At 40.2% G+C, this 72089-nt stretch overlaps 1 protein-coding gene across 3 annotated transcripts; it reads right to left on the bottom strand.

The window, feature by feature from the left end:
- Positions 1–45157: 45157 nt before the first annotated feature.
- Positions 45158–71723, bottom strand: C1H3orf85 (chromosome 1 C3orf85 homolog). 3 transcript variants are annotated; one of them, XR_010375587.1, is made up of 6 exons: positions 71598–71723; positions 62660–62808; positions 62374–62459; positions 52548–52728; positions 49496–49658; positions 45158–46218 (listed from the first exon to the last, which is right to left on the bottom strand). XR_010375587.1 is itself a non-coding variant. In XM_064468293.1 (4 exons), exons 1-4 carry the CDS (start codon positions 71632–71634, stop codon positions 60537–60539), a joined length of 351 nt encoding a protein of 116 aa, XP_064324363.1. In that variant the 5' UTR covers positions 71635–71717; the 3' UTR covers positions 59851–60536. The 3 variants fall into 3 exon arrangements, 1 of the variants encoding a protein (XP_064324363.1); XR_010375588.1 differs by having other exon boundaries at positions 45158–45667; XM_064468293.1 differs by lacking the exons at positions 45158–46218; positions 49496–49658; positions 52548–52728 and adding an exon at positions 59851–60615 and having other exon boundaries at positions 71598–71717.
- Positions 71724–72089: the final 366 nt, after the last annotated feature.

Raw genomic sequence — 72089 nt, 5'->3', positions numbered from 1 at the left:
CACTTATTTCTTTGGAGTCTTCTGTTCATTTTCTCAACTAGCTTTGATTAAAAATTTGGCTCTAATGGACAAAGGTTTTTCCTGTTGTATTCTCTTTCCACAAATGCACTCTTTAAGCACTACCATATGACTATTCAGACCACCTTCTCATGAAGATCAAATTGCCTTGTGTCATCTTAGGCTTTCTTATCCAGCTCTCTCCCCAAATCATGCTGATGTGTCACATGTTCTCTTCTTGGCTTGTAACAAACTGTCATACTTTCAGAGGGGAATCACCAGAAAAGTGTCTCAGCAAACCATGCTGCCAACACGGTAGCTGATGTGCTTGACACAATATTTCTGCAGTTACCAAAACTGACAAGAATTGTGTGAGTGCTAAAGCAGTAGGCAAAGAATTTCAGGAAAAGCTTGAGCAATTCTCTTTTACTGTTTAAAGATTTGCTTCTGTCATGATTTAGAAGGTCATTTTATTTTCCCTGCAGTGGCAGTAAAAGTGAGATCTTTGCCACAAAAAGGCCTTTTATCTGTCAGGCCTTGGAGTATGCAGTGCTAGAAGTGGAAGATCCAGAATTCCTCGAATAAAGATGCCTCACAGCTCCCTGTATCATGTCCTTGTAGGTAGCTTGTCAGGTTCCCTTAGCAGCCAATACCCTTTAAAGATTAATCTTTCACTAATTCAGAGTAATGCTTTAAAAAATTAAGAAGCATCTTCCAGCTATTTAGTAGCTTGGCTACGGTACAGTTAATGGGAAAAATATTTGGCACTTTAAGAGGCTTCAAAGACTCAAGAGAGAAATGGGTTTAATTCTTCCCAAGCCATATTGATTCTTACATCACGCTCAGTTTGGATTGATCTATTTGGAATGGAGGCTTGGCACTAAAGACAATTTAAAAATGTCAGAGAACTGCTGAAAAAAAAGAGTGAGAAAATGCCATAGAGAAAACTGTCATCAGTATTGAAAAACATTGCCTTTCTTTTCTATACTGACTAGGGTTTGTTTGTTTTTTACATAAATTGGTTATCTGTATTTGTTTGGGAAAGCATGTTGCATAAGCCTGCTAGAACTGTTGAGCAGCAGTGAGGAAAAATTCTCAGTTACCACCACCAAGCAAGCATTTCGTGGCAGCTGCTGAAAGATCACTTTAATCCAGACGCAGAGAAAGTGACTTACTCCCTTTATTAGAGTAATAAGCCCTCAATATGTTCCACTCATGACCTATAGCAATCCAACAGGGCTGGAATAGTGCACTCCACTAGAGAGGGCTACAGTAGTTTCTTTTTAAAGGTTGTCTCTTTGGCAACGTTGGGTTTACACTGCCAAATTACCAGGATTTGCAGGCTGTGGTGACTGCCTTGATATTTCTCTGTGACTCTTTAGGACAAAGGGATTAGTTTTAGTCCTTTGCAAAGGCTTTTCTTCTCTCCCTTCCTTTCCCAACACACACGCACTCACAGTGTGTGATGGTTTTTAACATGCCTATGTAAATAGAGACGATTGCTATTAACCTCCTGACATTTCTGAAATGATCATCAAATCTTTGTGTGTATCTACTTGCAAGAGTGACTGTGACTTTGGCCTTTCTCCTGAGGAGACCTGTCTTCTGAGTGCTTTGAATTAGGAGTGCAGTACACACCATATAAGGGTTAGAAGAGAAATTCCTTCATGCAGCGGTGCCTGAAGAACTGAACTGTGCAAGTGAAATAGGTAGCAAATGTATAGAAGCATCCAGAATGATATTCGCAGCCTTCTTGAGTAACTATTTGAAAAGCAAAAGCATGGGGGGAAAAAAGAAAAGAAAAGAAAAATAGAAAAAGAAAATAAAAGAAGATAAAAGAGAAGAGAACAAAAAAAAAAAAAAGAAAAGAAAAGAAAACAGAAGGAAAAGAGAAAAGAAGAAAAAAGAAAAGAAGAAAAAAAAGGAGGGGAGGGGTGGGGCGTTAGGGAAGAAGCCAGGAGCAGAGTTTGGGACATGCAACAGTTGCTTCAGGTGCAGACATCAGTAGGCAAACAGAAGGCACTATCCAGAGCATCTGCAGCTGGACAGAGGGAATGGAGAGGGTGGATGTGCAAATATGCAGACTGAAGGAGTTGATGTGCATCCCATACTTCAGAGGGCTGTTTTAGACCACAGAGAACAGCTCTATCAGTAACAGGCTCAGGTGATTTGTGTGCAAAGTTCTTAGTTGAAAAAATAATAAACTGAATACAGCAGCTTTTTGTGTTTTAAACAAATCAACAACACATTGGCATACAGCTCTGAAAAAATCACCTGAAGAGACATCACTGGTCTGTTGTGGAAGGAGGGGTACAAGTAACAGCAGAGAGTAACTGTTCCATAGCACAGCCTCCTTTTTTCATGACTTCAGTCTGAGTTTGCAGCAGTCATTTCCGAAAGAGCTGCTGCTGCCCAACAGACCCTGGTGGCAGTATTTAATCATCTGTCTATGCAGTTGTTTATACCAGAACCTATCAGCAATACAGGATTAGGAAAATAAACACATGAAAGTTGGGGGAAAAAAACAAGTCTTCGTTTCACAGTCTGTCAAGACTCCCCAGTTCCTCTTCTTTGCTCAGACCGTATGGTAATGAGATTATTTTATTATCCCAGTGCAAGTGTTGAAAATGGGAAGGGTTGGAAAAACTACCTTTGTGTTTCTGGAAAGGGAGATGGGATTTATTCGTTAACAAGTTCATCTTTTTATTAGTATTGTATTTTTCCTGCCAGAACAATCAGACTTGCTTCTAAAACCAAATTTCTTTAAAGGAAAACCCTCCCCAGAAAATTGCAGTGGTGATTTTTATGTCTATTCATTAGGATTTATTATTTTCATTTTGCTTTCAGCAGTTGAAAAGACTTGAAAATTTGAGTCGATCTCCTTCAGCAGATTGCGGTGATAGCAACGGGAGGCAGCGGTGTGTGTGCTCCCTCTAGTGAGCTCTGCCCAAGGAGGTGCGGGCTTAGTTTGGCTGGTGCCTCTGGGCAGCTGCCAGTGCTTCACCCAAAAGTATTTTCTTGCCACAGGTAAAATTCATACCTATTCTGCTCTTCAGTCTGGGGAGCCCGGGACACTCTCAGCAGTGATTGTATAGGCTGAGTCTCTGCTGGAGTAGGGGACTGTGAAGGTGTCTTCTGGCAGCTCAGTTGTGCTCTGACTTTTCTAAACTTGCATACAGTCTCTCTGAAAATCCTTTTCAGTTTACTTATGCAGCTTTTTAAACTTTCTTTTAACGAACAGCTAGTTTAAAATAAGGAGAAGCAGAGCACTGAGTGACTTCGTGTCAGTGAAGCACCTTGAGATGTTCAGGTAGAAGGAACTCTTGGTGGAAAATACTCCCCTGGAAGAAATTAGTCAATGGTGGAGCACACTGTCAGCACAACTGTGAACTCATGGCAGATTGCTCACATGTAACCTGCAGCTCTACCCATTTGATCATACGAACTCTATAGTAATATTTGCTGAATATATTGATGTTGAAGGAAAAAAAACCAAAGAACAGAATGCAAAATACAGTTTGACTGTGCATTTCTGTATTTGAGTGATGTAGGGATAAGCATATCCTCTTAAGGAGAGCCTAGGATATAAATAACATGTACCATGCAAGAATTTAAATGAGAAGGAATAAAACCAGCATGCTGTATTTCAGACATGGTCAGTAGGAAAAGTACAAGTGAAAGGAAGGGGAAACAAATGTTAGTTTTGGCCCAGTTTATCGTCCAGCCTTAAAAATATGAAATATAAAAGAAGTGGATCAAATTATTTAAGGGCTGTGTGTGATTATTCACCGGGCTAGCAATAAGAGGTTCTGGGTTTGCAATGGAAGGGTGAGGATTCTGCAGAAATTATTGCTTTCTCCACTTGGACAGAAAGGTACCTTCTGGTCGTTCTTATAGCAAATGTCAGCCTTGAATAGGATAGCATGAGAAACGCAGACATAGGATGAAAAAGAGTGAACCGTTTGTTTGGAATGTCTTATGAAAGCCCCTGGGAAATCTGGGTTTGGATAATCAAATTATGAGTTAAGTCAGGGAAGCAGAACATGACTTTTATTTAAAACATATCAGTGATGAAACTGTTCCATAATGCACACAAATCATTAAACCCCAGTGCATCCTGTGTTCTGAGCTGGAGGCAAACCAATATATTGTACTGCCTTCCCTTTTGGCTTCTGAAAAGGGCAAAAGTTATGTAGCCTGCAGGGGAAACAACAGTTTTGGCAGTTCTGCATCAGCCTACTCAACTTCTGTTCCAACTGTGGTGAATGGAAAAGATGTTGACCTCTAGGCACAAAATGTCCATTCATCATGATGCAACAGAAATATCCGAAGATGTGCTAACATGCAACTTGTAGCTACTTCAAACAAACAAACATGAATTTTTGTGCATTTCTGTGTCTTTAGCATAAACCTTTCAAACAAGTTTGTGATTTGTCTAAAAATATATGTGTGTGTGTATATATATATCCCTATTTAAAGTCTATAGAGCATTTTGGTTATGGGCATATTTCCAAATCTTGTTACTGGAGACCAGACAGAACCTTTTATTGCTTTTGGATGTTGGAGATTGTGAAATTTTTGTGATAACTGGAGTGATTTTATGTTAAGAGAAAAATGCGTGCCAAGTTCTATTAGTAATCAACACTCATTGTTTCTTTAGACAAATTCTGCTATGTATGGCTTTATATAAAATCAACCATTTAGTAAGCCTTAAAGTCTTCTGCATTATCCTATCTGAGTCAGAAATAATTTTCAAATATCAAAAGTGGAAAAAGAAGGCCAAAACTTACTAGCAAAACTTTTCCTGATTCCAGTAGACGTTTCATTCATGTACTAACTAGATAACTCTGAGAAAGCATTTGTTTGGGTTTCTCTCCCAGTTTCATGGTCATGAGGCTTCACAAAACAAGGTTGAAACTCATTAAGTGTTCCTTTCTCAGAAATCTTCACTAAAAGGCCAAAGATATGTATGAATGGAATTAGAGTATAAAGACTTCATGTTTCGGATGGCTGACAGTACTGCGGCAGAAGAAACCAGGCTTATCCATGGAAACCAAATGTTCTCCAGAAGAACTCCCTCCTTTCCCACCCCCTTTTGCCATACAAGGACTAATTGTGTTGTCAGCTGCTGTGGGAATGCGAGGCATGTATCTGGTGTATCAGAAGAATAGCAACTGCTGTCAGCAGCATTCCTGTTCTCCAGCCGGGATTGATGGCACAGGGAGCAGTTTACACAATCTTTATTCTGCTTACAAGAGGGGGAGGAAAAAACCTTTTTACATTTTTAAAAAAGATTTCTAGCTTTCTTTCATATACATAGCTATACACATGCGCACGCACACACACTCTTATATACATATATGGCAATTAACTTACTTTTAGGAAGAAATACAGAATTAATGTTTGCCCACTGCTGGCTGCATACTCTAAGCATCCCAGAAACCACAGATACATGGGGTTGCAACTATGCTATTTCCTTTTTACTAAGAGTAGTTAGATTTTTCTTCTCAGTAAGGATGTGAATGTTCTGGTCCACTAAATATAAGATGGCTACTGTGTTTGGAGTAGGTGTATTTTCTCTGCTCTCTTAGCTACAGTGCCACTCTTCAAAGGGTAGTAAGCTAGACATTAGTCCAGTATTTTTGTTTCAATTCTTATATCAAAGCTTGCATTTACTTGTGAGAGACTTGTGTGTGTGTGGGACTACCAAAATTTGACCCTAAAGTTTCAACCCAGCTGCAAACCAAGACAGAGTATAAATTGACTTCTGGAGTTCAGATGCTCTATTTAAAGCATCTAATAAGTAGGAAAGAAAGTTTTCCATTGTGGAATATAGAGTTCCTGTTATCTGCCTGTCTGTTTCATACAAGTTAACAAGGTCTGCACAGATGAAGATGAGACAAAGTTAGTGATTATTGTTAGTCGTGAAGAAATGACTCCCCACTATTCCATGTGGTTCATTTTGACATGCTGTGATTTAAAAATAGAATGAAATATGTAATTTTTCTTATTCAGGATGCTCACAAAGCTGAATTTTAGTACCTTGTGCAGATAGCTCAACATGAAAGAGCATCCTCGTTACTTTTCCAGCAGGCTAAATCTGGTTTAAGAAGACAGGAGAAGAAACCAAAAAAATTAATTTTTATGAAGATGTGATATTAATTTTATGAGGATTATTTTTAACTGTCAAGTCTTATTCAACTATACTGTATAAGTGAATGCTTACAGAGCTGTAGATGAGACAACTGAGTACAAATATAAATCCTCACAGAACACCTTGTAAGAACATACATTTTAAATTTTCTTTCCCCTTCACTGGCTTAGATCACTGAAGATGTCTGTTCCTATAGGTAACTCAAGAGCCGCAACAGTCCTTCAGACAATTGAATTCATAAGAATTTGAAGTTAAGAAAGTAGCTTAGGCTTCAAATTTGCTTGCATGTATGCAACATGTGATGGAGTCATTCTGAGGAGGTGGTTCCTCAGTAGACAAGACTCCAGGAGTCTTGTCCTACCTTTGTTAGAGTTTGCTTTGTGGATCCTGCCTACATTTCCTCTGTTTGAGGGAGAGAGGAGGGAGAAAAATATTTGTGTGGTGATGGGGTAGTAGTTTTTACACAGATGTATTTTGACAAGTAATATTTGTAAAATACTGAGGTCAGGGACAAAAGTTGCTCTGCCAGTTTTAAAATGGCAGCCCTGGGATTCAGCTTCTCAAATTTCAAAAGGTGACCATTTGGTCACATAGGAATGGAATTAATGTTCAGCTAAACTGGTACAAGGTTTTTCTAACCAATGACTTTTTCAGTAGTTGTTCTAGCACTCTTTATTTCTTAAGGCAGACCTGTTTTTTCACAAGTTGCTCTCTGAGCTGAAGATAGACACACAAGCACATGTACACAGACACCCACGTGTCAGATGGAGCCAGAGTTCTTACTGTAAAAAAAACCAACCCAGAACATAAACCGAAAACAACACCCCCACCCCCAAATTGTAAAGCCCTGTTCCCCTGAAAATAATAGTCTATAAGATTGTTGCTTAGACAACAGGTTCAGGTTGCATTCATAACAGTCAAGAAACAAAGCAAATAAATACATTCCAGCTGTTAAGCTGTTGGCACCATCCTGGGGCTACTTAGTGAAATTTAAAGTAGTAACTGTTGACTCATTTTATCACTTTAATGAGAAAAAAACCATCAGCAACTGGAGAGTCTAGTAAAAACCTTGGAAAGAAATAATTAAATATAGAGATAAAATTAAGCACACTTTAAGGACTGTTACAGTGTCTTATATTCAATAACTGTTATGGGTTTTAGCACAGGGTTTCAATTTCTGAAAAACAGATACAATCTTTGTAACCTACCCATAACCTTGAGTAAGATATTTAGAAAAGGTTATTTTGACTAAACAGCATGTTATTTCTTTGTCAGTTATATTATTTAAGGTATGTGGTATGAATTATTCGATCCTGACATAAAAATATATATAGAGAGAGTTTCATTAGTCTCCAGTTCAGACTGTGTTGCCTCAGATTGCAGCATGAGGGAAAACATTCTCAAGTCTTAATTTTCCCAGGTTTGTCTCAAAATATTGAGGTATGGACTCAGAAAATTATCTTGATATTTTTTAAGTTTCTGGGTGAAGACAAAAAAAGTAAAAATTAAATGTGTAAAAGCTAAGTTAATTTTTAAAATGGATTTCATCGTCCAGGGCAACAGTGAAATAATGTCTGTCTGAAATATTGTGTGCAGTGCTGGTCGTCCAGGCCCAAGGAAGTTGAACTCTAATTAGAGCAGGAGAGAAGAGACTTTTTGAAAAAGTCTCCTTTTGAAAGAAAAATTTAAAAGCTTGGCTCGTTCATCTAGCAAAATGGTGGCTGCAAGAATAGAATAGAAGGTAGGATATTGCCTAGAATACATGGACCAGAGAGGGAGAAGAGCCATTTAACCCAAAGGACAGTGTTGTTATGAGGATAAATTGGAATAAATTGTCCATGAATAAATTTGGGATGAAAGTTAAGCAAGTTTCTAGCAAGTTGCAGAGCTGCGGCATCACAAATCTTTGTCCTTAACTTGATCAGTGCAGCAGGGAATTTTGATGAGGCTGCATGAGGTGAAAAGAGCTGGGGATTCCTTTACTCTTGGCTCCTGTATGCAGGACAAAAACCAGCTGGGGATTTATTGTGAACTTAAGGATTTTTTAATTCAGTTCACTTTCACTACTTTAAATTGGCTTAAAGTCATTTGACTTCTGAAAGAGACTCTCTGAGCGGGAGTTTTAGTGCAGTGGAGCTAAGTCACATCCCTCTCGCTGGTTTCGTTGTTGGTCGTACCCGGTTGCCCGGTGTCAGCAGAGCCAGTGGTGTCTGTGGGAAATGGTCAGGAGCTCCTGTCTCATGCCAGCTGTTGCCCTAATAATTCAGTCATGCCGTCATGCTATAAGTGTAATTGCTTCCCTTTTTGTTGAGAAAACCTTAAGCCAAATCTCAAACTGAATTGCCCTGAACATTAAATTGTAGTTTTGTTACCGTTTGAATGCATGCAAAGTTCTAGGCTGCCTCTGGCAGGGCTCCTGACTGCTTTAACACAGGTGGGTGAGTAGTTTCTTCCATTGATATGTGTTTCTCTATGCAAGGCTACAAGTGTGATTTCTTGGTAAATGTGGCAAAGCCACTGCAAGTATTTTCTGCCCTCTTCTGTTTTAATATTTGGAAAAGCTTTTCCAAATTTCTATTTCTATTCTGCCTGTCTTCTCCACCTCCTTTTCCTTGCTGAAGAGGAGAAGACTGCAATGGAAGAGGTTTTTCTGTTTTGTTTTTTACCCTGGTAACTTCAGCAGGCTCACTGAGAGTGCAGCACCACAGACAGTCAGGCTGGTACAGCGAAGAAATGCTGGAGCTGGAGCTGGACCAAACAGTGGGGGAACTTCTTGACCTAGCTTTGCTGCCAGCAAAGCGTTTGTGTAACTATACCATTAACATGTTGTTTATGCTCACATTGTACAAGACTTATTAGACAGCTGACAGGTAATAAAATGAGCTGCTTAAAAGGTTAGAGATCGGGCGTGTTTCCCAAATCCAGAGATAGGGCTATTCTGGGAACTTGCTAGAAGGACAGAATCTACCCCTAATGGATAAATCCAGCTATTAAAAAGCGACTGTGTACATTTATGTGGCTTTGGGTTTATTCCTGTAGCTCAGATGGAGGGTCCCTAGGTACAGCTTAGAGGCATCCAAGATTGATGAAATGGGTATGACTGTAACTCTGTTATTTTTCACTGGCATTAACAGCCCTCTGCGAGTGACCTGGGAGCAGGACACTGCCGGCAGGCAAGGCGTCTCTCTTGTTCCTGGTGTTTCTCATTGGCTGGTGACAGCCTGGATGGGATCACTCAGATTTGGCTCTGAAAATTAAGGAGAGCCTTTCAACACGTTTGCTCTTGATGTTATTGGAAGATTCCAGTGGAAGACAGACTTTAAGCACAGTTTAAGCGCAGTTTAAGATTACTTTCTCCTTACATGAATTTATAATTGATCAGATTTATTTTCACAGCTGCTATCTGTGATTAGGCAGCACTTTTAGGCAGCCGGACACAGTAGGCCTTGAGCACAGTGTCTGTAGATGTTTTCTTGTATAATACCATTCCTGGGGTGATGGTTTCATGGCAGCACACACTGACCCACGTTAGTGCTGGTGTTGCTCAGTCCTCTCCCCACCTTTAGCCATCGCTCTCGCTAGTGCTGTTAATGCGGGGAGCTAGGCTGACCAAAAAACTAACTTTAAACAAAACCAGTTAATTTTCAGGTAGATCACTTTCCTTAACCTTCTCACTGTGCAGCTTGGGCTGACTGAAACTCTTTGAAACCTTGCCAAACAATTCATTGGGGCTGGTGTCCTTTCAGCTCCCCTTTGTGAGCACTGTAACAATGTTGGCTGAAGTAAAGCTGCTCTGTCCTGGCTTTGTTTATGAGCCAGGCCGAAGCTCTCTTTGCTTCTTACATCGAAAAAATATATACAGCAAATTTAATTCTGTTCACTGGGAGTTTTAGGGCGAGTACAGCAACTTCTTAATCTCCACAAAATTCACCTCATGATTTCATTTCACAAAATGAAAATGTAACTGCTATGCTGCTCTTGCAGTCATCACTCCTGGGCATGCACTTTGCAAGAAAATAGCGCGCTCTGAAGCCAGGTCACGCACAACCTTCAAAACAAGTTGCTATACTCTTCTACTTGGTTAAGTTGTATTTGGACCTCAGGTGGGTAAGGAAGATTTGATGGGCCCCCACCCAGCTCAGAAGGTGTTGTTGGGGCATCTTAGGCACTAATTTCCCCAGTCTGCCCCCTCCAAGACCACCACCTAGGACTCCCTTTCCTGGGAACAGGGTGCAATTTCAGCTCAGCCAGACCCCCAGGCTTGCTCGGAGCTTTGCCATGGTGGTGCCCTGGCCCTGCTGCCCTTACTGGGCTCCCTGGGTGTCACCTTGGGGCCCTCAAGTGCCCCTGACACTGCCCCATCATGGGGGCTGCACCTCAGTTGGGGGTCCCTGCCCTGCACGTGGTGGGGCAGCCCACCTCCCTGACATGGGGGCTATGACCATCTCTCTGGGACATTTGGTGGGTTTAGCCTAAAAATTATTTCTTCTTGTTAACCTTCTGATGGAGGCAGGCGTCCTTGCTTGTCATGATAGCTGATGAATTTTTGACCAAATGCTTTTTTTCCACATGCTTGGTGACCACCTTGCTGTAATCTGTAGCTTGCACTGCTGGAGAAACCTCAGGCGTCATGGGGGGATTGAAAGCCGGCTATGCTTGTGCTGCTCAGGCTGCTGGAGTTGGTGCTGGGCGGCTGGTCCTGGCACCAGCCCCGGCCACGAGCCGGGCACGGGCCAGCCTGCCAGTAACATGCCTCCTCCACACAGCTGTATGAATCTCACAGAAAGAGAGAATAAAAATGTCTAACAGCTTTCCCTAAAAAAAAAAAAAGTTACAAAAAATCATGCAGACCCTTTCTTTTTTTCTTCATACTGCTCTGAGGTTGGGGAGGACTAGATATATTGAGAACCATTTCAAAATGATCCCTGAAGTCTGAAAAAAGTAATTTACATCTGTTTGTTGCAATCACTCCTGAATGTGTTTAGCTGTAGTGGGGGTTTTGCCTGTAAAATACTTTCCTGCTACTTCTGATTTCTTTACTTAAGAACATATATATTCTAGCTGTGTCTAATTAGAAAAGACAGTTGGGAAGTGTTGCATGTTTTCTTTCATGATATGCATAGACTGAGTCATTCATAAAGGATCATCTAGACTGACTGTAAAGCTGCTCAAGATGCAGTGCGTGTTTCCCTTTGGTTTTTGCAATCAAGCTTCAATAAATCTCCATGTGTCCAGTGCATCGTAAGTTTGTACTCCAGCTTCTGCAAAGGTTAAAAAGTAATCAGTCCCTTGTTTTGGGACAGAGTTAATCAAGGAGACAGTTTACAATTCTACAGGAGGAACATCACTTTGAGGAAAAACCTTTTCTTTGATCTTTTTGTATTGTAGAAGTTTCAGTTTACCCTGGGAGGACAGTGGAAGGGGGTTATGAGAACTACAGCACAGCAGTTCCATGTCAGAAGTGGCAATTGGAAACCACACTGCCATAGCTCCAGTTCCTGTGTTGCCTCAGTCCCTGGTCTTATTAAAAAAAAACCCAAAAACCAACAACAGAAAAACCACACACAAAAAAACAAACCACAACCAAAAAACAAACCCTCAGGTACTTCTTTTTCTCCTTCTTTCTAAATGGAGCACGTTGAGAGCTAACTGCTGGTTAGTCCAACTCCATCAACATTCTTGGGCTCTTGTGAGAATTAATTAGTTCATAGTTGTAAAAAAAAGCCTTGACAATGAAAAAAAGCTAAAAGAATTGTTTATTAAAAGAGCTTAACACAGCTCCTTGCTAGTTGTGTGAGGGAGGGAAGGAGGAGAGAGAAGGGAAAGAGCTCTGCAGCAGCTTCAGATGGGGAGGTGCCCCTGCACAGGGGCTGCAGGGATCTGAGCAGCAAGAATGAGCAGGGTGCTGCTGGGAGGACAGAGGGTCTTGCTGTCATGCTAAGTCTGCTCTAGCTTTTGGACAGCAGGCACAAGCCAGCCTAAGCTTGTTTCAAATCCTGTTTTATCTCAACTAAGCTGTGCCCATGGTGTACTCACTTGTCACTTGACATTAGTGTCCTCTTTTTCCCCTCTTAAGGCTGTATTTTAAGCAAACCAAACTGAACACTGACTTAAAGGTTGGAGGCGCATACATACTTTCTGTGGTATTTGCCATCAGACACACCATTGACTTCCCTTCTTCTTTGCTTCTGGGAGAAATTCTGATGGATGAGCCGAAGTGAGCAGTAATGTGTTCAGATGACTCACCTCCCACAGAGTCATGATGTATTGAGGAACCTCAGGCCAGGTTGTTCATCAGTGTTACACCACAAGGTAAGACTTGACTTCCCAAGTATCGTTCTGAAGATTTTAATAAAAGTTTAAACATACAAACCCCATTACAAGCAGTAATCTTCTGGAAAATGTACTTCCTACATATGAAAAGAGAATAGGGGAGACAGTAGATTAGGAAGAGAAGTGCCACGACAGGATGCTGGAAAGGATTTAGGGATGTGCACTGAAAAGGAAGATGTAAGGAGTACTTTGTTACAAGCCGAAGGGTGAGAGAAATGGAGGAAGTAGGAACCTTATTCCAGAAGGTTTTCCTCAAGGGACTGAAAAATGGAGTGCAGAAAAGGAAAAGATATAGGAGTATGTGTCCAGGCATGTGGAGAGATCAAGTCCAGTCTTGTCCTCAAGTTTTTTTTCTGTAGAAAATGGGAGTGTTTATGGCTAACACACACAGCAGAACTACCTTCAATAAAGAGTTAGGATTAATTTGTTTCCTTGGCCCAAGAGTAGTTTCTGTAGCTGATACTAATTTCTCCCATTTAGAGGAACACTGAAATTAATAATAATTGTCATTAATACCTGGGAGTTCATATCTGAGTTACAGGTGAAGAAACAACAAAAGTATTTTATGAAAAGCTTGCCTGTGATGGCTGGTGAGTAATTAACAGTTTTTGGATTAAAACTGGATAGTGACCAGTGATCAGGATCTAATTATGTTCAGTCTGGGCAAGGAAAAATGATCCTAACAGCAGTATAAATATTTGGTGCTACCAAGGCAATCCTCCAAGCACCACAGGGAAACTGTGAACAGAAATCATGCAAAGGAAAAAGTCAGAAAGAAAGCATAAATAAAAATAAGTTTTATTTCAGATGAATGGTCAAAAAAATGCAGTATTCCGTTGTCAAGAAATAAAGGAGCTTTACTAAAAACCCTGTCTTGCTTTGGTAATATAATGGAGGTGGGAATCAGGTATTAAAAAACATGGTGTAACAATATGGGCAAGGAAATAAGTAGCAACTGTTATTGATTGGAAGTTATGGAACATGGAAAAGTGATGAAGAATTTCATGTCCTGCAAGACTGAGAACATGAAGAGGTTTATTTATTGTATATATAAAAATCTACCAGGAATTTGGGTAATTGTACATGTATATCCTAAGGAAAGGGAAATATTTAAAATAATTGTGCAGAAAAAGCAGATGTATTCAATAAACATTTCTGTTTTCTGTTTGGAAAGTATCGGAGTGATATACTTGTATTGCTTAAGGGTGAAAATGTATTTTCTAAGTCATTAGTAACTTAGAATGCTACTTAATACTCTGCAGACTCACAGAGGTTGCTGCCAGGTATCCTAAAGGCATTAGCTGAGAAGCTCCTTCCCCTCTTGGATCTGATTTATGTTTAAAATTGGGATTATTGAGGTCTCCAGAAGGAGTATTTTAAAGCTTTTTAAGTATTCAAAAAGGACTAGCGATAAGAAACCTGGGAGGGTATAACGCAGTCCTTGCAAGCCAGAGCATAATTCTATCTTTGACGGCCAGGATGACCATATGGTCTTCTCATACATCTCCACTTCTTTTCTCTTCAGCCATACAAACTAAGTAAATATACAGAAGTAAGGACAGTTTATAGGAATCTGGCTTAAACCAGCGATAAAGGACTGAGTGGGAGCACTCAGACCATGGGGCCTTGTCCCTCCCCTTGCAGGTGGGTAGACCTTAAACACCTGATGAGACGTCACAAGCCCATGCTGGTGCATGGGAGGAGAGCAAGACTTACATTGAGCTTCAGCCATGGCCCATTTCAGCACAACAGAACAGATTCCATTCGACGAAAATGCCTGGATGGTCCCTAGTAAGTGCATCATATGTAACACTGCAAAGGAAGGCAAAAATAGACAGTTAAAACTGTCTTTGCCAGTCTTGCCATGGGAGCAGAAAATGTCCTTAATATTTTAAATGGAGAACATTTTACATAATCACACTACTGAATAACTGGCAAATTTTGAAAAATACAATTTTTCAAAAGGAGTAATCAGTGAAGGACGATACTCTCAGAGGGTGGCTATGCAGAGGTCAAAACTGAACTCACTACTGTTTTATATATTCAGCAGTGAATGTTAAACTCCTGCTCATAACATTTACAAGTGTATTGGGGAGGTGCTCTGCCAAAGACTGAGGAAGAGGCAGTCCTTCAGAGAGGAATACTAAGCAACAGAGTCCGTTTAAATGAAACCAAATGATGTGTCTAAAAACATAGAGAAACATAAAGAGAATAGGGACAAAAGGAAAGCAGTAACAGAAAAAGAGATCAGAAGGGGGCATTTGATCAATGTGAGGGTCCCTGCAATGGCAAGAAAGCTAGCACGCACCTTGGACGCGTGGGAAGAAGAATGTATGGAAGCAGCAAGGTAATTTTCTGTGTGAGTACAACAGCCAGAACTGAAAATTGTTTTCATTTCATACTTTTTAAAAGGATATTAAAAATTTTAGAGTATGAGGAAGAAAGCAATACTAATTACTTAAGGGGAAGAGAAAAATCTGTAAAATGCGACACTTGCAGATCAAGTTGTTCTTTATACTACAGCAGACTGAGAAGTGACTTGATTAGTGTATAAATGCTCCATGGTAAGAACAAATGGATACAAAAGAGCTCCTTAATTTAGCAGAGCAGAACACAACAAGAACTAATAGCTGGAAACTCAACGAGGCAAGATAAATTAAGTATTAGGCAGGCATTTTGTATTATTATATCTGTTTAGCTGTTATTAACCACTGGGGAAGTGAACACAAAACAACAAAGGCAAGGATGGGACACCTTCAGATTAAGAGCAGCTGTATTTTGGGGTGACAGCCTTTCCCCAGCTGTGAGCTAGTATGCTTAATAGGGGTGAAATGGAAATACAGGCTGTAGCTAAATATTCTTTCTGTCCAAAAGTTTGTTTTACAAATTGTGTTATATTTAAAATAATGTAGCAGTGGGGAAATATTCTTTTACTTCTTTGTCAATGTCCTGAAACACATTACCTGCACCTACTTTTCAACTGCACAGCTACATCTAGTTACAAATTATTTTCACCTGAGTGTGGAGGGTTTTTTTCTTATTATTAACATTAATTGGACTGATATCAGGTTTTCTTATGGCCACACGTAGTACACTGACCATCCTTGGAGCCAAATTCCTTCTACTTCAGTAGTGTATAGAAAAGAACCACAGTCCACCTCCTTTTGTGACTGTATTTTACAAGGCAATGAAAATAAGACAAATGTGGAATATTTCAGGAAAAAAGGTGTTAATATTTTTCTAACAAATGAGAAAAGAAATCCAGAGACTCATTCTTCAGTATCTGAGAGAGGTGTGAATTTGTGAAGGACTCCAGAGCTGCATGAAAGCTGTTTTTCCTCTGTGTTTCTAAAAAGTACCATAAACATCAGTTCTTCTATGTAAAAGACTTAGGGGACTTAGTTATTGTGGGGCAGCTGTCCAACTTTTGTGCCCACAGGTAAAATTATCCAATAGTGAATAAGCAGAGTTGCATCTGATCTCAGATATGGGTAAAATTTAAAGCCTAGTAAAATATAATGAAATAAAGTTCAGTTGTTCAACATCCTTGCTCTCCTTTAAGTGCTGTAGCCTGCAATACATTAGTTATTTCTCTGTCTTTACATTAGCAGCCCCAGTTCTCTATCATATCCATCATTTTGATGTGAACAGTCTCTGTGCTTGATTTTTTGTTTTCCTCTGGTTCTAGCTACAGTTTAAGCATTTCTTTAGAGAGCTTTGGATCTCCAGTAGTTAAACATCCTGTGACTTGTCTTCAGCTGTCACACTTCAGGTCCTTCCAAAAGACACACATCATGTGCTACTTAAAACTTTTGTATAGCTTGTTAGTTATTTAAGTGTAGCTTAATGGTATGCCAGATGCTCTCTAGTCAGAGAAATGCTTTGTTACACTCCCCCATCTGTGTGTGACTCTCTCCTTTTAAATCTGCTTTCTGCAGCTGACGTCCTCAGGCAGAGCAAATTGCTTCATGGCCCTGAGAAGTTGTGATTCGACATCCACTTTTGTCCAGTTTACCCAGCTTAATTGCCACTTTACACACTGCTCCCAGCCTCAGCCCAAGAGACATGCTGTAGGGTGAATAATGTGACACATTGGTGGGGCCACTGAGAACAGGTTGCTACATAGAGGTCCTTGGAGGCTTTTAGGAGCTTTGGGGAAAATAGATTAAACCACAGCCATGATGCACCCTCTTGCAAGGGAGCGTCTACTTTCAAGAATGGGGCCAGTACCAGCTTCCACAGACACTGATTTCACTGAACATCTCTTTGCCCTTGGCAGCATTGCCGTTGCGATAAGCTAAATATACTGTTTGTGAAGCATCCTTTTCCTTCAGCCCTTAACCGATGTGGCAGCTTTCTCCATATGCTTTCCCAACCAGAGAGAAAAATCTTGTCTTCATAGATTGAACTACTTAAGGAAAAGCAGTGCTGCTTCTTGCTTATTAAGATTCGGATCTCTTCTAGATTGCTGGCTTAAGCTCATCGCGTCTCTGTAAATTTCTGAGGGAGTGAGTGAGAAAAAGGAATGGGAGGCAGAAAGGATATTTTAGGCACCTGTTCAGCAGCCTGTGCAGTACTCTGAGGTCTTAACCCCACAGGTGTCCATGTCACGTACTCCCCATCGCTATTTATAACCTCCTTGGCTTTACAAGCAAAGAGGGCAGGAATGTGCATGGAGACGAAGTCAGCTATTTTCCCATGCCTAGATGTGGTACTCCAGATGATGAGCAGAGATATTGGGAAAGAATATTGTGAAAGCTGTGCACAGGGAGCTGGTGCTCTCATGCCCCCACGCTGTACTTGATTTTTGAAGGGGAGGTGAGAAAAGGACTTTCAGACTCCCCATCAGTTACTGCAGAGCCTTTCATGAGAACTGTAACTGATTCTGAAGATTCTGCTTTCCAAAAGCCTTCAGAGGGACTTTTTTTTTTATCATATGCGACAATTAAATGAATGTAGAAAGAGTTCTTATGTGGGATTTCGCATTAAATTTTAAAGCTAAAGCAGTGCCAGGCTGTGTGTGAAAGTAATTTCATTAATTTTATTCAGTAGATGATTCTATCGGATACAGCTTTTATTTCTGCATCAAGGTTAGTGAACTATAAACTTAAGTGGTAAATTGGTGAGGTAGTACCTTTTAAATTATGAAGAAATGAACATTAGTTGCAATACCTGGTACAAGTCTGCTTACTGTGGGTAGCTGAATAAAGCTTCCATTTTCAACTAGGTGACTTTTTAAGCTGAATAGTTTACTGTTTTTTGTTCCCATGGAAATTTGATCCATATTTGCCAATTCATTTAGCTATTTACAGGATGTATTGCTGATGAAAAACATAATCACCCATGTGACCAGAATCAGGGAGTATAACATTAGTACATAGGACACGCGTTCTTTTGATATATTCTTTTGATTCTTTTGATCCTGTGTACTGCACCTTTATTTTTTCTCTATGTGGGCTGTCATTTAGAAACCCAGAGTCCACTGCCCACCCTGATGGAGTGCTGTTTGTTGACTTCTTTGGTCTCTGTTTCAGAGGAAGGATGCTATAACTAAAAATAGGGCAGATATACCTCAGTTTCTATGGACTCACAGAGTCTTTAGAAGGTGGAGGAGGTTAGTTCATCAGGGTGTATATCCAGGGAATGCCATTCCAGGAGAACTCTGTAAGAAGGCTAGGTAAGACTGATGTGGCAGTGTCCCAGGCCTCATGGGTAGCAGTCCCCATCCGTGGCTGTGGTCCGTTAAGAGCAAGAGGAAATCTCAGAGACAAAGGTGGGAATAAAAAGGCACTCATCCCTAATAAAATGGCTTTTAAGCCTCCTCTCATTCTCTCCCTAGATGAAGGTATGCACATCAAGGAGAATGGATAGTGAGTTTTGAATGATTCTGCATTAAATTTTACTTCCCTGTTTCTCGCAACTAGTTACTTAAATGCTCTGCAGAAAAGTGCACTGGGGAAACCAGCTATATTAGCTACATTAGGCAGCGTGTAACATATGGCTTAGATAAAAATTATACTTGCTCCAGATTAGCCCATGTGAAAAAAATGTTTCTTTTCTAGGTAAGAAAGTCACTTTGCTCAATGGAAACTAAGTCCTTTTGCTTCGTTCACGAGTTGTCTGTCTTGCTTGGAGAAGACTGACTGTCCCCCTAGTGATTCCGTGACGGTGACACTCCTGTCTCTCCCACCGACTACAAGACCACGGATCACCATGATGCTGTTCTGGTGGATGTTTTGCTGGGCTGGCTGGGGTTTGTGGAGCCTCGGTGGAGAGAGAGGTTGGGGCAAGAGGAGGGATCTGTCTGCTTGCTTTCACAGGTAGTAGAAGCTGGATAATCTTCCTTCATGTGCCCTTCAAGTATGGGACTTCCTCACAGGTGGTGGTTCCCTTCAAGAGCTCATCTGGCTCTCCCAAGCAGCAGCTGTGTTGTGGCAGCACGAAGCCAGCATGCTTTACTTGCGGGCACTTGATAGGGACAGAGAAAGGAAAAGTGAGAAGAACTTGGTGCATCTCAAGCACCCCCTTGTCCCCTCTTCTGGAAGAGAAATGCTGTGCAGTGATAATACCCATGTGCTAGCAGGGTGAAAGAAAACGTAAGGCATGCAGGACAGATAGTACTGTCACCATCATTGCAGAAACCACAGTAAAGTAGCACATCAATGACTGTAAGTGCAGCATTATTGTTGTTCTGCTACATTGTCTGTGGTGGCTCTGTATATCAAAAGACTGGGAACATCCACATTAGCATTTCGGTTTGGATCAGGAGATCACTTTAAGGTGAATGACTCTATCATTCCTTCCTAGAAGGTTTTGCTTCCCCTTGCCAAGCGGTGTGACAGCACACGAGCTAGACTCCTGTCAGCTGAAACTTAACTGGAGGATGCACCCCAGCAGCTAGTGGGTGGTTAGTCCACAGGAGCAAACTAGAGCAAATTAAAACCTCACCAAAACATGTATAATCTGAATTCTGAGTCCTTAGCACCAGCTGTTTCTCTCTTTATGTCAAAGAATCATTGAATCGTTAAGGTTGGAAAAGACCCTTAAGATCATCGAGTCCAACTGCTAACCTATCACTGCCCAGTCCACCACTAAACCATATCCTCAAGCACCACCTCTACCCTTCTTTTAAATACCTCCAGGGATGGAGACTCCACCACCTCCCTGGGCAGCCTGTTCCAATGCCTGACAACCCTTTTGGTGAAGAAGTTTTTCCTAATATCCAACCTAAACTTCCCCTGGCACAGCTTGAGGCCATTTCCTCTCATCCTATTGCTTGTTACCTGGGAGAAGAGTCTGACCCCCGCCTCGCTACAACCTCCTTTCAGGTAATTGTAGAGAGCGATAAGGTCTCCCCTCAGCCTCCTCTTCTCCAGACTAAACAACCCCAGCTCCCTCAGCCGCTCCTCACAAGACTTGTTCTGTAGACCCTTCACCAACTTCGTTGCTCTTCTCTGCACCTCGATGTTATTGGGCTACTCTGCTTGCAGTTGTCAGGAGGATATATTAGAGATTAACTGTGTTTGCCCAGTTTTCCTCAGGGACCTGATATATTATTTACTGACCAGCTTTCTGCTGTTTTTAACTTGCTTTTCCCCTTCTTTGTCTTCCACTTAACTACTTTGGCTATAGGAGTCCAGTCAGGATAGGAATTTAAAAATTTCTGGTCTTTGTGTGGCTGTATGTAAGTGAAAATTGAGTCTCGTGAAAAGTCCGGTCAGTGAAAATAATCAATTGCTTCTCCACAGTTAATATGATTTACTCTGGCCTTGCAAAATCTATGCATACTTTCTGACATGATACACCTTGTATTTTATGCATCAGTGTGCAATGATCATTTGGTTATAACAGTTTAGCTGGGGATCATCTCCATCAATCTTCAAAATAATCTATTATATTTAACAAATGAGATGAGAAATCTAACAGCCTTACTTTTTTATTAGCACTATGCAGCCGTCCTTTTAAAGTTCTAAATTGCTCAATGCAGCCTAATAACTATTAACTGCCTACAAATGCATGTTAAGGAATGAGTATGTAAAGGCAGAATGCACTTGTTTCAGCTGATGAGATTTTTGAAAGAGGATGAGAAAAGTCCTTATGTGAAGGTGTGGAAAATCAGTTTGCTGAAGTGTTATAATATTTCCATAGAAGGATTGGGTAGGATGATTTAATTGAATCCTCCATAGAGGCATATCTTAGTCTTTGCCTACTCTGTTACAAGTTTTACTATAGGAGTGAGAAATGGTTGCAGCCATGCAGATATAGCATGAACAAAGAGAGAGTCTTCCTCTGAAGAAATGATAATGTTATAGCCACAGATGCGTTGCTCTCTAAATCCTGTCAAGATGCCTCAAGAGTGGTGGAATCAATAACACATTCTATAACAAGAAAAACACTCGTATTACCCAATAAAATTAACCAAAACTAAAATTTTACATTCTAATGGTCCTGATGTAGGTTCCTCATTCATTTCCTCCATCAGATATTTCTTGGATAACTTGTGACTTTCACTGGGGTATGACTAAAACATTTTACATATTATGTTAAAAGATTTTCTCCTGGTACTATCAGGGACTTTCTAGGCTCTGAAACATGGAAGCTATTGACACTTCATGAACTTGGAGATTCTATCTTTCGCAGTGTAGTAATTACACTGATGTCAATATGCTGTGTCTAATATTGAAGTCATTAAATGCCAAGAATGCTTTCTTCAGTAGAAACACACATTTCTAGGTAATAAATTGCCTTTTGAAAATAAATGCCTATCAAACTCAGGAAAGCTGTCCATTACTCTGTGATCTTCAAGAAAGTGATTGATAAATATTTTCAACTTCACTTCCCTTTGCACCACTTAATGAACTCACTTCCACTTGGTTGCTCCCCATTAAGGCTTGCAGCAGTATGGCACCTGATTAGACTCTTGCTTTACTTACATGGTTCCAAATATGGAGTCAAATCGAAGGCTTATGGAGGGCTAAACTTCGTCATTTGCCGCTTTTAATTTCTCATGTACATGTTGTTTAAAGAAGTCAGTGTGTTTTCCTCACATTGTGCAACAGTTAGCATAATAAGTAGATAAAATTGCTGCTTCTTCTTCACACTGAACAAGGAACTTGGTTCTAACAGGGCCTGTAAAATTAACTCAGAAGGCTTTTGGGATGTTTGAGGATCATGGGGTTTTTAGTTAAAATCAAAGCTAAGGTAGAAAATTCCTTCTTCCTAGCCCATTACTTCTCTGAAGGAAGTTCAATGAAGATGATATTCAGGAGGGTTACTTTAAAAGGGAGAAAAAGATCATACCAGGAAAGACTGGGTTTGATGCTTGGCACCAGAGCTGTCAGGAGGGCCTCTAGTGAGCCCCTAACTAATACAAGGGCTTCCAGAGCAAGTTGTGGGCAAGGGCCTCATGCTTCTTTGGTTTTGGTGGTGGCAGACAATGGCAAAATACAGAGAAAGGAAATGATTTAGGAAGAATGTCTCTGGGAAACTGCTCTTCACTGCCCACCTTGGTGGTGAGAACTGAGCCTGTTTCCGTAATGATCCTTCACCCTGGCTTCAGACTTCCTTATCACTGGACAAAAAGCAGTGTAAGGGAAGATCTAAGATCCCAGATGGACTGTTGTGCTGGATTTAGCTGTAGACTACACGTGCTATTGCCCATGTCTACCCTGAGCTGCAACAAGTGGAAACAGGAACATGCCATACCTCATGACCTGCTCATGGAAATGCCAGAGGATTGAGCTTGAACTGCTGATGGGGACACAGAATAATGACAGTGAGCTCTGATCTGCTATAACTGAAAAGCAAATGTGGCTCCAGAAGGACGGTGCAGGAGCAGTCTTAGCTACTGCTGCAGCTGACTCTGAGGGGCTTCATTTGGGGGAGCCTCAAGTGTTTGTTCATGACCAGAATAGGATCATTTTAGTAACAAGCCTTTAAAAACATTTCTTGCCACTTTTCCCATTTCCCCCCTGAAAGGATTCTGTACTCATCCGTGCGCATCTATGTTTAGAAGGCTTTCTCCATTTAATGGCTATGTTCCACTTCATTCAAAGATTAATACCAGCACAATTATTAATTGCAAATTTATAGCCTTTTGCTGAGGTGGGGAGAGTGTAACTTCTCATAAACATTACCTCCAGATGAAATGTCATGTTCAAGGTCTCAGCTGTGAATCTGTGCTTTTAATTAATTTTCAGATTTTCCAATCATTCTGAGACATATCACAAGAATCTGCAAACACTCATTTATTCTCCATGGGCTGAATCCTTCTTTCATCCTCCTGGTGACTGTGGTGATCGTTTGAGTGACAACTGCATACTTCTGCCCATCAGCACAACAGCACCAAAGGCTTTTGAAGGTGCAAGGGGCCCTTTCTACAAAATCTGAGGTCAGAGGGACTTGCCACCTAGCTGGAGGGTTTGACTACAAAGACTCCCAGCCTAAGAAGCTGCAGTAAGGAATATGGTTTGGAAAAAAAAATCTATCTAGAAAAGCTCATCCTGAGCTATGCAAAAAGGATGTGGACAGGCTGGAAGGGGTCCAGAGAAAGGCCACCAAGATGATCAGAGGACTGGGAAGCTGCCATATGAGGATAGGCTGGGAGAACTGGGTTTGTTCAGCCTTGGGAAAAGGAGGCTCAGAGGGGATCTCATCACCATGTACCAGTACTTAAGGGGTAGCTACAAAGAAGATGGAGACTCCCTTTTTACACGGTGTCACATGGAGAGGACAAGGGGGAATGGACACAAGTTGCTCTGGGGGAGATTCCGATTGGACACGAGAGGAAATTTTTCACAGTGAGGACAGTCACCCAATGGAATAATCTCCCCAGGGAAGTGGTTGGCTCAGCCACGTTGGACACGTTGAAGATTTGGCTGGACAGGGTGCTGGGCCGTCTTGTTTCTTCCTAGAAATGTTGGACTAGATGGTCCCTGAGGTCCCTTCCAACCTGAGATTTTGTGATTCTGTGAGTATCCTTCAGCTGTATAGTTAGCTATTCCGGTGTTTATCTTCCTGCTAGAAATTGCTACAGAATAAAAAGCTGTCTACTGTCAGATCATTTTTGCACAGTGATCAACATTTTTTGAGTCAATCTTCAATAAATTGAGATGATATGAGTTTTTGAAGCCGCATGTTGCAGGGCTTTCTTTTCCAGCCCCAGGATTTTCTTTTTCTTGGCAGTACTCCCGTATGTTGGAATTGTTCCCATTTTCCACCATTTATTATAACAAAAATAATTTATAAACACTAATGAATTGAAGAACCCTTCAGCTAAGCAGTTTTAGGCTTCGTAGGGGTGCAGGTAAGTTAACCAGATTTGTTGATTTATGTCCACATTTAATCTTGGCACATGTGGCCTTTTTAACCTTTTCTGCAATGTTTCATATTATATTGAATAGATGCATTCTTATTTTATAAGTCTGATTACAAAATGTAAATATCTACTGAACATCTTAACTTTTCTCTGGTGTTACTTATGATTTCTCTCTCTATCTTTAAACTTATTTAATCCTTGGTCAGGCACTTCTTTTTCATATGAAAAAATTGATCTTATTGTCCTTAATTATTTTGCCTTTTGAGAGTTCACTGAGTTCTTAAATTGCTGTACAGGTTGCTTACACCTTTTAACTACTTCTTCATTTTTTCCTTTCTTTAAATATTCATTTCCAATGTGTTGTTGTAACTAGGTCTCCTTTTCAGCAGGATTTTTTTACCGGCAACACTTTCCACCAACGCCCTTTACCCGCCCCCACCCTACCCCCTGGCTCTCCCCTCACCTTCCAAGTTTATAGCTGCTGAAATTTTTTAGTAGTTCTGCTAGCAACCATTCTAAGATGAGGAAGAAATGGCTTTTTAAATTTTTCCTTAGGATATACAGTGTGGGTGATTTTGCATTCCGGGTCTGACTGTGATTTTCTTTCATGGGAGAGGACCAATTTTAGTTAAGGCTTCCTTCTTTTTTGTCCATTAAGGTGAAATTCAGTGTTGAGTTACCTTACATTAAACAAAACAGGACCATTTAGTAAGAAATTTGGCTGTTCCTTTTTTTTCTGTTTCTTTGTTTCAAACTCAAAAATTTATTTCTAGATTTTTGACATGTGCAGCAAAAATTCTTCAGATTAAAATCAGCCATGACTTGTTCATTCTGCACATTGCAATTTGAAGTTTAGGGAATAGTTTGTTTAGTTTTCTGGTGGGATTTTATCATCTGGAATAAAGCTCGTCCATCTCTTAATTTTCTTTTAATCAGGTGCACCTTTAATTGAACATTTTAAATTTATTAATCTGATTCAAATTAAGCAGATAAATGCTAAGTATGGTGGGCCCCAGCTCACAAAGTTGCATTGAAAAATGGAAATACTATGTGCCAACTTAGTAATATGTATTGTTGGTTTATTTTTAAGTGTGTGGCCTCTGTGGAAACACAGGATCTTAATGATAATGGTTTCTCTGACATATTTATAAATCGTAATCAAGCTGTGAAAAATGCAACAATGAAAGTCTAGTGCCTGGGACATGGAAAGTCAGGAAAATTCCACTTCAGTCCTCTCTCCACTGTAGCATGAGAAATCAGTATGTCAAGTCTTTGTGTAACCCCTAGATGAACAGTATCTGCTTTTACATATTCACAGATGAGGCTCATCACAACTGGTATTATATTTCCCTAAAATTAAATAGTGGAGAAAAGTAAGGGGAATGTGCTTGAAAACTAATTTATATGTGTTGATAGTCTGGTCATACTCAGATGTTGCTGGAGAAATGGTCCCTTTAGCCTGACCCTGGTCTGATATGGAGGTCTATCTCATAAATGCCTCTGTGGCGCCAGTCTTGGCTGCCTTCAGCATGCCACAGCTCTCTAAGCCTTGGTAGCAGGCAGAAGTTAAGGATAACCTAATCCTTATTACTTCTTTGCTTTTTTTTATGTGTAACTGTTTCCAGCCTAACCCCTTTGCTTTGCTGAGATTAACTTGCTTTACATTTTTAAGCATCTCAGAATGAAGCCTAACAGGCACAAGGGCCCCCTATTTTCTTCAAAACAATGGATTCATATAAATTAGAGTTGCAAACAAACCCATCAGGATGTCAGCAGTCCCAGATGAATTTGGGCATCCCAGAAGCTGGAATGTGCTTCCTTGACACATTTCAAGAACCAGGGAAAGGCTCATAGCATGGTATGCCAAAGGCCAGCAGGGGAGGTTGCATAGTTCATTCCCTGGCACACAAGAAAGCATTGCAGCTGCAAAAATAACGTCCTCATTGTGGCAGGCAGGGAGTTAAAAGAAATGAAGATGCTGTAACAGGTAAAAGACCAAGACCCTTCCCTCGCATTGTGTAGCATGTGTGAGCCATTCATTTTAATCTTCCCATCATTCCAGCAACTTTTAGTTAATTTTAATCAGATTTTTTCCTCATATGTGAACATTGCTAGACCCTTTTGCTTATTGCCTGGCCTCAAGCCTGCATATACGCGTGTGTGTATATATATGTGAATATATAAAAAATATGTATATACAAACGTATATATGTGTGTATGCATACACATATTAGAAAAACTTGTTCCTTTGTGCTTAAAGTTACTGCATATGTAATGTTGTGGGCCTGACATATGCTTTGTGTGGCTGGACTGGTGCTGCTATATCTTCATCTTTTCCTTTTTTGAATGAAGTTAAACAATTCCTTCTGGAACTAGACAGCCCTCTGTCCTTTACCATTCCCAAAACAGCCCAGCCTCCTTATCACCTCCCTAGATTTGTGTCAGTTGTTCTTATGTGTTAGATAAATTCTTATAAGCTGTGGCAATAGTGGGCACAAATTCTGCTTTCCTTCTTCTCATTGCAGTCAGATCCTCACAGCCTTCTGAGGTGTCATGGTGTACATGAGGTCATTTTGCCCTGCATAATGCCAGGTAAATGAAGTCATTTTCACTTGCGCTTTAGGGAAGGGTGGCAATATCTATCCAAGAATTTTACACAGTTTGCAGGGTCAATGTTGAAATAAAATTACAGTATAGATATCATTTGGTTGCTCTTCCAGTTCTAGAAAAGCTCTTGGGGAGGGAAAATAGGTTTAAAAGAAACTAGGATGTCTGCCTCTGAGAAGAGATAATGATCAATCTATGTATGAAAGCTTCTATACCTGGATCACAAACACAGCCCTTTGGATTACCTTTGGATGCAAATCATGCAAAAGTCAAAACAAGAAGCTGAGTAATGGTACAAAATTCACTTATTAAACAAGAGCTCTGTTCATTGACCCAGAAAAAAAAAAGAAGTGTTTTAAAAAATGTTAGTTTTCGTATTTATCATCACGGTTTTGTTCTGCTGTTTGACCTTTCTCACCCAATGTGCTATTGACCCACTCTTCTGTCGCTGTAGACCAGAGCTCCCACCTGCCTTAGCCTTGGGATTTCTGTGTGAGGAGTGAAGCATCCTGCCTGTTTTTTTCATGCCTGGCTCACTCTATGGAAGAACAGAACCTAGCTTTTGTACTGAAGCTGCTGACTGGTAGGTCAGGCTCAGGAAGAAGCTTTGAGAAGCAGGGTCCTGACCTGCGTACCTGCATTTAAAATATCAACACATGACTGTGACCATGAAAAAAGCCGCATAAATTCCTGTTGCTGGAAGCTTCATTCGAGAAGCAAACCTCGAGGTGTTAGTGCTTTTACAGATGCAATCTGAGCTCTACCCTTGCAGCCTCAGCAGTAGATAAGATATTGATGATTGTTCTAGGTTTTATATTGCTCCCTTTTCTGGAAATACAGTTCTTTTATTGAAGGAAAGTGACATTAGGAAGGGTTTTCTGAAGGACCTAACAGCATCTGCTGATGTTAACTGAATCTTTCCCCTTCAGGACAGTGAGGTTGGTGGGGGGAGGGTGTTAGTGGTTGGCAGCTTGACATTAAAACCTAGATGTGTGTGTGTGCAATCAGTTTAATCTCCAGGCTTGGTTTGGCAGAGGATCCTGCTCTCTGTCTGTGCTAGGGAGGCGGTGAATACCAGCAAGGGGGAAAGCAAAATGTTGGACATAGAAATCTGCCTTCATATTGCCCGGCCCTGTGTACCAGAGCTACTGGTGTAGGTGTAGTGGACCACTTTCCAGATCTGTTCCTCTTTTCTCCTCTGCACATGCTCTCCATGGTGACCAGCCAAGCCAGGAGATGGAGATGGAGGTGATTTTCTTGTGAGAAAGTAGAGTAATGCAATACATTCAGCTGAGTCCAATCACTCACCGCTGAGGGAGTATTTTTTTTCTCAGAGCTGTCAGCAGAAAGCAAGAGTGTTACATTCAGTTTACAGGGAGTAGGCCTGTAGTATCAATTTTCTAACATTTATGGTGGAGTTGTGCCAAAATTGTGCATCTTGGTTTGCACAGACATGACCAACCTTCTTATCTGTGCTACCCTGTGATTTTGATGCTTGTTTGCTTTAAAATTTGGGTTCGTTTTAGGCCATCATGTGCAAGAAAGATGAAGCTGCATCAGTGTCTGTCATTCAAGTCTGAGAAGTTGAATAGTTTGTTGATGTCAGAAGGGTTATTTTCTATTTTTCAACAACGTGAAAGAAAAGTCAGATCAATTATGCATCTCACTCCTACACTATTAATGGATGGACAGACAAGGGTGGTTTTCAGCTGACATCTAGGATGCTAAGTAAAGAGATTATTCCCCTCAGTTTGTTTCCTTCATGTAATGAATGATAAGCAGATGAATCAGTGAGGTACGATGTATACCAGACAACAAGTAAGTTACAAACTTTGAAATTCTGAGTGGATGTCCTGACACAGGGAAGTAGGCATGTGCTGGCGTGCAGTCTTGCAGTCACTCCTGATTGTACCTCGATGTTTAAATAAGTTGTGCTTCCAACCGATTTCCTAGATGTTCCTAGGAGTGTAGGATCTTTTCAGGGCCCAAAAATCCTTTCATAAAGTTTCTTAATGAGCATTGAAACTAAGTGTAGCATATTTGATTTTTTAAGGAATAAGATTTTATTATGAATTCTAATATTCGTAGTTTAACTCCTAAACTTCCAAGCACCACCCTGACTTGTGGAGAACTGCTCCCAGGTGACACAGGACACAGGAAAATGTTGTGCAAACCAGTCTCTTGGTCACTGACTGTAACACAAGGCAACAGCAGAGGTGAGTCTTTGCTTCATTGCCAATTAATATTGCACTCATACTAATAAAACACCTGGCCTTTTATCTGCATCATGAGTGGCAGGGAGGAAAGGTTATGATTTTTACTCTTTTCTTGTGTAGTCCATGAGCCCACGATATTCTGTGATATGGATTCATAGCCATGGATTACCAAAGCCTTCTTTGTTTGTTTGTAATTGGCACCTTTTCAAAGCACTAGGAGACTAATTCTGACAGGTGCTAGATTTTCTCTTCCATTTTCTTGTTCTATTCAATTGTTTTCTGATGGGATGGTCAACAACTCCAGCAATTAGTCCTTTCACTGACTCTTTTTAGGGATATATAAAATAATAATAAAAAACATAGTAATATCATAACAAATAATCACTTTATATGCAGTGTCTCTTTTTTTACTAACCTGAAAAAGAATGTAATAATAGCTTATAGTCACAGGACATAAATTTTTACTTAAGTTTATGGATTTCAAATTAATCTTTTTTTTTTTTTTAAAGAAGAGTAAATAGTGTCCATCAGTAACTGCTGTCTTTAAAAATACACATTTGCCTGATAGCAAAACACAGTGCTAAACATTTTTTAACTTTCCCATTTGTCTGTGCTGACCAGGTAATATTAAAGCTAGCTTCCTGTATTTGTAAGATTTAATTTAACACAGCCATTGCTTCTGGTGTTCTCTTTCTGTGAATAACTCCTGAAGGATAAAAAAAAAAATGACACAGCAAAAATAATACTTGCAGAAAAAGGAGGAACTTAGAGTATCTAACAAATTTAAATGGGGAAGTGTCTCCCACTAGTAGTTCTAATGCTTTGAATTCTGGAAATATTATCAAGGCTGGCTCTAAGCTTTATTTTATCACAACCGTGTCACAATGTGTTATGAGATAGTAGTGTTATTCTTCATGTAGTAAATTGGAACTGTCCTATGTATGAAATAATACTGTCCATCAAAAAATATGGAATAATTATATATTATTATCTTATTTTCTGTTTGTATTTTATTTATAAATGTTCACTTGTTTCGAAGGGTCAAAATATAGTGAAAGTTCATGAGGGCTATGGTGAAGCTATTAATGCTGTTAATGAAGATATATGGAATAATTTTATATTACTGATTAGCTGAAGAAGGTATTAAGAGGAAAAATAAATACTAGTGTTCTGAAAAAATGCATGCTTTCCTGAATCAGCAGGTGGAATGGCCACAGGGTACGCTATCTATACACTATTTTTAGAAGAAAGCTCTCTTTTCAGTCTCAGTGCAGTGTGTTGGACAGTACTTTCGAAGATGACAGTGCTATCACTTTTTTGCTTTAATATGAAGCTGCCCAGAGACAGCAAATTGCTACCAGAATCTTCTGTGCGTATTTGGGCAGGGGCGGGGTGGGGAGAAAAAAAAGGGAGATGTTTAGACATAGTCCATGGTAAGTACTCTTCATATTGATTATTTACAATTCCACCACTACATGTTGATCCACTTTGTTGTTTATTTGAATAAGGTCTCATCATGCCTCAGATTTTCTTTAACTTGGTGTGCTTTACTTACTGTGTTCTCTTAATTGGCCAATTTCAGAAATAGTTATAAAGGAGATGGGGTCGTGTTGCTTTAACAACAAAATTGTAAAGACAAGAGGTAAAACCAGGTGTGCACGTTGAGATATCATCTTTAATTTAATCAGCTGGCATAACTGGGAAAGGTAGACAAATTTCCAGGCACACCAGCCTTCCTCAGGTCTGAAACAGAATTAGCAGACTTCAGAGCTAAACACAAAATGAGAGCCATTGCTCAGTTATAAACCAGGTAAACCGCCTCTGAAAGAAAAGGTAGTTGGTATGTGTAGAGTACAGATAGTTGGTAGGGCAGTTATGTCTCTAAGGGAAAGAAAGGAAAAAATAATTTATGGCCTATGGAACATGGAAAGGTTAGTGGAGGGGAAAGGAGATTATGTTGTGCCATGAAATCAATATCTCTGTTGTATTTCTGTTTTTTAGTGACCAGCAGAGTTTAAAATGTTACTTCCAGGCTTGTCTTTGGAAGGCGGTTTGGAGATCTTTAAAGATCAGGACTGAGAGATCAGAGGTGGCATGGCTGTGAAAAGTGTTCTTTGTATAAAATGGGGATATTAGATTTATGTCGAGAGTCTATCACAGAGCTGAATCTCAGAAATATTTCATTCAGCAGTCCTAGTCCTTTGAGGGTGCCATGCTGACTCCCACAGGATGAACTTTTGAGATTGGAAGGGATTTTTGAGGTCAGATATATATTTGCTTTTGTCTGTGCTACAGCGAATAGTGTAATGTATCTTTTTAAACAGGATTTACTCTTGCTAAGTCTACTGACATGTTCCTTTCATCTGTGAGATAGCTGTACCTAAGTGCTATTGCTGCTATGTTCAGATCCTGAAGTCTATATTTAGTTTTCATTGACTTGTGTCTGAAATTCCCATATGTTCTTAAAACCTGAGTCAATCTACTACAGTGTGACAGTACATCACAAGTGGGCAGGCGAGTCCTACAGCACACATCCTGACCCAGAAGTGAAATGTCCTGGCGTGATCTCCCTGCTCTGAAAATAATGTTTTGATAAGAATAAGGACTTCTCAACCTCCTGAAATCATCTTGCAGTTGAAGCCATACGCAACAAACCTAGAGTTTTCTCATTCTGCTCGTCCTGCGTCCGTCTCGCTTGCTTCCCACTAATCTTGACTCCTTAAGCCTGCAGAAATGCCAATAAATGGGATTTTCCGCTGCTCAGCTGAGCCCTGTGCTCTTCTCCCTTCCAGAAGCCCCATTGCTATGGTGGCAGCTCTGTTGTCACCTCATCTTTTTTGGCCCCATACACGCAATGAACAGTGGGAGATACTGAGCCATGGCACCTGATGCCTGTGATGTCACATGAATAACCTCAAATTACGACATTATGGTTGGGTGCCAGTTAGTGGAAGATCTGGATACCTTTCCCTCACCAGCACTCCTTCAGGGTTGAGCTGTCAGGAAGGTGGGAGCACAATTCCCTTATTTCATCTTTTCCTCTCTCCCTAGGAATCTTCTTGGCCTGTACTATTATTCAAGAAGGTGTACTCACCTTTAACATCTTCTCTTTGACAGCAGCCAACGCAGGGTGTTTCAGAGGGATGCATAAAATTCTGAGGGTAGATATTTCAGTGTGGTTCTGTCACTGCTGTGCAGGACAGGTGTTATACCGAGACATCAGACAAGGAGTAGGGTGTTTCCCCAAGCAATGGTGAAATGAGACTACTGAAGTAATTCAAAGGCTGTTTTACCACTCTGGTGGTCCCTAGAGAGTCTATTGCCACTTTCACTTTAAATAAGGCACAATTAGGTCTGACATATTGTCTTTCTTTGGAGCTCCTACCTGAGTTGATGACAGGGAACAAATTAATCCCAGTTGGATCCAGTTTAATTAAACAATCTCAAAGGTGTTGCATTGCTTTGGATGTTTTGATTTTGTTATTATCTTTATTTATTGCAAAAGTATACTATTCTTGGTCTGCCTTTTGCCAAACAGGATTATTTTGACAAAGTTTATATTCCTAAATAAGAGACTGGGATACATTAATTGAACAACATTACTCTGTGTAGACAGCGTAACTGAGGCTGGTAAAGATACTTCCACCCTAGATTTGCAAATATTTTCAAGCAGGCTCTTACTGTTCTGTTCCACAGGAAGCTGAGCTTGTGATAAGAATGCCACACAAGGAGCATTTCTTGTTCCTTTAGTCCACATTTTTTGTGAGTGTACCTAATTATTCTCCCATTGCTACATAAATACTGTTATAACCTATTCCTTAATAAGCTAGATCAAAAGTACAAAATTATTTTACTGAACTATTTCATAAAATTTTGCAAGGATGGAAACCCTAATAATGAACTAATCACTTTGGCACATTCATGCAGGTTAATAATTCAACAGTGCATTAGTTATGCCCATGTTAAAAACATTTCTTTTCTTCCATGTAGCAGAAAAGGCATACTCTGGCCAACTTGGTACCTTTATATTTACTCATGTCTTGGTATTTATATGGTTATTACAGTGCCTGTGGTTACTATAGTGCCTTATACAGTTACTGTAGTGCCTTTGAGTGCCTTGAAATTAAGACTGCATGTTGCTTTGATAAAACTCAAGTGGTTTTGTTTCCATTTTATAGACTGAAAAGTGAAAAATTACAATCCTGTATTTCTGAGGTGGCCCATGGATTCTTACCAGGTCTTGATCTGTGGCTTCAGACCAGTCTTGATGCTACAGAACAAATAAATCAAAACAGCTTTTGATTTTACTTAACCCTACTTACATGTTGGACATGCATAGCAGGTGTCCTCACTGTGTGTATCAGGTAAGTTACTTGCAGTTCGAGGCAGTGGCAGAACTTCACCAGGTCTGATTCTCTCCTCAGGCTGATGAAGGTGCAGAGAGCACTGCTATACTGCACGGGTTATCCCTGTACATCAGTTTTGGAGAGGTACATAAACAGTCACCTTATTTCTGCTTGCAGAGTTTTCCCAAGGGCTGTTGAAACTCTGGAGCCTGCTTTTCCTCACTCAGACTTAGAGCTACACAAGGGCTATGACTCTGAAGATCATTCGAGTTAATTTTGTTTCAGTTTTCTTAAATCACAGTATTTCACAACTAAATTTGGTTTAGAAGTGCAAAATCAAAGTGAAGCTGAATTATTCAAACAAGTCCAAACATATTGTTTTGCTAGAAACAGTGTTTCACTTGGTATTAAAGTTCTAAGGTTTATGTTGTTTATCCTGTTTTCCAAAAATATTATTTGACCTCAGTAACAAAATTGAAAAATCTTATTTCTAAACACAAAATTATCAACCGTAACACTTCATTCAAAACAATGGTTTTTTAAATAGTTTGGGGTTTTTTCTTAATTTTTCTCCCCCCACTTATCCTGTTTGGAAAATAGTCTTTGGAATTTAGTTAAATTCATGCAGTGTTTTGGTCTGCTCAAAACTGCATATTTGGGAAGGTTTTATTTGCCAGAAATACTTCACTCAGCTCAACTTACATGAGTCTGCATAATCTTTCTTTGGCTCTGTCTGAACCCAGTAAGCAAATTACTTTGCCTCTTTTGATACCAGGGATGAAAAAAGTGATAGTAATAGTGCATTCTCTGTGACAGAAGGGCAACAGCCAATTTCTACAGCCAGCGTACCACCTTCTTCTGAGGCTGTCATCTGGATGGAAGCGATCTCTAGATCCATCTGTGCTGTTTCTTTCAAGCTGTTCAGTAGATTCTTCACAGCCCTGTGCTTTCTGTTTTCTTATGGTCCCATCACGGTAACTTAATAAATCCTCTCTCCCTGCACAAAACCAGATGATGCTTAACTTTTAGATGCTGCTACCAGCTAACACATTTTTCTCCTGGCTTTCATTTTTTTTTCTGAATTTGACAGGTTTTCAGCTCCAGTAGGAGGTAAGTATTTAATGAAGGCAGTATAGCTTGATCTTTATTTTTCTACCTCTTTGTCCTCCGTTCTGATTTTCTGTTTCAAAAACTAAGTCACTTCCACAATTTCTTTGTAATATATTCTCTCCACCCCTTGTTCTCCACCATTTCTAGGAATTCATGCTGCCTTCTTAATTGACCTGTCACTTATGGACTGTATCTGTAACTCTTGGGTGGATACTTGGTAACCATTCTGGATTCTGATGTACAAAGCACAATATTTCAAATCTGCAGTGCTTTGGAGACAATGAGCTGTCTGTGGGCAAGGTGTAACTATTATTATTCAGACTGGTAACTAAGCTGTCCTTGCTCACCAAACATACATAAGGAACTATGTATTTTGAGTGTGAATTTAATTTGGTCACCTCAAACTATTACATCAATACTAGAGCTAAATTAGTCTTTTCACATAGGCAGCTACAGTTTTAAATAAATTGAAATTGTGTTAGTCAAGGACATAATGCCATCATAAAATCCTAGGCTACCTCATTGCTTAACTAGTTTTGTAAATATTTGTTTTTACAAAATGAAGACAATGATATTGAAGATCTTAATCCTTTTTCACTCCTTGAAGTTGTAATCCAAGCTTACCTCTCATGAGAAAAAAACTGTCTCTTTTCCTTCCTCCTTCTCATGCATACTTCTTCAACTCAAGGATTATAAACAGATTATTCTAAATGACTATGGACTTTAAAAGCAGATATGTATGTGGGGGTGATTTCTTCTCAGAAGCTGAGCTAATGCTGTTTACTAACAACATTTGTGTCGTTTCTGTTTGGTACACATCTGTGACAAATTGTCTGCCAAACTTAGGTTATTTTTAGCTTACTGTTGCCTATAGAATCCACAGCTATAGTATTCCTTTCCTGACCAAAGTTTTCAATAGCAGAGCTGGAAGAGTTAACGTGTTAGTTTGTGGGCCTAGTGAATTTACTAAAAGCAAAGCTGGATGAAGAATCAACATAATTTCCCTGACCTTCCTTCTTCATAGTCATTGCACATGATCTGTTAATAATAACCTTCGGTAGCGCTCTGCTAGAATGCTCATTATTTGTCCTCCTCTCCACCCTCAACAAGAATATGGTAATATCTGTGCAAAGAGCAACCTGCACAAGTTCAGGGGAGGCACAGCTTGTTACCTACTGGAGGTCCTCAAGAAACTGTTTGCTTGCTAGTGTTCAGGTGTTCCCATTTAAAGGATCATCACAATGCTAGGAGGAGTGCCTTGTTGTTAAACAAGTACCCAGGAGTCACCCTTAACTCAGGTCAAGCTTAGATGGATGCAAATAGGATTTTGCTTACAATGTCCAGAACAGACAGCATCATTTAAAATATTGACCAAAAAAAAGGTATATGGAGTAAAAAGGAAGCTGTTTCATTAATCTGTTCACACTAAAATGAAACACTAGTGTGACACAAAAGTCCCCTTCTATATTAGCAACCCGTTCACACTGCTTTTTGGCTCAAATGCTCAGTAAGGCATTATTTCCCCCCGTGTGCTCATGAGTACCAGTGGGCGCAGGACCTTCCAAGTCAATTTCATTAGACTTTGTACCTAGTTCCTTTGAGTCTTTTGGGTTTCCATTTTCATTCAAATCTCTCTCCTTTTCTTCCCCATTAACTATACACTAACCCAATAAAGACAGAATCTAGCCATTTTTTCCAGGACACTACTACCAAACATCTATCCCCTTTGGAAAGACTAATATAACTTTTGACAGATCAGGTGCTATCTCCTAAACATGACTGCCTCTATTAAATTCATTAAGGGCATAATACCTTCCCCTGGCTCCCCCGCTCTCACAGCCTCACAGAAAGTACATTTTGCTGTGAAATGTCTCAGGCCATCAAATACTGTGGTTTTTTATCAGCTACTAAATGGACAGACATACTCCAGGCAAACAATACCCACTGAATGAGCGCATGCCTTCCATTACTTATTGTTGATTTAGAACAGATACTCTGTTAATCAGCCATTTTAGAATTACAGTCAGTGGGTTTCAGGCAGACAAACTTACAGCTGAGGGAAACCATAACTGAGGCTTTCATGCAGAAGGAGTTATAATGCCAAAAGACAACTGTTGAAAGAACATTGGTGGTCTTAAATTGCTCTGTATTCCTTTCATTAGGAGATGGGGCAAAATAGAGAATTGGAACATGACAGCAACCTTGTCAGATTTACACAGTTATAGAGGCCTCTAATGCAATGTCCCATTTGACAGCTGAGGCAGAAATGCCCACAACTTCAGGGTCCCCCTCAGTCCACAAAAGTGGAATCATATTGACTCCATAAATAAAAATTTTAAAAAAAAATTTAAAAAGATCATTCCAGCAAACCATGCTCTTGAAGAAGTCAACTATGAGGGTGGTGAAACACTGGAACAGGTTGCCCAGTGAGGTGGTAGATGCCCCATCCCTGGAAACATTCAAGGTCAGGTTGGACGGGGCTCTGAGCAACCTGATCTAGTTGAAGATGTCCCTGCTCACTGCAGAGGGATTGGACTAGGTGATCACTAAAGGTCCCTTCCAACCTAAACCATTCTATGAAAATGAAACACTGGTCCCATCTTCATGCTAAGCCCTGAAAGATTTCCACACTCTTCTCTGTGTGAATTGAAGTCTTGGTTCTAGCTGTGACTCTGCTCATGTGTGTTTTGAAGGAAAATGCCTCTAGAAGAAGGTGATTTCACTGTAATTCCTAAATCAAAACAAACTGGGAAATACACTGCTGTTTGTGTCAATGTCTAATGCTACACAGCATGTGTGAGCGCACAACAATATTTTGCATGCTGGCGCTTGCAATGGATCAGATTGCAGAACAATTACCTTTACTATAAAATTGTGCCTTCTTTTGTAGTGTCTTCAGCTTTAATGAAGATCAACTGTGCCAAAGCTACATGGAGTAATGGAAGTACTAAAGAGAAATCACTTTTTGAAAACAAAAAGCTTTTTAAAAAGTCACAAAAGGACTGGGGGAGCCATGAGTGCATTTTCTACCTTAACATTTTGGCATTGCTCTGTGGAACCTTCTGCTATCAGCAGGGATTGAAAAATTGCAGTTGACATCTACACCTGGCGTTTGTCTCCATTAATGGTTAATGCAGGCATTGTATTCTCTTGGCTTAGTCTCCACCTATCAGCTACTCGTTAGGAGAAAAGAGAGCAGGGAGAAACCAAATAGATTTAGGCTTCTTTGTTTTGAACCAGTGAAATCTATAGGCAGGAGTCAAATCTGAATCCTTATGGAGACAATAAAGTTGTGTTCCTGCTTGTCTCATCTCCTTCAGATCTGCTGTTTCATCCACTCATCTATTGTGGAATTTTTCTGCCTGTCTTTTCATATCAGGAACTAGAAATCAATTTTTAAAATTTGGCCCATCCTTCAAAGACTAAGGAAAGCCTGTGGCATAGGTGTATTTTGAAACAGAGAGCATACTTCTATGTCTCTGAGATAGAAAGTAAAATGCTGCTGAAAGCTGGAGCCTAAAGAGTGCTTCTATTTGCTATAGGAACAACAGCTCCTTGGTGGAGGCTTAATGAAGCAGTAAAACTGGAATGTGGTTCCTCTGCATGTTGTTTCACCCTCAGAGGAACATCCCACAGGCTGCCAGCAGTGGGTCTGGTGTGGATGTAATTGGTCTCAGATTCCCTATCTCCTCCTAACCCAGAGATTCTCTATTATGTCCTCAGGGATTGCCCATGGCATGATCACGTTCAAGAGCTTCGTGCTGAAAGCTGGTGTCTTTTTTCTTGCATTGAGCAGAAATGACTGCAACTTAAGAAGGCAAAGCAAAAGTATCATGCTGGCTAGCTTTTAAACACATTGATGTTAGAGGTTATCCATATTATCTTTTTGGCATGTTAGGTGCACAGACTCTGTGTCTACTTATTGTAGCTCCCAGTAGTACTCCTCAGCTTCTAGATTTGGATGCACGCTGTGGCAGTAACCCAGCTCAGTAGCTTTTTGGGAAATCATCCCCACCATACAAGGAAACCTGGGCCCAGTTCTTGCAAGGGAGCTGGGGCATGCTCTGGTCCTCTTCCGCGACTGAGACTTATGATTGTCCAATGAAAGGTGATAGTTTGCTTTTCCACCATGGCAAGTTAAAATATCTTTGAAAGAGCAGAATGCAATAAAAGGAATATCAAGACTAAAGTCTGGGCCAGTGCTGTTGCTGAGTAGAAAGGCAAGAGAGTTGTTATAGCAACAGCTGATGGAGGCTTTTCTTTAATGAGTGTGAGCACCTGAACCTTAGAAAGCTAATGTAGCTGTAACTGTGAGAAAGTCTAAATTGTACCTTTCAGGCTTATGTGCGTTTGCTGTGCTTGCACTTCAAGCTGACCAAAGCTGAGTGCTTCTATTACTGTCGTCACAGGCCCAAGATTTTAAGACCTGTTGAGGAGCCAAGCATATATCAGCCCAGCCTGTGGGCTGCTTTAATCAGGACATGCAGCTCTTAGATTAAGGTTGTTTTGCACAACGCGCTGGAGCACGAGCAGACCAAGCTTGCATCTGCCCATGAGGTACTGGGCAGGCATGCCCTGGCTGAATTTACTCTGGGGAAATATTTCCCTCTTGTTTTGCTCTCATTAGCAGCACTCTAAAGGTCAGAGCGATATAAAGCAGAGCGGCAACTGCTATTTGTCACCATGCCATCTCTCACCCAGCACAGGGCAAGTCTAACCGACTCAGTAATAACTAATCATCAGCCCCCTGAGCCCAGGTTTGCACTAGCATTCCTGCCCCTAGTAATGCTAAAATAGTAGTTATTACAAGAGTAGGAGTTTTTCTAGTGCACACAAAACCAGAGGAAGGGATTAGAAACAGCCACAAACAAGGCGTAGATGAATACATGTACCGCTAGAAGCCAATCAGTTATTTGACCTCAGGTTCATACTTCTGTAAACATGTATCTTGGCAACGTATCATTCAGTTTCTCAATATGATACGACGCACGCCCTTTCTCATTTATCTCAGCTGTCTTGTTGTGTTATGTTACAAATGATTACTGTTAATTCTGTGTTTAATTGCGCTTAGCACAATTTATTTGCTATCCAGTGATTTTAACTGTTGGACATAACAAAATATGGTTGTTTTCTCTTCTGCTTCCTTCTGCTTTTCATTTGTGGATGCTGAAGCAGCTGGACCTGTTCCATTTGAATGGAAATAATTATGGGCATGTACAACAAATTCATTAATCTCAAGGAGTCTTATGTGGAGCTATTCCTGGAGTATTCATCATGAAATGTCTTCCTCTTTCCTGCCCTTCCGATATTACTTTCTTTTAATTTTCCATCACAAACCTGTCTCTGTGAACCTACCTCCTTCCTCATACCAATGGGGATTAGAAGCAAAATACATTTCAACTAAAAGTGGCAATAATGATGTGTTTCTTAAACCAATGCTCCTGTCCCAGATGTTCTGGAGGAAAGGAAAGCTTTGAGTCTTTCAAGTGTGATTGGAGCACTGGGACCCGTTTCACACAATGGGAGCCCAAAAGAGAGCAATTTTGTTCCACATCATTGCCCCTTACTTTTTAAATACATTTATCCTGGGTTCCAAATGCAGAGCAGTCAGGACCCATGTATTTTGTTTTGTAGTTTAATAGTCTGAAAATAATCCATGCTTCTTCTGCTATACTCGCTTTTATTTTCTTCTTGGCTTTGCTCTTTAGTCGCCCTGAGCAATTTGTCAGTCCTTTAAACAGGATATCAGTAAACCTTGTTCCACAGGTGCCTAAAGGTACTGCTTGCCCTTTAAGTGACTGTCTGACAAGGGACAGTCTGTGCAAACCTTCTTCTCCAAAGCTCCCAAAGTGCTGGAGCAGGAGGGGTCCACACGTAAAACCAAGCCCAGACCATTATGCTGAAGTCAGGCAGCAACTGTCAATTGTGCTGTGACGGCTTTCAAAGAGGATAGTGATGCAGCCAACTTGGCAACGGATGTGTACATATTTCATTACATACACATTAGTGTACGTATTTCAAAAGGTTGAGTATGCATGCCCTTTCAAGTCCAAGCATGGGGACTTGTGAACATAACCCTATGGTATGGTTAATGAACTTTCCGAGATACACAGATGAAAATTTTTCCTCCATCTCAAAATCAAAGCTGATAAGGCCTGCTTTCTTTCCTTTTAAACACAGCTCAGTATGATCGTATCAGGAAATATCTCCAGCTTATCCATATTCAGTTTGTGTTACTTCTATTTCTTATTTACCACAAATACACTCATCTATGTGAAAAATGAGGCCAGCATTTGATCAGCGCTTAATGGAAGCGTTTGAGGATCTCTCAGCTATTGTTCACTGTTATCTGCCAGCAGAATAATGACAAAGTGGAAGAGAGTGCATCCATTTTATCTAATGTGATTAGTCTTCTAATGCTGGGGATGTAGAGAAGAACACAGCCAGCCAGTAAAATACACCTCTGGGTAAATACATAAAGAGTGCAAGGCTAGTCTGAAATACAAAAAACATACAAAATCAGCAGTTTCTTCACTTGTAGATCGTGTTTTTATGTATGTATAGTACTAATGTACCTTGGGGAAGAATTGCAGTGAGATTGCATGGAGATGGAGTGTCAGGAGAAGGAATGTATGGAATTTTGGTATGGTAAGTTATTATTGAATCTTTACACCAATTAGACTTTGCAAAGGTACACTTCAGGCAGTAGGCAGAATTACAAGAGGTGAATGATGGTAGAAATTGAAGAATGTATTCACCTTGTAATGCACTGAAGGCCTATCTGCACCACAAAAAAAAAAATAGCCAATGAAAACTAAGTCAGTTAAGAGCTGAATTATATCTGTTACTCAGCATCGAAGTGAGATTTTGTGTTTTGTCTGAACTCTGAGTTCTTGTCCATTTTCGTATGAAGGGGTTGATGGTGGAACATAGAGCCTTCTGTTCACTTTTGTGAGTGGGCTTCACATCTACACACTGAACCTCAGTAAATTGTCAGTGCTTTCACGTGAATGCCTGGGAACTGGATTTCATGATCCAGGAGGTCCATTCCAGGTCCATATGAGTCAAAGAAAGCCCATAATCCACTATCTCCATATGCAGATTGACCTTCACGTTTTCCATTTCCCAGAGGATGGTTATTGTATATGCAATTTGTCACTATAACTAGGGCTGGTCAGAAACTTCTCAGCTTTTCAATTTTTTTAAATGGCTGATAAAAGTTTTTTTTAAAACCTCATTGAATTTTTTTTCCCCTGAATACTCCAGTATTAGTGTTATTGGTAATGAATTATCAGTCCATAATGGAATTTTCACTTGAAAAAGAGACAGCCACAATAGTAGATTTAGCCTGGGAAATCAACAGACTTTAACTAAGTTTGGTAGAGAAGGGCTTTACTCTCTGTTCTCTGTATTGCTAGTGATGGGCCCAGGCCCTGCACACAGACTATTCTGAGCTGTGGATACACATAATGCTCATCCCTCTTAATGCCCATCCGTCTTAATGCCCCCCATCAAACTGAAAAGCTATCCAAAGTCTTCAGTTCATATGAATTAAAAGCCCTCTGCAGCTTAAAAATATTTGAGGATGAAAAAAATTTTGTTGGGAAGAAAACTCCAGCTGCTCTTTCCTGACCTAAAATCTTCCCACTGCTTACAGCACGGCACTGCAACATTATTTTCAATTGAAAAACTTGTTTATTAATTAAGTAGCTTTTCTAGTGTCATGGTATTTAATATACCCTAATTTTGGAACTGTGGAACTAGCTTACTCCACACCTTCAAAAAATTTAGGAGTTGTGTTCTCAACATTTTGAACTTTTCTGGTGTCTCTTACGAGTATAGCTCACTGCAAGATCATAAATAAGTTTCACAGAAACATCTGAGTTCTTCATTCAACATTCTGTATTTTTGACCTAATCCAAAGAACAGATCTGATTCATGGAAAACAGAGTTCGGTTGGCATTAATACCTAAATCAAACCTGAGGATGGCAAACTGCATGTGTGTATAGGTTCACACCAGGAATTAGGTCAATAACCTATCTAGTAGATGGTCCCTGGCCAAATATAATTTTCTTTAAAATGTCCTTCCTCTCCTTAACCATGATATCTCTGGTTAGGTAATATATTACAAGTGAAGAAAAAAAAATTAGCTACTTCAGGAAAGACACACATTAATTTAATTGCTGTTATTGCATATTTCCATATCAGCAAAGTACAATCAGCATTATTTTTCTAGTGTTCCAACTTTTTCTAATATCCTTTCTAGTTCACTAGCATTTTCCAAGGTGAAAATCTCAGCTGTTTGCTGTTATAGTCTCCCACCTAGGAAGAAGATTTAAGATCAGCCGTATCAGCAGTTTGTTCTTGCTGGCATTGAGATTATCTTTTCTTCCCCCCTCCCTGTGTATCCTAATGCCCCTTTCTGTTCCCTGCCACAACTCTGCTCATGAACCAGCCAAGCAAAATTAAAGCTTCCAGGCTTTCTGGCAACGGGAATCTCCTAGGCAAAGGCGACTGTGTATCAAAATAGTCCTGTGTTACCAGCAAAAATCTTCCTGTCTGATTATAGAGACCTTTGTACAAATTTGGTTATGGCAGGGTTTTGCACTAAAACTGATATAGAATAAGAAAGCCATATAAGAAAAAAGGAAAAGTAACTGCATATGTGAATGTAGCAAACTTTATTCTGGTTCTTCACTGACTTTAGACTTTATGACTTGAAAACGTAGAACTTCATATTGTTCTAAATAGGATGCCAAGGGAATGAATTTATTTAGGTAGATCTTTGTTTAACATTATGTAGAAGTGGAAAGTCCTACAAGAGCGTCAGCTAGATCCATGGACCTCTCTCGGGAAGGAGGAGAGCTGAGGAAGCATGACAATAATTTAATGCATACAAATGCTGGACAAGAATAGTTATATCTAATGCAAATGCTGCTCTTGTGATAGGCACTGTTTTAATCTGGCTCGGGTTACCAATGGTATTTCCTGTGTTTGCCCTCTTTGTGGGTGGGAGTTGTAAAAGTATAATTAATGCAGCACAGAAATTTGCGCTAGCTATATTATTAAAATTTAGCATGGCATTAGCTTTCAAAAATGAGTAACAAGTTGAAACTAAAGTTGTAAAAAATGAGTTTTCTGTGAAAAGCACTACCATGCAAAGCATTGAAATTTATCTCAATATTATTTTATTAGAGCATTTTAATTACTATGGCAGATAAGCAGGACTGGCCATTACCTTTGCAGAACATTTATATTAATAATGTCATGCAATTTGCAATGATTGCTAGAGAATATTCTGTCCCCGTTAAGAGCTGATATACAAAAGCCGGTCTTCTGCAGGGCAGAAGATTCCTCATTCTCCTCCACTGGGCTCCCAAGTCACAGCCATTTTTCTCAATTGAACCACAGTTTTCCCTTTAGCAATGTGGCCAAAGGAAACATAAAACCCCTCCCTTAGTACACCAATAATAACAAGTTCTGAATGCATAGGTGGTAAGCAGAAAATTAGTCACCTTTTTTGTTTTAAAGCAATCCTGCTGTAAATAGATTGCAAGACAAGATCATTTTCTAATCCAAAACTATGCTTTCAATTACTTACAAGATACTTTTTTTGGGGTTGGTTTTTGTTGGTTTGTTGTTGGTTTGGAGATTTTTTGGGCTGGGTTTTTTTTGTTTGTTTGTTTAGATGCATAATATGAAGCCCAGCAATTTATTTCAAAGTGGAGCTTTGATACTTAGCTTCTTAGTGAGATATTTGTAGCTATAATAAGGGGTGAAAAAAAGAAGAGAGAGTTCACATACCATATATTCTAGCTTACCTATCACCTTCAAAAAAATTGAACTGTCAAGTGCTAACACTAGGTTTGAATTAGAAGTAGCAACAGTCTTCTAGTAATGCTACAGAACTCACTGAAGACTTTTGCGTACTGTTCCTGGCTTGGGGTGATATCCAGATTTAAATATTTCAGGCAGGGATTTTAGTGAACAAATTAACCAAATAATTACTTATGAATATCTTGTATCCCACACGGTTCTGTAGTTTATCTGTGGGAGATCCTGTCTCTGTATTCAGAACACACATAATGAAACAATGAAGAAATTCAGGGATTGTAGGAGCACTGCAAGAAATAATACCCATTTCAGCTTGTAATGAGATTTTTAAAGAACTGCTGAGAAGATTTCAAACATCTATATTGGCTGCAAACAAGTTTTTGTCCTTGAATTATCTTGATTTCATTCAGTTCAGGACAGTTCAATGTTTGCATTATAACTTCACAGCACTTGGAATCAGACACAGAAAAGGGTCATTAAGATATGTTGCACTTCCTCTTCTTTGTTGGTCGAGGCAGTATTGTTCTTTAAATTATATTTTTCTGTTGTTCACCTGGCCTGGATAAATATTTATTAGGCTGATGTTAAAAAAGGAGCAGCTACGGGAAACGAACCACAGAGCATGAAGATGAGAAGGCTTCTGATTTTGTAAGCTGATAGATTTGGGTCCTGGTATTCATGCCAAAATACGGCACAAGTGTCTTAAAGTACCTGGGAGTGACTCCTACCAATAAGTGTAGAATTTTTAGTGAAGATGTCCACTTGTGTTTTCTATGCATGAAAATATAAGTGCCTTATGAGACAATCATGTTTATGACCTTAAGAAGCTGCACTTGTGCACTGTGAGGAATGAACAAGCTTTTGGGATGTTGATACAAAAGTGAGAAAATGCTAGGTTGAACTCATACACGCATCCCTTCATGTTTTTTCCTTTGAACTCTGAGTTTTAGATCCTATTCAGACAGTTGAAAAAAATCCAAGAAATACTTCTCCTAATTGTAAAAGTCAAATACATTGTAATTTTTATATGGAAACTTGTAAGATTTACTTTTTGTCTGCTGAATAAAGGGAAGTGTTTTACCAGAGGGAGAAGTTAGGAATTGTATGGCCAACAACAGAATGCTGGAAAATTGGATTTATGCAACTGAAGATGTCATTACTTGCTAACTGTAGTGCAATTATTAACAAAATAACAAAAATGAAGATAATTTAGCATTTACCAGAAATAACTAATAGGTTAAGTGATTTGCTCAAATATTTATTTTAAAAAGCATTTGTACAGCTCTTTATGGTCACAATCTGGGGCATACAAATAATTTGCAGGTCAATGTAGAAATGGCACAGTTGAGAAAAAAAAAGAGATAACAAATGGAAGTTGCAGATTTTGGTGGTGTGAGATGGTTTACCATGAGGTACGACTCAAACAGGTTGGATAGTTGCTGGTAAGAGTGTCTTTACCTAAAAGTCCTTTCTTTCAGTGTGTTCTTTGATATTATTAGGTTAAATTGTAGTAGCTGGTTTTGAAATATTAGAAACACTTTCCACACTGCCCTCCAAACTTTTAAAGCCAGAGCTCCTTCAATGAAATGTTAACTATTGGCATCTCCTTTCATGTGAGCATGTAACTTTACAGTCTCATCCTGTCATTAAAGACTTTTTCTCCTTGATTTATGCATCCTTTGTCTTCCTCTCCTCTGTTAATCAAGTGCCCCTGTAGATCTTCACGGTCACCTTTTAGTCCTTTGATAAGCACTAGAAAAGGGAAAAGACTTAGAATACTATCTAAAGCATCGCTGATGGCACATGAGGTAGAGCTCCTTGAAATGAGCAAGGCTGCCCACAGTTGAGAGCTACGGTCTCTCCTCAAAACCCCAGGGAAAGCTCTCCATAGCTGAAATCCATCTTTGAAATGGAGGGAGCAAACTGCAGCGTAGTGGGTTATCATGCTTCGAGTTATTCTATGCCAGCTACACTGAAGTAACTGTACTTGTGCTTACACACAGCATATGTGAGGTAGTGCCACTTATTTTGAGCTTTTATCATCTGGAGAATCCTGGGTGCATGTTTGCTGAGTTCCTTTGTTTTGCTTTTTCTTGACAGAGAGATTAGCTTCCCAGAAGAGGATTCACACCAGTCTGTTAGCTCAGTGCACCACTCCATATGGCCACACATTCCTCACTGTTTATAAAAAGTTGCCACAAATGAGTTGATGCCCTCATTCATTTCCTCTGAAATGCTGTGGTGAAGAGAAGCTCTCACACAGGTAGGACAGACATGAGATACAGCTCCTTCTGTATGCGCTGCTTCTGGGAAAGGGGATGGGGCAGGGGCAAAGGGTGAAATGAGATCTTGAAAAAGAGCTATTGTCACAAATCCAAACCACAGCACTATACGAGCTGCTATGACGAAAATTAACTCCATCCCAGCTAGTCCCAGTACACACAGAAGGGATGTTCAGTTGACAAAGAAAAGGAATAAATTGCTCATTCCCCCTGACCCTGAGCCTATCTGCAGATAGCCTTACAAACACCCCTGTGAGATCCCCAAACCAGCCCATCAGTTTTCTCTAACATGTATGGCTGGACATTTTCTACAGGCCAAATTCTGCCCTAATTGGTGACATCTGTACAAAGACACTTGGCACTGGAGTTTGGGTAGGACTGGTTTTCTCCTGATACTTACTTAGGGCAATGGGTAGGCAAGCAGCAACAGAATCCTTTCCTCTACAATGTGGCCTCAGTTAATTGGCGATCCAGAAAAAAATAAGGGAGAAATTTCTAGTCATGGCAGTCTGCTGCTATGATGGTTAACAGGGTGTGGATCTGCACAGTAAAAATAACAATCTTAAACAGCTCTTCAGAGAGGCAACATACTTGAAATATTTTTTCCCCTTTTTCCTCTGTATCCACGGGATGCCTTATGTGGAAAAGTGTAAAAATACTAAGCATATGTAAAAATTTGTGAGCTGGAATTCTCTGGTTACAGATAGGCATATAAGCCAAACCTGAAAATAAACGATTTAAAAGTTAAATCCTTTAGGGAAAACAAAACAAACAGAGCATTCACTATCAGAGAAATAGCTTGCCAGTTATTTGTATACTTGAACAGCTGATGTTTCCTGTGGATTTCCTGAGTTTCAGTCAGGCCTGCCCTCCACATGTGCCTACTCTCCAACAGACTTCAGGGTAAGGGACCAGGAAGAAGAGCTACACAACATGAGCACAGCTGGATGTGTATGGAAGGATGATATGTATTTTTTCTTCTCCAACATTTGAGAGGTAGCATGGATTGACTAATATCCTGGAGCTCTTTCTTCAATATTAATTATTAATCAGCTTTAAAAAGAATGTCCCTGACCAGAAAAGAGAAAAGGGTCATGAAGACAGTGCTTGAGCCCAGTGGCTTATTATCAGATTTTTCTCTTGTTGTTTGGATTTTTTAAGCTATCAATGCAGCACCAGTAGCTTCAGTACACCTCAATTTCAAGCTTTTTTCAGTTTCACTGGTTTCTGTAAGTCTAGAGGTAGTATTTGCATAGAACAGGATGAGGAATTCTACTCAGAGGGTTAATTCTCTTTTCATATGCTCCAATGTGTCCATTGTAAGAGAATTATGCAAGGCTGGAGGGACTGCAAATCAAGACCAGGTGATGATTCATTTCCATTGCCTCTTTCTTGCTTTCATCTCATGCTCTTCAGCTGTGCCAAAGCATCTTCCTTAACTTCTCCAAAGCCAAGGATAAGCCTGCACGAAGAACAGTATTGTTTCACTTTCTTCACCTATAGCTTTATTATATAGGTGTGCCTAAACAGGTATAACTGAAGTTATAGCTCTGATAAGTCATGGTTCTGGGATATAGGTTGGATATTAGGAAAAAATTCTTCACCGAAAAGGTTGTCAGGCATTGGAACAGGCTGCCCTGGGAGGTGGTTGAGTCTCCATCCCTGGAGGTATTTAAAAGAAGGGTAGACATGGTGCTTGAAGATATGGTTTAGTGGTAGACTTGGCAGTGATAGGTTAGTGGTTGGACTTGATGATATTAAGGGTCTTTTCCAAACTTAATGATTCTATGATTCTATGAAACGCCTCTTCCTGCCTGGAGTGGACTTGTGTCTGTTCCTGCAAAGATCCTCAGAGTTGGAGAACAGATGTAAGGGCTGGATGGGAGGTCAAGGGTGAAGTGACTTTTCAGAAGTAACAAACCACCATGAATTAAAGTCTGGAAAGTGAATAATTTGAGGTTAGTTTACTGTAGGTTCCTTTGCTGTTGCTTGAAACCATCTTTCTGTGAGGTGGTGTGAAGGAGGCTTGCTGCTTTTGTGGGAAGGAAATGTGGTTTGTTGGAGCAATTATGTATAAGAATTTTCTACTATGATAGAGAGAGGCAGGGTTGGGGGAAGAAGTTCTTGGAGTTTGGGTTGGGGTTTTTTCCCCCCTTTGATTAATTGATCCCTTTAAAATTCTATGGGCTGATTTATTTGTCTGAACGGATATCACTGGTATTCTATTTATCTACAGAAAAAGTGCAGTTGAAGCTGCCACAGGTATAAGCAAGCCTTTCTATTTTAAGCACCTGCCCATCAAGTATCTTACCATAAATTCATTTCAGGGAGAGAGATTGCTAATTGACACCTTTTTATCACTATCAAATTAGATTTGGACAAAGGATGTTGACATAAGACTCATTGACTTTGCCATCACTCCCAAATCACAGACCTTTCCTATCTCTGCACATGATTTAAAGAAATACAGTTATGCCCTCAAATAGGCTTGGATATCAGCTTCACTTTCTCCTGTGTGTGAGAAACCTGCTTATCAACAGGAGTAAATAGTTAAAATGGCTTTTGTAGGATAGAAATACTGGTCTATGGTATCTTTTATAACTGTTTTTAAAAAAGTCTTGTAAGCCTGACTAGGGTACCAATGAACAATTAGTGCGGGGCAGGCTTCTTTCTTCACCTCAGACATTTATTTTTTGACAAAGTGATGATAGGACTGTACATTAATAACACTTGAACTGCAGAAGAAACACCATCATTTCCTAAACAGGGCAAGGGGAATGCAAATGGAAGTCTAGGATAATAAGCAAGTGTTAGCTAATTAAATGTTACCCATGCACGGTATATTCTAACTCTTATTCATGTTGTAGGTAGAAGACTAGACATGGGTGAGTTGCTTAAGGTTAAAATAAAAAAATAGAACCAATATAGCGTAGCTCTCATCTTCAAACTCAATTAAAAGTAGTTACCGTCTTTTTAAAAATTTTTAAAGGCAGGGAATAGCAAGATTACACTTTTGCATGTTCTTACAAGTTTCTGTCTCTTGGCATGCAAGCAAGTTGCCAGTCATCATAGAAAATGTTTTGGCAGTACCTTTCTGACATTTCTGTGTGGGAAGTGTAAGAAGAAGAAATAGGGAGTTTGCTTTTTGCCGTTACTGTTCCTTCAAGTAGTGATTTTTGAGGTGGAGCTGTTTTCTGAGAGCTAAGCAATGGGAGTTGTCAGAGATTTCCTAAGGAGGGAATTGCTAGAGTTATAAAATGGCCTTTTTTAAAAAAAAATTATTTATTATTTTTACTACCTGAGCAACAGCCTGGTGGGAACAGACTTGTGAGCTGGGTATGACCCCTCTTCTACCCTCCAGCCTCCTGGGACCAAAGTCCAGCACCTTGGATGCCTTCAGGGGGGCTTTCCCAGCTTGTGCATGGTCCTTGGAGTCCTTTGGGTGAGGGACAGCAGAAAAGCTAGGAACAGAAAGGAAGAGTGATGCTCCCAGTACAGATTTCTCCTCCATGATGATACCTAAAAGCCCTGGTAAGCTAGGTTTCTTTGGAAACGAGACTCTGCACAAATCCTGCAAGATCAAACAAAGGGTGGACCGTCTCCCCAGCCACAGGCTGAGCTGCCTTTGCAGAGTGCTGGCTGGCTTCTCCCCTCTCCTCTCCCAGCTGGTGGTAACACAAACCGGGAGATCACAAACACACCACCCCTTTTTTAAAAAACACACACCCCAAGCTGACCCTACCTGAGTCTCCTCTGTCCAAGCTTACTTGAGGAGTGTTTCCGCTCCATTTCAGGCCTGCAAGTAAGCAAAGCTCTATAACCCTTCCTGGTTTCATCAGCAAGTGATGCTTTAGCATGGGGTGATGCCACTTTACTTTTCTTCTAGCTTCCTCCTGCCAGGAAGGCAGAGATTTAGAGCAGCGGCCACAGCCAGGTGCGTAACACAGAGCACAGCCAGAGCCCTTTTTGGATAGAGGCTGGAGTCTCCTCTGTGATCTCTTTTCAGCAGGCTTGCCTCCTTTCATTAATCCTACTTAAGGTAGGAAGCAGCACAGTGACACATTGTTATCATTGTTTGTGTAATGGTAAGCGCTCTGCTGGGTGGCTAAATTGCTCAGCCTTCCCCATGTTAGCCTTGAGGCAAAAAAAAAAAAAAAAAAAAGATAGACTAATGCAAGTCACAAGAGGCAGGAGGAAAGAAAGCTTTTGGAGGGGCAGGATGCAAACCAATTTCCTGGAAAAGCGTGCTCTGTGTGCAAGATCTTTAAACTGTGAAGGTTTTAAAGGGCATGGTCACAACCCTGCTGCCGAGTTGCTGTTGAATTGTGGCAGGTTGCAGCAGGGCTGCAGTGAAAGGAAAGGAAATTTTGAGTCTTGCTTCAAGCTAGTGTGAAATTAAAAGCCAAAGGCCAGGCCTGTTTCACTACCTTAAAGAAGAATAAATGAAGGGGAAGATGAGTGCAAGAAAGCCTGCTATTTATGAAACAGATGGGATGAAAAAGGGATTAGTCAAAAGTCCAGGCATTTTTTTTGAGAGACATTTTTTCCAAGCCTTTTAATCTGGTCATTTTTCCTATTGAGTTTCTTCTGTTTGCTCACTGTCAAATGACAGTACAATAATAGATCATTAAGGTATCGGCGGGGGGGGGGCATTGGGGCTTTTTGTGTGTGTGGTTTTTCGTTTTTTAATTTTACTTTGTAAACCATGCAAGCTAAGAATTGGTCTAAGGAGATAGAATCAGAGTTAACCTGGATCTGTCATCCATTTACTTTGGAATCAAAGCAGAGAGTTGGAGAATAACATCTGTCTACACACTCTTGGACTTCAACTGAATTAGTACCCTGGGAAGGGCTTATCTTTGGCAATTTGCTGCCCTTCTATTGTTGCAAAGTCAAAGGAGTTTGTTTAATTTACACTGTAGTGCAATCCCAGGCATGCAAACACTGGGGGTGAGTTGTTCGCCTGCATGGTTGATGCTGTAACACCTGAACTTGGTAATGCCGGTAGCTCAAAGGTAAACACTGTTCACCCGGTTTTACTGGGGTGAAGACCGAGGTGAGTAAAAACAAGCAGATGTATGTAGGTGTGTGAATCTGTGTCAGGGAAAGCAAGAAAGCTGGAATTAGTTCATTCTTCTCAGCCTTGAGCCCAGATGTTAGAGATGTTATTGAGCCTATATTCTCATGATAGGCAGGACTTTTTTTTTTCTTTTTTATTACTTTCCCTGAACAGCAGCTAGTGTGGTCATTCACTGCTTAAGCTATAACTTTCCAGTTTTTAACACCTTACACAGTACTGCACCTTAAACAGCTTTTTTATTTTAATTTTTTAAGGCCTTCCACAGCAGCCCCCTTGGTCACCCTCTCCTTTGCTCCTGGGCGCTGTTTGAACCTTTTCCAGCTGTGGAAAGGCTACTTCCTTTCCTGAGATGTCCATCTCAGAGTTCTCTGGGTTTCCAGATCCCAGAAAACAGGACCAGAATCACAGCCTTTCCTGTGATCCCCATTTCCCTCCAACTGCACACACCATGTTTCATCTTTTATTCTCCCTGTCCTCCCACGCTCCATGCACTTTTGTGTGAGATGCCTGGATGCTCACCTGCTAACTAGCAATCACTTTCCACACAAACCAGTTTCAAGTGAGCTCTGAATGAAAGGATTTATCTGCAGCATCCAGAAGGGAGAACACCAGCACAAATGTTCATAAAAGTCAGTTCTGAGGAAATGCAAGGAAATTGCTGCAAATCTATTGAAACTAAATCTAAAAGGTCACCCTCCACTTTCCCATTTCCAGCTGCCTCATACAGATGCTTTCCCTCCTCAGTGGTTCTGTGCTCATATGTGCTCTGGGCTCCAGGCTGCATCTGCCGGAGATGAGCTCTTCCCTTCCAAACCCACTCATTCCCATGGCCAATCTGCTCTCCTGGAAGGAGAGACAGGCTTATTTTTTGATTTAGTTTTTACCATCACAAACCATATTTCTTTCTGATGTGTTCAGGAGGATGTGTTTCCACTAAATAAAGACTCTCATTTTTGCAGGAGAAGCTCAGAGAGTAGTTGTGTAGTGTGTTATATCCCATATCTGGTATTTCACTAGCTTATTTAACTATTTCTGAGCTACCAAGGAATAACACCTTGGTTATCCTCCTCTGTCTTACCAGGCGTATCAGCATTAACCTTTCAGTGTGAAATGTCTCTGATGAATTTTCCACTGGATACCAGTTCAAAAATTGACCACAATTCTTGTCCAATCCTCTAAATCAGAAAAATACATGCAGCTCATTACTAACTCTTGAGACTAGGCACAATGGTAATCAACTGACTTAGGCTGACTGCTGACTGATACTTACTTTTGAGAGGCGGTCTTGGGCTTTACAGAAGTTGTTAGGATTGAGACTCAGGTTTTATCGAATGATGTGCAGAAGCATGATTTTCACGATTGACATCATCTTGAAAGAAGAAACTCTTGAGTCTTCCCATGTGGTTTTTAAAACTTGAGGCTCTTCTGGGAAAGATCTTTCTTTTTCACAGCTATGAAAATACCATGCAGAGGAAGAAAAAGGCAGTTGTGCAGTTAATTCAAACAAGCTGGAGCTTTATAGGACAAAATGAAACTCTGTCCAGAAGCCTTTGTAGCCTAGAGAACCACAGGTGGTGGATGGCCTTTTTACAAGGCTGTTTCATTAAGTCATTTTGCAAATTTAAATTAATTTCATAGCCTTTTGACTAACTTGATCTCCTCTGAAAGTGCTCAAAGAAAGGATTTACTTTGTAAGTGGGCCAAGTGTGTCCACAAGGCTGTGGGCTACTGCTAAAAAGTGGCTCTGCTAGAACATGTAAGGAAATTCAGATAATTCAGGTGGGCTTTTATGCATATGTAAGTAAAAATTCAAGTACCCCATCTTCATTCTCAACTTTCAGCTGGAGTTCAAGTGACATGAGTGTCTTACCATGAATATTTGTGGGCTGAGAATTTTAATTGTTTTTCTGCTGGTCAATGAAGTGAATACGCAGTTGGAGCTGTGTTCATTCCAGTTAGGAACAAAGGCAACACAATATGATTGGCAGAAAAAATTGCAGCTAGATGCTCTAAACTAAAATAAGATTCTGAAATTTCTAAAAGCTGTAATATCGAAAGTTATAAAAGCTGTAAAATTAAAAAAAGAATACATTAAAACTGACAAAATCATAACTCTGACTTCCTTGAAAATATTCAAACCTTCTTCACTGACACTGAGCCCAGGAAAAAGAAGAAGCTGAAAAACTGAGCTTCACCCACCAAGAATACACTGCTAGCATATTCATGTATCTATCTGATGTAATGATCTTTCTATTCTACCTGTGCAGTCTTTGCATGGATTCATCACTCTCCAATGTTTCTACTGATGAAGTACCTGTGGAACTTCTATTAATTCTGAAGGCACAGTCTGGCATTGGCATTTCAGATTAGCAGGACATCCATACGTGCTGAAGATCTCATTACCACCTTGTAATTTGATGACACTTTCCAACCTTTTTCTGGAAAACCATGTTCTCGCTGTGAACTATTATGCCACCTTAACAGCGAACAGTTTGGGGTTCCAGAAAAATTCTGTGGTATATATTCACTTGTTTTAATGCAAGTTTGGAGAACTATAAAGCCCATAGTTTAGCAATCACTAAGTGGTTCCTTTCATCTAGAACACTTGCTTGCTATGCAGTCTAAGCAATAGAAAAAAAGGAAATTAATCAGGCATATATATAGCCTGTCCTCAAGGAGTCTTTCCATAAAACTGTTGTGTAGTCACAAGTTAATAACAATCCTGTCACAAGATAATGAGACAGAAACACTTACAATCCATTATTTTCATTGGACATAATGATTGGTAGTGCTGTTACACATTGTATGATCTTGTACTAGAAAGATGATGAATTCACGTCTGTACTTTTCAGCTGTGAGCCATTTTTTGTATAAACATACACACTTCAGGATGTCCAATTTTAGAGGATGGTGAAATCAGCTCTTCAACTTGATTGAGTCCTCATGCTGCAGGATTTGTAAGAGAAGACGTATCATTTGTATCAGGGTCAAATGCAAAGGACAGATCCAGTCCTTTGCCAGCCAACTTGTTGGCATAGATGAGCTACTTTCAGGTTTTGCTCAGAATCAAAACTGACAATTTCAAAGCATTTATCTCAGAGTTCCCTTTCCCGATGAATAGTAGCAGCAGTTTTGAGTTAGCAGATTTCAGGGCAGATTGGTTCAACTTGAAAAAGATTCAGAGAAAACTTGGCTGGCCCAGGCTATCCAGTGAGCTTCTGAGACAAATCCAGTTATCTATTCCTGGTTCTCCTGGGACTTATTTCTTCTAATGAACTGGTTAAGATGCAGATGACGTAGCGTTTTTGTGTGTTAATCTCTACTTACTCATTAAGTGTTCTTTAAGAAGCTGATTTTAGGAGGGTGTGCCTAGAGTTTTCAGCATGTGTACTGGCTGCCTCTTCATTTCCAGGCATGCAATTTTAAGGAGGGCCTTGCCCACCTCAGATAATTCCTGTCCTCCGATGTCACTGCTCCCACTAACAGTGTAGCTTCAAAGATTTCCCTGTGCGAAAGAGGGAGCTGGCAGACAAGCAATGCTCTGAAAATCCTTCAGTGTCCATTCCTGGTTTTAGACTAGCATGTTTAATGACAAAGTCCATCATTTCAAGAAAAGGAACTGTGTTCCTGACACAGTTGATCCTGATAGATCAAGGCAGCCTGAACATTGTAGTGAGGCACAGAGTAATCTGTGGTTGCTATAAATCATACCTGTGGATATACTTTGGCTAGATCAAATCCCTTGGCAGTTATATAGGGAATTAAAATAGACCTTAGCCTGGGGCAGAGAGGATGAGAAGGGAGTAAGGAACTGTATAACCTTAAGTAACTAAAGGGGAGATTATTTTCTTATTTGTAGGAAAATTATTTCCATAGTCCACAAAGTATAGTGACTCTGACTGGATTGTTAGTACGCTTAGCAAAAGGTAATTGTCCCAAATGACATATGAGTAAAAGCATGGGGGTTTTTTTTTCACCTTAGGTTCACTACGGTAAATGTTTATAGACTCTTCTTCGTTTCTGTAAGCACTTCTAAATTAAAAACAAAAAGTCAGTACAGGTAGCTTTGGTACAATGCAATGGTAGCTGCCTTCTGAGGTACTATAGCAAAAATCAGACTGCATCCTGCCCATGATATAACATGGAGAAGTATAGGTTTCATCCCATCAGAAAGCTTGTGATAGATCTCTCAGCACTGAGCCTCCTACCTGAACTCCACAGCAAAGGTAACACCATAGATACTTGAGCACAGACATTGAGAAGAAGCAGCACTGTATAGTTCTCTGTGCAACGTTCATCCAAAGCACATTTGAAATTGCAGACAAGAATCTTTTTAACTAATTCTTCTGAATAACTACCTAATCAGTTATTTTTCAGTGCTGAGCAGCCACCACCAAGACCCATGGTTGCCTTTTTAGTCACTTATTCCTGTAGTTGTCTTCTCATCCTTAGACAGTTCTACCTGCATTTTGAGGACTAACTGCTTTCTCATGGCACCTTGTGCAATCGGGCCTTGGATTTACGATAATAATATTGACAGCAATTGTAAGGAGGTTTTTTAAGGCTTTTGTGAATTAGCTCCCTGCCGTGCAGCAGCTTTCAATCACAACCAGGACATAGTTGAATTATTCAGACAGGATCTCACATGCTTATTCAGTCCTGCCAAGGAGGCAGTGACTGGCATGAAATCACCTTAGCAGTGGTTGTATGACCGGGAGTAAGTAGCTGAATAAGAAGTGTCACTCCAAGCTGACTATTCTGTAACTCCTTATGGAGAAAGAAGCTTTTATGGGCTGATTCTAGAAGGCTGAAGTTCACCAGTCTGTCCCTTCTTCCTCCCCTACCCCTGCCTGGGCTGACACTGACAGAGGGAAAGCTTGCTCCCTTAGGGAGGCGACGGTTAAATTCACATTAAGGGGTTCACTGAATATTTATTTCATCTCTAAGACAGCCAGCTGCAGCACTCAGCCTGCCTAGTACTGTGGTAGGATGTGACTTAGGTCTGGGCTCAAAGGGAACAGACATTTGCTGTGTCGCCCCATGTCGATCACCTTTACAGATTGATACCAGCTTGATACCACTCACCTCTTGTAAAAACAGTTGTTACTCTTTTTCCACCTAGTGGAAAGTAGACTCCGCAGTTTGGTGTCATATTGTTTTAAAATACATATCTCTTCAAAAGTCTTTGGGGCAGAAAAGTAATTATTGATGTTTGTTTACTTAAGATAATAATCACATACAAAGAATGCCAATTTCTTTTCCTGAGTGAACTTTTCAATTTTGGATAATTTTCTGTCTTTATATTCTAACTACTAATCTTATTGCTTCTTATGGATGACGCAAAACACTAGTAGTTTATTTTCCACTCTACATGGAGTGGTTATGGCAATGCACCTGCCTCAGGTGCGTGGTTTGTATATTTAATCAGCCAACATAAAATTCCTTTGAACACAGCTCACTTTTGCTGACATTGAGGATTAAAGCAGCTGGTATAGATTAGATTAATATTTTGTCTCAGCTGTTTCAGTTTAAATTAAGACAACAGAAGATCAAGTGCAAAGCAAGTGCATAACAATAGTGTGATGCAAGCCCAAAAGGTCTATGCATTAAAATCGTGTAAGACCAGGTTCAATCATATGAACTACCATAGTTATAAAGTAGTGTGTAGATCTTTCATTGAAAATCAGGTGCCACTGCGCTGCTTGTAGAAACCTTTTCAGATCATAAAATAAATGGTTCTTTCTTGTTACATCCATATACTCACCTGTTCTGCTGAGCTTATAGAAAACAGTGTATCTTGGTGTTTATCCCACATTCAGCATTTGTAATGTAGGTTACATATAGGTTACTTGGGTTCTACACCTTCCCTTATTTGCTGTGTTTGGAATGACTTGTTTTTCTGATTTAAAGAAAGCCTGTAGAGTATTAATATTTTTTGTTAATTATTGGAGAGATGGATTTTCTTCTTCTGTCATGTCAGACTACACTTGAATCTTTCATCTGGTTCTCTAACAAAGCAAGGCTCCTGCAATCGTGTTGATTGGGTAGGCACAGGTTTATCCCCTGTGTCTAGCTGCAGTAATTTTTTAACCTGTGGGCTGTTTTCGGTTCAACTTGACAGAGTAGCAGAGATTGCAAAGGTAATTTGGTTCTCCTAAGGTTTGCAAAATTAGGGATCCGAGAAGCTGAAGGAATAGGCAAGTGCTCTGACTGAGGAAGGGGCCACAGCGTAATTCAGATCTGACTCAGCACTGGATAACCCCCATGGGAGGGAGACCCTGTAAGTGCCTTGCCTGGGGAAGAGCTTCAGCTGGAGCTAGTGATGAACCATGAGATACTTGGGATCCTGATTTCTGTCATTCTGCTGATCTTAGACAGTTGTCCTGCTCATATCACTCAGAAAAGAGGTGGAAACTCAGGACTGCCTGGCAGATGTTCTCCTGCATCCATCCAATTTATCTCTACATGGAGGCAAATCTGACTTCAGCTTTCTGTGACCCCTCTTCATCTCCACCTATTCCCGCTCTCCCCCAGGACCTCTGCTGTCTCTTGCCTCAGGGAGCTTTGTGTTTGTGTGGTTTAGGGTTTTTTTCCCTCAAAAAATTTGCAGTATTCAGAAACTATTTAGAGGAACTGTTCTCTGTTGTGCTAGAAGCAAAGACTCTGTGTCCTGAGGCCTGTATGTCTACCCTCATGACCAGCAGAGCAATACTTGAAATTATCTTTAGTTTAGCCCTTTTCTTTGGATTTGTCATCGATAAGGCACTCCATGTGTATCTATCTGTGCTGTGTGGAAAAAGCAAGGAGGTAAAACCTGTAGGTGGCAACACGAAGATGTGTGGGAAAAGGCCGTAAAAAAGGGTCCAAAGTTACTTGTGTTAAAGTGATGAAATGGTATGTGAAGCTAAATAAAAGGAGCAAATTCACAAGGTAAATATTTTTCCTAGTTATTAATAAATGCGGACAAAAGAGTTGTTTAACATTCAGATGCCTGTGAAAGACATTTGCTCATTGTCATGAGTGGTATGTATTTTGATAACACAAAATAAGCACCTCATCCTCCACTGCTACTCATGCATGTACAATTCTTCCCATTTAATTCAGCAAGACTAATTATCTGCATTAGTGACATTAGCTTGAAGCTATGGCTTTGCAGATTGAGGCTCTGGCTTTCAGAACAACTTCTTTAAAAGAATTAGTCATGTCTAAGTACAACAGAACTGCCAAATTGCATCCCCTGGCTTTGTCTGATAATTTGGTCGCAAAGCCAGCCTTATGCAAGACTGTCCTCATGGCAATAGACTTAAGGCAGCGGTTATTCTAGTTTTGTGTGTCCGACAACCATAAAATGGCTCATAAAGGTCGGGCAGTTACCTCACCAGCTGATAGCAGATGAGGTAAGACACACTTCGTTTTACCTTCCACTTCATTGGCAGACTTTGTCATCCACGCTCCAGGGATGCCTGTTGACTGTTTGTAAATCACCTCTTAAACTAACTCCCATTTTGGTTTAACTTACTGTGCAGGCATGAAAACTGCAGCTAGTTCTCAAGCAGATCCCAAACCCCTGCCTTGGCAGCGATAGCATCAATTAGAGAGGCAGGGCTGAAAACAGCAGCACTTCAGGAACTGATGTGCGAGTGGCTTGAGCATTGCTGCCTGCAGAGCAGCAATATCTCTGGGACCAGCAAGGTGCACAGCTGGAGGAGGCAGATCCTTTGATTTTTACTTTATAGTAATTTAAAATAAAAGGCAGTGCTTATTCTTACAGTCCTGCTTTTTGCTATAAATTGAAAAGTTTCAGTAACTCTGTCATGCCTGCACTGTTACTGAGGAAAATAGTGGAAGGTTCAGGATCTGGAACGCTTGCCTATCCAAGGTCAAGCAGCACAGGGAAGGGGGACCGAAGGGACAGGCCATGACTGTTTAACTAGTGAGGTCTTTTAGTCTATACATCACTTGTCACCCCTTATCTTTGAATGAACCATTCATAATTAAGTAGTGTGACTGAAGATGTGAAATTCTACATGGCAAATACTGAACTTGCACCTCATTTATCTCTTTCAAGTGTTTAATGAATTTTCAGCTTCAGCTAATGAATAATGGCAATTTCAGGCCCATTGTCCTATGCAGGGAAATTAATAATGGCCTAAGGATAGTTTCATACCTAGAAGCATGGTAGTGATTACTAAAACGCCAATACACTTTTCTGTTTAGAAGATCCAACATTATCTTTGAATTTGTTCCAGTCAGTACAGAGTCTATTTTCACAAAGAACCTTGAATGTGCAACACATAGAACCTGCTCTTTGGGGATAAAAAGTGAGTAAAAATTACCTGCCTTCACCTACCCTGCCCTTAAGGTTACCATATACTTTGGTTTCTCCAACAGGTCCTCTTTGTTCATGCAGAAATTTATTTTTGACCAGGGTTTAAAAGCTTTTAATTGCTTTTTTATAACACATAAAAGAAATGTGGGAGCTCAATCCTTTCTTCAGCGATGTCCTGAAATAATATAGGTTAATGGATAGGAACGGGGAAACTTCCAGACTCAAGAACTTGGCATAAAAAACATTTTGTAATCATTGCTTTTATTAGAAAAGGAGCCATGAATAAGTGTTTCCACCAGCTCTTACTTCCCATGGTGTAAGTAAAAGCAACTCACAGTGGTAGCTGTGGCTTCAGTTGGTTTTGGTGTTCAAGACCAAGTACAGAAGTTTAAATGCAGAAAGCAAAGCACGCACATGATATGGACATATACATATGACACCAGTACTTGAAAAAATGGAAATGAGCTTGACATACAGAAGAATACATTTCTTACTAGCCAAACCTAGAGGAAATATGTTCTACTTCTCTTACCCACCCAAAGTGACTGATTTCCGTTTCTTAATAGCCTCTTAAACATGTAGCTAAACTAAAATATTGAGAAATAAAAATGTGGTTTTCAGTCACAGAAGCAGGAATGTACATTTAAAAACAATTGTGTAGCCAAAAACATGTTTCATCTGAAAACACAGGACTTTTTAAACCTAATCTGCTAGAAGTTAATCACTGCCTTGTCTTCAACTTCTGATTCAATTTACCATGACTTACATCTCACTTCTACTTATGAATGTCAAATAAGCCGTATTGAGAGAATTAACATGTTAATTTTGGGTTTAGACAGTGGGATGAGATAAAGTAATCTTATCAAATACATAATGGCAAATACATAGCATGCCACATTCTAACATGGCCAGATACGAGGCGTGTAGGATTTAATAGCTCATCCTTGTCTGTTGCTGGAGGTGAGTCCCAGACTGCTGTAGCATGTCCATGTAAGATCTGATTTTGTCGCTAGAAAAGATGGAATAAATTGCTTTTAGAAAAGTTTTGCAAAATTAATTTAAAGACCCTGTCGGCAGCTCCAGTCTTCAGATCTGCAGCCTGTGCAAATGTTTTCTTCTGGAAGTACAGCCCCTGAACCAGATTTCTGCATATGCTGTATGGGCTTGCTTTTCTTGGCCATCTCAGAAATATCACTGATTATGAACAATAAGGTTGAAAATCATTATTTTGCTTCATCCATAATGTTTTTTGTAACTTCTGGCTTGATGTCTTTTCTATTATATGCCTTCATAAAAACTCTGGATGTTAATTTGTCATATTAGCATTGGGAAGTTTATTTCAGTCTGGGAGTTAACCAGCCTAGATCTGAAGTCATAAACATGCTTCAGTGGGAGTGCCTAGAAATGTGTTTCTGTAAACTGGCTTTAATCCTGTCATATGACAATCATAAGGATTACCATTCTGGAGGCATAACTCATCATGCAGTATGCCTGGCAGCTGTCAGGATCACAGCCTTCAGACACATGTATTGGACAACTAATAATTAGATGCAGTTAGGCATTTTCTATCTGAATATTTTTTATAATGGAAAAGACAGGGTGGGGTTTTTTTTCCAGAAAACCAGGTAAAGTGTCTTCGGGTAACTGTAGATTTGCCATAAGGCAGAAGTGACTTCTGCTAGTCAAGAAAGCTGGCAGGAGGGCAGGGAGGTTATGCCTCTTAGGTACTTTCTTCTACTTTGCTTCTGCTCAGAGTGAAATTGGCATCAGGTTTCGGGTCAAACAGTGCTAGAAAGCTCAGTCTGAGACTCCCCAAATCAAATTCTTATCTTATAAAAAAAGTGCTTTTCAAAAGCCGCAATTCAAAATGAAACTTTGTGCTTACTTTCAGAAAGCAAGCTACTTTTAAGTCAGTAAAATTCAAAGCATATTCAATTCAAAGTGTATTATGACAAGAAGTCTACCCATTTTCCCATTGGTGGTTAAAGTCAGACTGATCAGGTTGCGATGTCTTAGTAACTATTTTAAGCACTGAAACTTGAAGTTGTATGAGTCTAGTTCTACCCACTCCTGTCAGCTTCAAAGGACTGCAGTATCTTCACAAGAAAAGCGTTTTGCGGGAATAATGTGTGTATATTGCATTGTGCTTGTCAAACTGAATCATTTAGCAATTGTTCCCTAAATGTGACAAAACTATGTCCCAAAAATATGTACATTTTAGCACAGTCCTAAACAATTCCTCTATGACGATTTGAGACACTTCATTTCATGTACTTGTGTGCTGATCTACAAATACTGGTTTTACCAATGGTGCTCTCATTCTCTGTTTTGTTCTACTGAGGTTTTATTCTATACTGAATACCGTTTTGTTACTGAAATAGATGGGGGGTTTTATCTTTTCTTTTCCTCCTCAGGAATTGCTTTCTGTCTGCTTTTAAATTAACTATGTAGGATATATTGCTGCAGTTTAGCTTCTGTGGACTTTTAAAAAGATGTATATTACTTAAGCTTTTCATGAATTCTTCCAAAGCATACTTAAAAAAGAACTTGACACAATAAAATGACTGCATTTAAATAACTATAAAACTTGGACAGTAAAAACAGATCTTCAATTTTCCAAGACGTCTCTTAAAATCTGCTTTGTTAAGATGTCAAATTATGCCACTAGAACCCAATTACCAGCACTCATATTGGTCAATTTTACTTATTTAGGTACACGCATATGTTCTGAATCTGTGAAATGCTCTGTTGAGAAACCCCATCATACCTGGCAGTTGAAGGATCAAAGGCAAAAGAACCGAAGTCCATATAGTATTGTGCTGTGTCTCTCAAGGCTGTCCATGATTCACTAACCTGGAGTAGATCAAAAGAAGAAAAAAATTTTCTGAGATTTGATATTGAATAAATACAGTGTGTGACAATAGAGCAACCTTGCCTGCATTGCTAAATCAGACAGGTTTCCTCCCTTGCCCCAGAGGATTGCTGTTACGTGTTAATCCCAGACCTGTACTTTCTTTCTTCGGTAAATGCTGCAAGATGATGGAATAAAATACCTGTTCAGCCACAGTGTATCCCCATGCATTCTGGCTGCTGCTTGGGTCCCAGTAGTTCTGAGAATATGGTATGTGTCGTTTAAGTCGTATAAATTGATTTGCTGATTCTTCTCTCAGAAAAGGTGCTCCAAGGACACCCGAAATGGAAGCTAAGAAATATTTGTAACATCAGAAAAATATTTTAGGATGCGCACTGCAAAAAAACATACTTTTACCCAATGAGCCTGTAGTTTATTTAGCAGAAATCAAAGGTGGTCCTACCTTAGATCTTGAGAAAAACTTTATTTCTTTAAGCCCAAAGTTAATAAAACGGCTGCTATAAATCATTATTTTGCTGTTGAATCCAAAGTAAATAAAGTTACAATCAAATTAAGGCATGAATTTATATTTAATACAAGATTTTGTGACTGAAAAAAACCTGAGACTGGAATTGCACTACTCTCAGATATACTGAGAAGCCAAAAGTTTTTTTAAAAAAACCCTAAACCTACCTATGAATTTAATTATACTTTCTAAACCTTCTGGTTTAGATGTAGTATTCATTCTCATTAGTAGCAGCATAGAAATTGCATGCATGGAAATTACTCTATGAGCCAAAGATATTGCACTTCTAATCTTCTTTTCTCATCTTGTTTGTAACATTGCTTTAGACAGCTTTTGAGGTCATGCCAGATGCAGAAGTACTTCTTGCAGATCTTCTTGAAATAACCATTCCACCCAAGAAAACAGAGCTGAATTCTTCATTAACTTCATATGAAAGGCCCTGGTACAGCAAAAGTCTTTTCAGGCTCCAGTGTTTGAGACATAAATTCATTTGGGGCTCAACTGGTCTGAAACAACATGTCTGAATAGTACAATTTTTAATGAACCACTGATTAAGATGAAACTCAGATACATCATCCAAGCCGAGGCCAGTGTCTGTAAACAGCCGTGCTCCAATATAGTGAAGTGGGTTTAAATGGACACATGAAGGTGACCTGCACATATTTAGTACAGATGGGCCAAGAATTTGAATGCTTGTCTATTGTGTCTTAGAATGGGAGCTCACCAGGGCAAGCTATCACCTCACTGATAGCACTCCAGTGCCCCTATTCTTGAATATCTAGAGGGAAAATCTGAGAATGTCAAATGTTTGCTTTCATGCACAATGCTCATCTGAATCAAGTTCTTTTGCTATTATTACTAGCTTTGCTGATCATCTGCATTATGGTCGCTCTCCAGTTTTTTAAATAGAAAAAAACCATACACTGAATATGTATAGGTAGTAGATATGTGAGCTGGACTATGTGCTGCTCCTTTTCACTTTGTTTCTTTTCAAAGCCAAAAAATGCTCAAAAAGAAGGTGAAAAAATGCTTGATTATATAGTAAAAAACAAACAAAAAAGTGAAGGTTGTTGTCATCTTCACTCTTAACAAAGACATGAAATAGTGCTTTAGAAAATTTACTTAGCAAGCAATGACAGTCCCAGTAGTTCCTTCCTACTTCAGTCTCTTCAGGCTCCAAGTTACTATAATCAGAAACTGGAGGCAGAAATTTTGGGGTAGGGAGTTTTCAAGGAATGCCATCTTTAAAAACATTAACAACTCCATGGAAAAACCTAATTTCAGACATTTGGTGAGAAGACTCTTGCGTGAACTGCACTCTCCCTTAGGGAACTGAGGAATAGCTATTTCTGTACTTCAGAAAACAAGTAAGATTTTGGCCTGGGGAAGAAAAAAATATATTTCTTGTATTTGTCTATTAAGCTTCTACACTTCTGTTCCAGAACTGCACAAGATAAAACTAAGCTCGTGCCAAATTTTGTTATTTTCTGGCAATTTACTGTTATCCGGTAAAAAATCTATGAGCTGTTAACTTCTCTTTAGTGAATTTGGGTTTTTTTTTTTTTATTAAATATTTTGTAAGCTCATGATTACATTTATGGACTGAGATAACTGAACTGGGATCAGAAATTGGCTCAGTAACAGCCTTCACTTTTGTTTAAACATGTATATATAGTTAGTAAGGGCCATTAAACATTAAATTTTATCACCAATATGTGCTCTGGCCTTCCAGCTTCAGGGTAAGCTAGAAAAAAAGATCATTAAGCAGCTCTGCTTTTTGTGTTTCTTTTCCCTGCTGCCAGCATCTTCAAAAAATGAGCTGCATGTTCTGCTGGTGGGATGGTGAGGTGTTGTCTAGGCTACTGTGGTGCAGAGTGCAGCATCTTAAGGGGATTAACTTTCAATTTCTAATATACAGTCTGGTCTGGCTGCACCTGTATCCAATGAGAAATGCCATCCCTAACCATACTGAATATTCATTTTGATTAAAGTATACTTGCCTGCTCTGAGGGGAGACAGGGGTGTCAGCTCTAATCTTGGCTGCTTCTGTCATTGTTGACATCCAATTCTTGTTCTTTTCTAGGTGCTACCTCAAATCCTTCCACCACCACCTTTAGCACCTGGGAACCATCTCTACAGGGCTTGTCCCTGGCTGCTGGGACACTCCAAAGATGTATAAGTAGCAGAAGAAAATCAAGTAAGTGCCTTTATATTCAAACAAATCCTTCAGGCTCATTTTCCCTTCATCATACTGTAAGGATCACTATACGTCTCTGAATGGGGCAAACTTCATTCACTTCCAGAATAACTCTAGTGAGACCATTTCTAGTGAAAACAGAAATAGTCCTGTTGGTCTCTCACTGGGACTACACAGACAAGCAGGGTTGCATGATAGAATCATAGAATCGTTAAGGTTGGAAAAGACCCTTAAGAACATCGAGTCCGACCGCTAACCTATCACTGCCAAGTCCACCACTAAACCATATCCTCAAGTACCACCTCTACCCTTCTTTTAAATACCTCCAGGGATGGAGACTCCACCACCTCCCTGGGCAGCCTGTTCCAATGTTTGACAACCCTTTTGGTGAAGAAGTTTTTCCTAATATCCAACCTAAACTTCCCCTGGCACAGCTTGAGGCCATTTCCTCTCATCCTATTGCTTGTTACTAGGGAGAAGAGTCCGACCCCCACCTCACTACAACCTCCTTTCAGGTAGTTGTAGAGAGTGATAAGGTCTCCCCTCAGCCTCCTCTTCCCCACACTAAACAACCCCAGCTCCCTCAGCCGCTCCTCATAAGACTTGTTCTCTAGACCCTTCACCAGCTTCTTGCCCTTCTTTGGACACGCTCCAGCACCTCAATGTCCTTCTTGTAGTGAGGGACCCAAAACTGAACACAGTACTCGAGGTGCAGCCTCACCAGTGCCGAGTACAGGGGCATGATCACCTCCCTGCTCCTGCTGGTCACACTATTCCTGATAGAAGCCAGGATGCCATTGGCCTTCTTGGCCACCTGAGCACACCGCTGGCTCATGTCCAGCCAGCTGTCAGCCAGCACCCCCAGGTCCTTTCCTCCAGGCAGCTCTCCAGCCACTCCTCCCCAAGCCTGTAGCATTGCATGGGGCTGTTGTGACCCAAGTGCAGGACCCAGCACCTGGCCTTGTTGAATCTCATACCGTTGGCTCTGGCCCAATGATCCAGCCTGTCCAGGTCCCTCTGTAAGGCCTTCCTGCCCTCCAGAAGATTGACACTTCCACCCAGCTTGGTGTCATCTGCAAACTTACTGAGGGTGCACTCAATCCCCTCATCCAGATCATCAATGAAGATATTGAACAGGACCAGCCCCAACACTGAGCCCTGGGGAGCACCACTCGTGACCGGCCACCAACTGGATTTGACTCCATTCACCACCACTCTCTGGGCTCAGCCGTCCAGCCAGTTTTTAACCCAGTGCAGAGTGCACTTGTCCAAGCCGTGAGCAGCCAGCTTCTCCAGGAGAATGCTGTGGGAGACAGCGTCAAAGGCCTTACTAAAGTCCAAGTAGACACCGTACACAGCCTTCCCCTCAGCCACTAAGCGGGTCACCATATCATAGAAGGAGACCAGGTTAGTGAGGCATGGCCTCCATGTCATAAACCCATGCTGGCTGAGCCCGATCCCCTGGTTGTCCCACACGTGCCATGTAATGGCATTCAAGATGATCTGCTCCATGACCTTTCCCAGCACCGAGGTCAGGCTGAGAGGCCTGTAGTTCCCCGGATCCTCCTTCCAACCTTTCTTGTAGAGGGGCATCACATTTGCTAGTTTCCAGTCATCTGGGACCTCCCCAGTTGACCAGGACTGCTGATAAATGATGGAGAGTGCCTTGGCAAGCTCCTCTGCCAGCTGCCTCAGTACCCTCAGGTGGATCCCATCCGGCCCCATGGACTTGTGAACATCCAGGTGAAGGAGCTTGTGCTTTGGCAGAGTTCAGAGAAAGCAAGGTCTTAAATCTCTGACATAGACTTGGAGGCATCAGACCAGATGTCTCTATCTGAGTAGCCCCCCTGAATACAGTGTATAGTCTTCAGCAAATAACCTACATCTTGCCTCAATTTAACTTTCTCATACTGGGTGTAATTTTTCCCCACCTTTTGAATGGCTTAGTAAAAGATTGTGGAAGAGTTTGTTGCTTGGGTAGGTGCTTTATAAACACAGACTATTCCTGGAGAACTGCAGCTCTCCATCTTGCAGAAGTCCAGCAGTGAAACGAGGAGAATGGCGTTTCGGAGCACTTGGGCATGAGACTGGAGGCAGTTAGGAGCAGGTGACTAATGTTAATGAAATAGCTCTCAGTGCATAAAGTCGAGCCAAAAAAAAGATGAAGAATTTCAAATTGTAGTGAAACAAAGTTAACTCACTGTGAAGAGCAGTCAGACCTATTGGACATTGATGTTTATATTCAATACTGGTTTATCCCTTTTCTCTTAGATACATTTGTTATTTGAAAAGCACACTTAGGGATTAATGGTCCAAAGGGAAAAGAGGAGGAATGTTTGTGGGAGTGAACTGTTGCAGGGGCTGTATCAGCTGTTACCAGTTAAGAGTTTTTCCCTTCATCATCTCTTGAAGAGTCAGTCAGTGTTCTCATATAAAAATCAAATTATAGAAAAAATTGGCTGGTTTCAGCAAGCAGATGCTCAGCTCATGTAATTATTACTTTCAGCAGGTAGTTTTGTCTATCTTGTACACCTAAACAGATTGTCCAGAGGGAAAACTATTAGTAATCATTACTGCTATGGTGCCTCCTGAGCATCTAATTTTGGATTAGTGTGAACTGGTGTAAGACTAAATTTGAGAGAGGGGAGATGGTGGTAGAACCTTGTCATCTTGGTCAAAATAGCAAATGTGTACTTAATTCAGCAATGACTATAAAAAAAAAATAAATAAAAAAACCCACCAAACAACCAAAACTGAACAAACGAAAAAATCCACCACCCTGATTATGAAAAAGGCACATCAAATAGCTTGGACTGTCAAGGTAATAATAGAAAAGTATTACAGTATAGCAAGAAAACTGTGCTTAAAATATAAAATCAACCTGAATAGATCCTAAATTATTGTTCATTAAAATCTCATCATACTAGTCTCAAATGGAAGCTTAACTCTACTGTGCAAGGATAGATTTCTAGAAAGCAAGATATGTAGCTGGGTACAATTGAAAAATCTTCCCCAGAAGACATCTTTTTCTGTCAGCTGAATGTACAAGGATCCACTTCATCACACAGTCAAAAAGGTGAGTATAGGATTAAATTTTGACACCTTTGTCTGCTTAGCCACCCATTTAATGTATATGCTTTTTCTTTTTTAAAAAAGCGAAGCAGTATGTTTCTAAGCAGTCTTTGGGGAAAGCAGACAAGCCACCATTTGCCTGTCTAATGACAGAGTTAAGTGATAAGAAGACAAAACTTTAAACTTACTATAATATAGGATATGCTTCCCCCTGGAGCCTTTTTTATCTAGATCAGCAGTGTAAGTGGTGAGGGTCAATCTCAAGGCTCGGGACCAGAATTTATCCCTGGTGTGCATCTACCACAGGGAAAAGTCATTTATGTCTGATTTGCTGTGATATTTACAAAAACTTTGACAATTACTTAGCAACACTTCAGTCACTCTCTGCACATATTGTCCTATAAACTGGAGCTATTTGGTTTTCTCCCTAGTTTCTGAAGACTATTGCAAGTTTCTGACAACCTGAAAACCTATTGTTGAAGTTATTTATATAGTGGAATTTAAATGTCAAAATTTGGCAATTGCTCTGGCTCCTTTCCTTTTAGTCTAGTAACTCTTCTTATTATCAGCTTTGGTGACCATCTGGTCAAAATGTCAGCTCACAGGGGTAAGGCTGCCAGTCTTATCAGCACTTTAGGCCAGAGCTTGGACAGAGGATAAACTTGGACAGCTAAACTTCAGCCTTGGACACTAACCTTGCTGAGGTGGCAGGTGCTGACGTGTTGGGAACTTTGAAAAAGTAAATCAAATGCTGTAGCTGAGGTGTGTTTCTTAAGGTTAGAAACGACCCAGAATGTACCCTCCCATGCTTCAGCTATCTAACTTTCTAAATCCAGAAAAGATTTACAAAGCCAGACACCAGGACTTGGTCTGTGGATTCAGAATACCACAGCACAACAGTGCAAGAGCTGAAAGAAAATTGTGGAAGAAGCTGGTTTTCTCATCGCTAAAGTATTTATCTAGGTTATGTGGCACTCCATGGAAATCAACATGTGGTTATCTGTCAGTACTTTGTGTACATAGGTGGATTGTGGCAGGGATAGACTTTTGGATTCTGTGGGCCACGTGTCACCTTTTCTCGGTTGAAAAGTGCAATTACATTAAATTCAAACACCTCCACATTGCTTTTTTAAATGGTGAAAAAGAAATGTGCATATGCACATTGGCCATGTACCCCAAAGTGTTTGGATGATAACAGGCTTAAAATCAACTTAAATTGCTTAGATTTGCTAATACCTGTCAACAGCAAAATTTAAACTCACTGATTTTTAAGTGCTTCAACACCATTTATATCACCCAGGCTTTAAAATTTTGGTCTCATCTGTTTATTTTTAAAGCTTGAAGTACAGTAGTCTCTAGTCTTTGACAATTCTTAATTTTACAGCACAAGACACAAGAGCTGTCTGACTGAAGAGATGAGAGCTCAGCCATTAACACTTGTTAAAGCTACAGCATCAGCCTCATTCCCTCATCAGCAAAGGCAGACAAGTTACAGACACTTAATGCAGAATTAGCTATTGAACATATTGCCGGTGTGATGCCAGGGGTCAGGAAAGTTGTCAGGTATGGGTAAATAGCAAGACAATTTGGCAAAAATCCCAGATAATCCTAGGGAAGGAACTGCTTCCCCTGCAGCAAAGTAATAAGCATCGGTCCTGGCAAAATTTCCTTCCTAAATCCAGTAACAGGACACCACATTCTTTTACCCCATTCCTTGCTACTGCACTCTGCAGAGGCTAAAGAAAAGGTCCAGCAAACAGCCTTAAAAGCCTATTTCCAGAGATGTGAAGATGGTTTATTATGGGGAGTGATTTATAGCAGCTGAGTTGAGGATGTGATGAAGAGTCAGCTTCTCGTTAGTGAGTCTTAACAGCCTCTGTTTTAATTCACCACCACCTTAATCATTGCTGAAAGGATTCACAATTAATGAAATTATTAATGAAAAACTGAACTGTTTGTGATCAATTAAACTTTTAAGAGCTCATTAAAAATCAGTAATATATAGTTGTTCCTGCCTTTTGAAGAAAGGAACCTGGGAAAGAGGGCAAACAGGCTGTTAGGAAAAGACAGAGACATAAGGGAGATGAAAGCAAAGGTAAAGGAGGGGCAGCAGACTGCTGTGCTTGCAGCTTGGCTTCAGGTGACACTGCTTCTGTCATGATGACCTTCAATGGAAAGTAGGTGAGGTTCAGGAAGACAGACAAGTACCCAGGAATAGTCCAAGGTCAGGTGCAGAGCAGATCAGGAAGTGTAAATCAGGGGAAAGAAAGGTTTCTAGGTGAGCTCTAACTTGCAGAAGAGAGAAAGGCCCTTTCTATCTTCTTCCTCCCTGCGAAGCCTCACTGCAGCTAAAGCTTATGGTCATAAAAGAAGGAAGAGAATTTGGCCCATAACAGTGAGTACACCTGACTGTGGTCCCAATTCACAAAGCACCTTTCTTTATTAATTCATGATTAAGCAGTGGCTAATTGTCTTCTTCATTTTGCCTTAGCTCTTCACATCATGTATTTACTGCATGTGTGTTGGAGCACTCAGATCTAAGAGATGTTTTTAATGCACACATGTGGATGATGCATCTTTCTATGATGCAAGCAATCACCTGAGAAGTCAACAGACACTACCTGACTGGTTTGTTCTAATTTAGTGAGGAATAAATTAATCTCATAGTGTGTGCATCACTGACCATTGACTGTACCAGTCTGTGCTCCTTTGGGAAGAGCATTCTTTCATCCTGCTGATGCTCCAGCCCTGCCCCATCCATTTTCACTTTGGTCCAAGTTTTACAGGGTGTGTCTTGATTTTTACATGTCCTGGTTGCAGGGTGCTGTGAAGATTTGATGATCAGACAGCCTGAGAGCCTTAAAAATTAGTCTCCTTAAGCATTTCAAATCTGACATCTCAGAAATCAATTGTGAAATAGATCATTTTAGGTCCTTATAAATGCATGCAAAATTGTTTCTTACAAAACATAAATGTTGAGATCCAAATAATGTTTAGGGAAGATTCCAAAATGACAGCATTAAGCTCTTTCTGCAATTTTAACAGTTCAGAAAATCAGCCTGTGAGAACCCCTTTTGGTCAGGAATGCACCGTTGCTCCTCATACTTGAGGGGTTGAGCAGTAAGAGGTTCGAAAGTAGTCACAGGGAGCAGAACTGAGACTGTATTTCACAGAATTTGCTATGCAGTCTTGTGCTCACCCACTCTCCCATATGTCCCTGCTGCACTGATTTCCAGTTAATTCTCTTCCGTCAGTGCTGTTCCAGTGGTAACATGGGGTTTTTTGCCAGCTCACTATTTAACAAGCCAGAAGGGAACGACATGAGACAGGGTGCCAGGCACTTACCTGTAAACAGCAGAGCAGACACCAAAATTTGAAACATTTTCAGAGACAGGGCAAATTGTCCGGAAAGTGTTTCCTTTGTAAAGCAGAGGCAATCATATGGTTTTATACTTTATTATCTTAAGGTTTATAAATCATTTACCAGATACCTGTAAATTGTTCGTGCAGGCAGAGGGCAGGGTACAGTGTTTAGTTCAGATTTGTCCTATATACCTTTGGTTGTACACTTTGGACTTTGCAAGCTGAGCTTCCAATGAGCCTTAATGGCTCATTATTGTGTGGATATATTAACTTCCCCATAAGGTTTATAATGCAAAATAGCACATTGGGCTTGTTCTGAGTGTGCTGAAGGCAAATGTCTGCAAGTCAGTCTTCTGCATGATTGTTTTCCCCTCATTGTGGTAATGGGCACGAACAGTTTATAGTCTGATGCAAACATGAATGGTGGGAAACAGTGTTTGAATGCACCTGCTCTGAGACCAGTGCCTAAGTATA

Source organism: Phalacrocorax carbo, chromosome 1, assembly GCF_963921805.1.
Source record: "Phalacrocorax carbo chromosome 1, bPhaCar2.1, whole genome shotgun sequence".
Lineage (NCBI taxonomy): Eukaryota > Metazoa > Chordata > Aves > Suliformes > Phalacrocoracidae > Phalacrocorax > Phalacrocorax carbo.
Note: the sequence above shows the minus strand (reverse complement) of the source record. Positions and strands in the feature narration are given on the sequence as shown.

Bases quoted from the DNA above. Each gene is read 5' to 3' on its own strand.
- C1H3orf85 (XM_064468293.1), bottom strand. From the start codon at position 71,634: ATGTTTCAAATTTTGGTGTCTGCTCTGCTGTTTACAG. The intron at 62,460-62,659 runs GTATTTTATTCC...GATCTACTCCAG, and splicing joins GATACACTGTGGCTGAACAG to GTTAGTGAATCATGGACAGC. The intron at 60,616-62,373 runs GTATGATGGGGT...CATCTTTTCTAG, and splicing joins TTTGATCCTTCAACTGCCAG to CGACAAAATCAGATCTTACA.